The sequence below is a fragment of the Ursus arctos genome, unplaced genomic scaffold, assembly GCF_023065955.2.
Source record: "Ursus arctos isolate Adak ecotype North America unplaced genomic scaffold, UrsArc2.0 scaffold_2, whole genome shotgun sequence".
Taxonomy (NCBI): domain Eukaryota; kingdom Metazoa; phylum Chordata; class Mammalia; order Carnivora; family Ursidae; genus Ursus; species Ursus arctos.
Window position 1 is genome coordinate 33,535,441 of NW_026622874.1, and position 53,547 is coordinate 33,588,987.

Consider the following 53,547-nt stretch of genomic DNA (forward strand, 5'->3'; position numbering starts at 1 on the left):
TACTGTATGTCGTGTGGGTGTGGACAGAGAAGAACTCTCCCGCACAGTGAAGTAAATTGATCTGCAACTCTTTTGCTGAGCAGATATCCAAGCGAAAGCCTCAAGAAGTATCAGAGACATGTACAAGGATATTCACCACAGAGCTGTATGGGGTAAAGGGGAGTTGGAAGCAACCTAAGTGTTCACCACAAAGAAAATGACTAGGCAAATGTAGGAGATACATGTTAGGGAATATTAAGCAGCACTCAGGAAAAAGGAATGTGCTCCCACATCCCAAACCTGCATGCATAGTTAAGGACATCTATCTTGAATTAAAAGTGGGTTCCTGGAAGGTGGAGAATGGGAAATGGGGAATGGTAATCTAGAGAAAAGAAAAGACAGAGGGATGTTTGTAAAGACCACAGATAACAGGCTCTTATGAGCTAAGGAATATGTACCCGGTGTCCAGAAAGAGAGAAATAATTGCATGAACACTACTATGTAAACTCACTGGCCTTCACAGACATTGGGATATAATAAAATGAAAAAGAAACTTAACTCTCTTTAGGAAGTGGACTTGTGCAGGGCACTTACGTTGAAAGACATCGATATCCAAATGAAAATTAGGGCAAGAAAAAAAAAAAGAGAATTAGGACCAACTGATTTTTAATAGGTAGTTATTTCAGCTAGCCTGCCAAATCCAGAGAAGTACAAATCTAAGCTGAATGATATGAAGTATCCATAGTTCCATGGTCACTATGTGTATTAACAAGTTTTACCAAAGTTATATATTACAATAAACGATGATGTTTCAGTGGAGTTGATAAAGTAAGATTTTCTTTCTAGAGCTGTAGACAAAAGCAAACCTTTTCTCTATCTTCTTGGGGAAAGAGGTGTAGTATTATTTAAATGATTTTCTCTCTCTTACTCCAGTTTTTTAACCTTCAGAGATAGTTTATGTAACTCCAGGATCACCTTTGAGTGATGGGCACTTGAAATATATATATAAATATATATATATATATTTACAATGTCTGGTTATTTATATACTGGCTATTACTGGCTATATAGTATGTATAAATATAAATATAGCCCATATATATATGGCTAGTAATAGCCAGTATATAAATACATGCATATTTATATACTGTAAATAGCCATATGTATATATGGGTGTTTTTGTTTTTGTTTTGTCTTTCAGGACTATCCCGCCGACTTTAGAGACTTCTTGAACAAGAAAATCAAAAGGGTGATTTCTCAAAATTTCTCCATCTTTGTAAAAGGTTGTGCTTCTTTGGGAAGTCTTGTGGTAGGAGGAAGATTGGAAGATGAAGAATGACCACAGGACTGATTCATGGGCAGGACACTGCAGAAAAATACTTTGGATCCTAGTAAAATATTTCCCTAAGAGCTGAAGCCGTATCTGTTCTTAGGTAATAATCAGAATTAGCTCAAGCAGAGAGGGAATTTAAGCAGTGAGAGAATCCCCCAAAAACATCTGAACCAACAACTGGCCTGTCAGTTGACCAACCAGAAACAGAACAAGAGCACATCATATATTGGAGAAAATGTTAAGGGCCAGGATATGTGGTCAGGAGATGCTCCTGTTCACAGACCCAGGCTGACCTGTGATAAAATCCATGCAATCAACTTTGCTGCCACTACAGACTCACCATCATGCTTCCAGATGGAAAGAGCCAGTAGACATCTTATAAACTAACCCCAACAACCGAGATAGTCCTTTAGGACATATTAATACTATTCCTATTCTCGGAACCATCCTACTTTCCTGTAATTTACTTCAATGTGTCATATGACATAAAAGTCATTGAATGAATATAATTCACCCTCTCAGCCTCCAAGATTTGTTTTCTGAGCAAAAGACACTCTAGGAGCCAACCATCCTATAGCCAGGGTCACACTGGATGGTGACAGTTTCAGGGTAGATACGCTGATCCTTCTCCACAGACAGATTTCCCTTTGGTATTTCTGGTTTTAGGCACAAAGATCTAATCAAAGCACATTTTCTTACCATCTTGAGTATCTCAAAGAAAACACATTTTTAACCCTGATAATATCAGCCTAAAAGGGACAAGAACTATTGCTGGCTTCTACTTTTTTTTCTGCCCTACGGATCCACCACTACTTCCCCCAACAGCACTGCGTCTACCAACACCAGCACTGGCTAGTATTCACTGAGCACCACGTGCTTGGCACATTACACGCACAGAACACGCATTATTTCATGAAAGCCTTCAGCGACTCCATGAGGGACGCAAGGCACTAGGGTGATTCCCGTTGTAGAGACTAGGAAACGGAGGCCCAGGGAAGCTAAATGCCTTGTCACAAATCACACAGCAACTTTTAAGTGGCAGAGCCTGAGTGTGAACCCAGGGGTGTTAATTAATTCCAGATTCTGAGCTCTTAGGCACTATAGGACCGCTCTTCTTGCCTCAGTTTTCCCCTGGGTAAAATGAAAGCAATGACAGTGACTCAGCTTCCAGAACCATTGTGAGTAAAATGACCTACATAACCTGCTTAGGAACCTTTTACATATTCTGCCATAGCAGCTGCTTGAAAAGAGGAAGGTCAACCCCACAGGTCAATTCTCTCTTGAAAGGCTCTGGAGTGCATCAGAAGCCGAGGGTGCTATTCCTTAGATATCTAGAATTCAACAGCGATGGACCTCACTCAGGCTCAAGCCTGTGCCCAAAGAGGCAGCTCTGCCTCCGGCTGGGAGGACCGTTCATCTCAGATTCACTTCTGAACCACACTCTACAGCGGTCCTGCCTGCTCAGCACCATTCTGCTCCAGGAAGCAGGGGCGATCTTTTCATCGAGGTGCCAGAGATGACCACTGTGAAAATGTAGAGGATGTTTTAGCTGCTTGGACCAGAGCACACACACCCTCCCTTGCACCCCTACTCCATCGTGGTAGTGAGCGCTAGCAATCTACTCTTATTGTTACAGTGTCCTTGTTGAATTCTGGATGGTGCTGCAACCTCAGACGGTAAGAGAGAGAAAGAAGAGAGAGTTGTTCGTTTTATGGTTTTTGACTCATTAAAAAAAATAGCACACATGTAAGGGGATTTATTGGAAGACTTTATCCTTCCTAATCCATGTCATCGCCCATAGGACAACTTGGAATCATTCACAAAGTAGGGGGGCACGCCATATTACCACGTGGCTGTGAATTAAGTGGGTTTAATACGGATGGATGGGTATCTGGGGAAAGGGGATGGACTCCTCACCTTGTACAGAACAATTTTTTTCAATAAATTTAAGTCTTCAGCAAATTGTGTGCGTATGTACCATAGTGTGTACATTTTTAGCATTTAACAAGTATTAACTCATTTAGTCCCCCCAAGCAACCCCGTGAGGCAAGCATTATTATTATCCCCATTTAACAAATGGTACAACAGAAAGGTGGAGTAGGCAGGAGTCCATGCTGCTTTGCCCCGCGCTCTTGGCAAATACGCTGTCTTAGGTGAGAGGACAGCTACTGGGGACAGGGAAGAACCTTAAGATAATAAGGCTAAAGTCAGCTGCTGAGGAGTCCTTTTTTTTTTGAAACTGAAGTTACTCAAGAGACATCTGTGACAAGAAGACAGTGCTCTGTGAATACTTGCAAGGACTGCAAATCCAGAATCCCCAAGTACCTCCCTCCCTCCCCATCACCGCCAACAATACTCTCTGGTTATGAATCCTTTACAGAAAGGAATCTTGGGGGAAATCTTTTCTTAATTGCTTGAGTGGTGAAATAAGAATTAGTTCATATGAAAAGACATTGTATAAAATTTCATAAACCCTTGTTAGAGCATTTAATAGTATATTTTAGTGCAATGGTAAGTACAGATGATTTTAAAGAGAGAGGTTTTAGGGAAGATGTTGTATTGGGATTGAGAAAGGTTTCATAATTGTGTATTTTCTGTAAATAAAAGATTGAAACGATATAGCAATCCTGTGGTTTTTAGAAAAACTTTTTCCTGGTTTTGCTCGTTGAAAATGAGTGCTCAGCATTGTGCCCTCATGCTTTGGGTTCCTACATTCACATCTTTACTTATGCAATCCTTTCTCCCTACCATTTCCTTGATCCTTTTGCCCATTATCTAATTCAATTTCCACCTTCCTGTTCTTTTTGGTGTTCTTGGACCCAGTTTCAACATGTGCGTGAAACAGTGCGGGGTGGGGTGGGGGCTCATTCTCCATACCTCCAACAGGAAATCCTCCAGACACCAGCTGGCTGTCTTACCACAGAGAGCGTCAGATCCCACAAGTGAAGGGTTCAGTCCTACCAGACGGCATCTGCCCCCAACTTTATTTATAATAATATTATTTTATTAAATTATGCCCCCAACTTTAGACACCAGTCTCAAGCCCAGGTGGTTACCTGTACTTCTGACCGACTGGCTATAAATCAGGTTTCCACAGACCGCCTCCTCAGGTTAACTAATTTGCTAGAGAAGCTCACAGAACTCAGAGAAACAGTTTACTTACTACGTCACCAGTTTATTGTAAAAGGAAGTAAGTCAGGAACAGCCAGATGGGAAGAGATGCATGGGGCGAGGCATCTGGGAAGGGCGAGAAGCTTCCATGCTCTCTCCAGGCATGACACCCCTCACCGTCTCTACCAAACCCAGAAGCTTTCCGAACTCCGTCATGTTGGGTTTTTATGGCAGCTTCATTACTTAGGCACGACTGATTACTTCATTGGTCATTGGCGATTGATTCCATCTCTAGCCCCTCTCCCTTCCCTGGAGGCCAGGGGGATGGGACTGAAAGTTCCAACTCTCTAATCGCAAGATTGGTTCCCCTGGCAACTATCCTTAGGTACTTTACAAAGGTCGTTACATAACAAAAGACACTTTTGAAGTTCTCCTCACCTAGGAAAGCCCCAGGGTTTGCGGAGCTGTGAGCCAGGAACAGAGGTCCTCTGAATGACCGATTATATGTTTTTCTCGTAAATCACGGTATCACATCTGTGAACCCCCTTGACTGCCCTTGGCACACAACAATCTTCGGTTTCTCTGAACCACATCTCGCTTGTTAGTAAAAACAGGAGTATCTATCTATGTAGCAAGCACTGCATTAAGCACTTAGCTTGTAATATTCCCTTTAATCCTCAGAATAACCTTATTAAGTATTATTACCTTCCTCGCTTGTAGATGAAGAAACAGACTAACGGAATAAATAAGTTATAAATAAAAAGAGTAAGTAAATAAGTCACCCAAGGTCACTCAATGAATGGAGTACAATTCAGGTCTATTTGCCCCCATAATCTGTGCTCTTAATGAGGTTCTATTCTTTGTCCCACTGATTTGGCAGTTGTATTATGATGTGTGTGTGTGTGTATCCATGTCTATGGATAGATAGATAAATGGACAGATTTTTATTAAAACTTTTGCATTTTGAGAGCAAGGAGCACCTTTCGTACCTCTCCATGCCATAGGCACTTAGCATGTTGCTCTTAAAAGAGTAGTTCCCAAATGATAGTGTTACCTACACAGAAAGTCTAGAGCAGACCCTCCTACATTGTTGGTGGGAATGCAAGTTGGTACAGCCACTCTGGAAAACAGTGTGGTGGTCCCTTAAAAAGTTAAAAATTGAGCTACCCTATGACCCAGCCATTGCACTACTGGGTATTTACCCCAAAGATACAGATGTAGTGAAGAGAAGGGCCATATGCACCCCAATGTTCATAGCAGCATCGTCCACAATAGTCAAAGCATGGAAGGAACCGAGACGCCCTTCAACAGATGACTGGATTAAGAAGTTGTGGTCCAGGGGCGCCTGGGTGGCACAGCGGTTAAGCGTCTGCCTTCGGCTCAGGGCGTGATCCCAGCGTTACGGGATCGAGCCCCACGTCAGGCTCCTCCACTATGAGCCTGCTTCTTCCTCTCCCACTCCCCCTGCTTGTGTTCCCTCTCTCGCTGGCTGTCTCTATCTCTGTCGAATAAATAAATAAAATCTTTAAAAAAAAAAAAAAAAGAAGTTGTGGTCCATATATACAATGGAATATTACTCAGCTATCAGAAAGAACGAGTTCTCAACATTTGCTACAACACGGACGGCACTGGAGGAGATAATGCTAAGTGAAATAAGTCAAGCAGAGAAAGACAATTATCATATGATTTCTCTCATCTATGGAACATAAGAACTAGGATGATCGGTAGGGGAAGAAAGGGATAAAGAAAGGGGGGGTAATCAGAAGGGGGAATGAAGCATGAGAGACTATGGACTATGAGAAATAAACTGAGGGCCTCAGAGGGGAGGGGGGGAATGGGATAGACTGGTGATGGGTAGTAAGGAGGGCACATATTGCATGGTGCACTGGGTGTTATACGCAACTAATGAATCATCGAACTTTACATTGGAAACCAGGGATGTACTGTATGGTGACTAACATAATATAATAAAGAAACATTAAAAAAAAAAAAAGAAAGTCTAGAGCAGAAATCTGGCATTTTCTGAGCTTCATATAAAATAAATTTTTATTAACACAATGGCTGTAAGGTTGTTGCCCTAAACTTCAGGGAGAATATTAAGTCCCTTGGGATCCTGAGGCATAACACATGAATAGTTAAGTCAAAATACCAGGCAGAGTCTGACAAATGTCAAAAGAGAGCAGACAATAAGTAATATAGGAAGAAAGAAAGAATACCAAGAGTTAAATAGGTCGGGAAAATGCCTCCTGGCATCAGGAATTGGAATTAGATAGGTAGCTGCCTTGGTGGAAGGCATTTTATATTTGGGGAGAACTATCGTAGTGAGAGGGGGAAGGAATGAAATGCATGGAAACATTCAAGGTGACTTAGTAGATGAACTTGACTAGAGAATCACATGGGGCAGAAGTGAGATAAGTTGAGACCAGAGTCCAGCAGGTTTTGAACAACACACTGAGTTAAAGATGTAATTCCATAAACAATGGAGGAATTATTAAGGGAATGAAAAAGAAGGAATTTATTCAAAAATAATTGAATAACTCCTAAGACTTATTGACCAATGGTGTACGGCCTTCCTTCATTGACTTAGTCTACATGGAATAAGAACCAACGAACATGAAAGATTGATAGAATAAATACACCACACACACACACACACACACACACACACACACACCTGTGTGCAAAAAGAAGAAAGAGAATTTGACTATTTATTAAATCTGCTCAAAAACCACCAGATCCAATTTCCAGCCAAAAACATGAAGAGATCCATGATCCTACATTGACTCTCTTGCCTAACTTTCAGACTTCTCTTGATGATTTTCATCTTTTACTGTAAAAGAAATTTTCAAAAGAAAAATGTCTCCATAACCTTCTTTAAAAAAACTGCCCAACGTCACCAGGGTATTAAGGCATTTCAAAAAGTCTAAAGAAGGATAATTGCACTTTAATTTCTTTAGGCCCATAGAAATCAATCAGCACATCTCCCCTCGTATCAAAATCATGTTCTTTACTGTTATAAGAGCTGGTATGGGAATCTCTGAATAAATATTTTAAAACTCAAGTTAAAAATTAACTCACAAAACATCATATAAGAGAAAGGGAGGGATTTATAAGTTCAAAAGGACTAAAGAGACGCACGAAACAATTGCAATGTGCAGACACTATTTGGATTCTTCTCTGAACAAATAAACTGTTACAAAAACATCTGCGGGACAATCAGAAAAATTTGGACACTAGATATTTGATCTTATAGAATTTTTATTTAACTTTAGGTATGATAATGGTTTGTAGTTATGTTTTTAAAGATAGACTGCTTCTCTTTTAGAGATACCTATTGAAATATTTAGAACTGAAATACTATGTCTAAGATTTCCTTCTAACTAACTTAGAATGGGCAAAGTGGGTAGAGGTATGGATAAAACAAGATTGACTATGACTTTATATTTTTTAGGGGGGCAGAGGGAGATGGAGAGAGAGAGAATCCCAAGCTGGCTCCACACCCAGCAAGGAGCCCAAGGATGGGCTCTATCTCATGACCCTGAGATCATGACCTGAGCCGAAATCGAGTTGGTCACTCAACCAACTGAGCCACCCAGGCCCCCCGAGTTGACAATTTTTGAAGGCAGGTGATGAGTATATGGAGTTTTGTATATGTTTTAAGGGGGGGAAAAAGTAATCATTATCGCCTAATTTTAAAAAATCACCTTTAAAGCATAGATATTCATTTATATAAAACTTAATGAAATATTCTAGTCCCCATATTTCTCCATGGAGTCCTACAGGTACTAACCTTTTTAATGTTGATTTATTTACATTTCCTTTGTGGGAGGTATAACGTGTTTTATTAATGTTAATTCTTATTAACAATGAAATTGTATCTATGGTATAATACATTGTTTATTAATTTCCATTTTATTAATGGAAAGAATGAAATCCAAAATATTTTCAAAAGGTTTTAATAATTTTAGGCATAGGCAGGTACCATTACCAGAGAAAATAGTTTTTTGATATACATTCCTGGGGCTCTGCTCCTGTAAATGGATAAGAATAAATTGCAAGTAACTTCACCTTTGTAAATATAAATTCACAAATGCTTGAAGTTCCTTTATTTTTTAAATGAGTTTTTTATCCCAGATATTTTTGTTTCTAATTGCTTGTCATATTCTTACCATCTATAAAGCAAAAGTGAAATTGTAATTATCACTGATTATGAGAAAATTCACTGAAGTCTAAATTCATGAGTTATGTGCGTAAAAGTCCTGTGTAAACTATGAGATATTTTGTAAATGTGGTTTTATGTTTTGCAGTTTGGTAAGTAATTTTCATAAATTAATCCACATTGAAAGAGTTTCACACACTACAATCTGGTCATACTTTTAGAATTCCTAGTAAGGAATACATTTGCAAAGAATTGGTTTCAACTACTTTCTCTTCACTAATTGAACACTTCTCTTTGTTTGCCTTGGGCTCTAAGCTCCGTAACTGCCTTACTCACCAGGTATGCAGGCTGGGCATAGGAGCTCAGGCGGAACCCCAAGGTGGCACAGAGCTGGGGAGTGGCTCCTTGGGAGAGTCCTCGTGGTTCCTGTTGACCCTGCACCAGCAGAAACTCTCAGATTTCACCCGGAAATTTCTGGAAGAAAGAGAGTCAACTCTCAGCAACTCGTGCCAAACTGGAGTTGAGCTGTGCAAGGGTCAGCAAAACCCTAGGGAAAAGTCCAAGTCAAGACTGAGCTCTGAGTTAGGGAGAAGCTGAGCAGAAGAGGGTTCCAGGAAACAACAGAGTCAAAGGGCACTTGAAACCTCTCTTCTAGCGTCAGTGGTTGGATGCCAGGTGCAAGCAGATTTGTGCAACCCTGAGAGCATTTAGAAGTGTAACCCTAACCTTTTCTTTTTCATGGTAGGAGTGGGAAATTGCTATCGAGAAATGTGAATAACTGACTTCTGTGTAACAAACAAGGGACGGTCAAAGAGCACTTTGGTTCAGAGTGGGCAGCAAAACTTGAGTAGGATAAAGCTGACTGCTAAGTCCAGTAGAGTTTGAAAATGAGTGTGCCAGAAAGCTATACCTGAGAAGCATTACCTATTAGGAAAACCTGTGACTTCAGTGAGGAGTTTGGTCTGGCAACAGCAGAATGAAATTAAAAAACAGACAAAACAAAAAATGTCAGAGAAAGTTAAATCCCCTTCCTGAAGTTCTAAAGCCTAGTAGGGAGAGAGAAGTCAGAAAAGGCTCAGGAATACAGACTGGCCTGAAAAAAATTCCTCAGACAGTATTTGAGGGGGACGTTCCATTTTGTTATTTCTCAGTTACCTAAGGCACCTAATGAATCACACTTGGGTGCCTTTCTAGTCTGTTAGAGACAGGAACAGTGGTGCCTGAAGCAGCGAGAAAACAAGCCCCAGACATTGAAGGAGGGGAGTGGTGAACTATGAAGAGAGTAAAGCTCCATAAAACCTTAGGACGACTTGGAATGTGTTCAATCAGCCAATAGATACACCTGGTCCTGTGTTGTGTCTCGGGCTAAAGCAGCAAACGGCAAGTGTTTACGTGCACAGTTCTTATCTTTCATGGGAAGTTGTATTTGAAGATAGGCTGATTTTTATTCAAAGAAGACAATGAGTTTTGAGAAACGCCTGGAAACAATCTTCTTACCCAGGTCGGTGGCAGGCTACTATAGGGTTCAAAATCCAAAGGGCTTAGCTCCCGCTACGGATAAGCAGGTAAATTATGATGTAGTATTGATTACAGCACAATTAAATTTCAACCTTCCTGAGACAAAGAAAGGCAAATAAATTCACCATGAATTTGCTTTACTTTAGCAAAAGAATCCAAGACAATACGAAACAGTTAGAAAAAAAGCAAGCAATTAAAAATATTCACCAGAGGACTATTTTGAATTATTCCTTCTATTAAGCACCTACTATGTACTAAGCATTTTCCATAAATGCTTTCATTTAATCTTACAACAATCCTGTGAATTTTTTTTTCAGTAGGCTCCATGCCCAACGTGGAGCCCAATGCGGGGTTTGAGCCCACCCCTGAGAGCAAGACCTGAGCTGAGATTAGAAGTCAGATGCTTAACTGACTGAGCCACTCAGGCGCCCCAATCCTGTGATTTTTTTTTTTTAAAGATTTTATTTATTTATTTGACACAGAGAGAGAGAGAGATCAAGCAAGGGAAGTGGGAGAGGGAGAGGGAGAAGCAGACTCCCCGCTGAGCAGGGAGCTCAATGTGGGGCTCCATCCCAGGACCCTGGGATCATGACCTGAGCTGAAGGCAGACACTTAACTAACTGAGCCATCCAGGCGCCCCAGTCCTGTGATTTTTTAAATAATCTTCTCAAAAAAGTTTAAGTAACACTTGCAAAAAATTTACAAACAATAAGTGGTTGAGCCAGAATCTGAACTAGATCCATGCTTTCCACTATAACCTAGTACTTTTAAAATAATATGAATAATTGTCAAAAAAATAGATAACTATTTAGAGGCAAAGTAGAGACAAGGAACATAAGAAAATGCAGTTAAGATCCAGAACGCAGAACCACTATCTCCCTCCTCCAAACCACAAAAGGACTTAATCAAGAGCCAGTGTGTGAACGGACATTGACATTGATACAATCTACTGATCTAATTCAAAGTTTTATACTTGCGAGTGTATTCAGTTCTGTACCATTTTACCCCATGTGTAGGTTTTGTATCCACCACTACAGTCAAGATACAGAACAGTTCCATGACCACAAAGATCCCTCACGTTGCCTTTTTATAACCACGTCCACTTCCCTCCTGGCCATCTCCCCAGCCCAAACCCCAGGCAACCACTAATCTGGTTTCCTTTTCTAAAATTTTGTCATTTCAAAAGTGTATACAAATAGAAGGGTGCAGTATGTAATCTTTCGGGATCAGATTCTTTTCATTTAGCATAATTCCTTTGACATCCATTCAGGTTATTTTATGTGCCAATATTCCATTCCATCTTTGTCTCTTCTAAATATTAGTCTTTAGTCAGATAGATGGTTTGAGAATATTTTCTCCTAGACTATAGCTTGTCTTTTACCCCTTTCACATGGTATTTTGCAGATAAAAAGGTCTTCATTTTAATGAGGTCCAATTGATCAATTTTTCCGTTTGTGAATTGTGTCTTTGGTGTCAAGTCTAAAAACTCTTTGCTTAGCCATATATCCTAAGATTGTCTCCTATGTTTTTTTTCTAAAAGTGTTACAGTTTTGGGGTAGCTGGGTGGCTCAGTTGGTTAAGTGTCTGCCTTTGGCTCAGGTCATGATCTCCAGACCCTGGTATCAAGCCCTGGGATGGAACCCTGGGATTGAGCCCCTTGTTGGGCTCCCTGCTCAGCAGGGAGTCCGTTTCTCTCTCTCTCTCCCCCTTTGCCCCTCCCCACTGCTCATTCTCTCTCTCTCAAATAAATAAATAAATAAAATATTTTAAAAAGCAATAAAAAATATGTGTTATAGTTCTATAATTTACATTTAAGTCTTAGATTCCATAATGTTTCTCCTGTGCTTTATTCTAAACGTTTTTCTTTTTATTTTATGTTTTACATTTTAGTCCAAGGTTCATTTTGAATTAATTTTTATATGAGGTGTGAGGTTTAGACCAATGTTCACTTTTTGCTTCTAAATATCCAGTTTCTGTACCATTCTTTGTCCAAAAATTTACCTTTTCTCCATTGACTTGCTTTTACGTTTGTCAAAAATCAGTTGAACATTTTTGTGCATAGATTTGTTTTTCATTGTCTAGCATGGACTACTAATCTAATGAGTATTTATGGAGCCCCGACCCTGAGCCAAGAGTTCTAGGTGCTGAAGATACAACACTACCCGAAGCAGACAAACATTCCTGTACTCGTAGAGCGTACAGTCTAGTGGGAAAGATAAATCTAAACAAAAACATAAAGTAACGTGTAACATAAAGTCAGAAAAGAAATGCTATGAAAATAAAATAATGAAAGTGGTAGACAGTCCTGTGTGAGGTGGGGTGGGTGGCCTATATGAAATAATATGGTCAAAGAAGTCTTCTCTGAGTAATTGACACCTGAGCAAAGACTTAAATTAATATGGGAGCAAACCATGCAAGTATCTAGGGGAAATTTTTCCCTGAAGAGAAAACAACATGACCTGCAAGATTAAAAGGCTACTTATGTGTCAGAGTGTGGAGAATGGCGGTGTGAGTTTCTATGGTTTTATCCTCCCACAGATAACTATTACAAATTCTAGAAAAGATAGAAGGTGAGGGAAAAGCCTACCTGAAGGGACCGGATTGTGAACCAAAGCAAAGTGCCTTTCCCATTTGTCACGGCTGCTAACCCGAGAGAAGATCATATTTGGCATGGTGGGGGATGGCTCAAACATAATGGAAGACCTGCAGTCTTTCTGTCCTGAAGAAACAGAAACAGAGTTTGGGGCAACAACAGCCACCAGAAAATGAAGGGACACTTGGAAATTAGAGAGCCGGAGAGAAGGTGTGACCATACTGTGTAGAAACTCTGCCCAAAGCTCCACTGATTTCTGAATCACTCATTAGCAGGACAGACTGAAAACAGCCCGCCTGAGGAAAAAGAACAGAACTCAGATTTGAGCTGCTATTTGAAACAGAATGTTCAGTTTGGATCCAAATAAGTTAATTGTCTGCTTAAAAAAACAAACAAACAAACAAACCTGTTCCTTTTAGAGGGATATCATAGAATCCAATGTCCAGGGTGCAATCCGAAACTACTCAACGTATAAACAAACTACAAAACCCGAATCAAATAAACAAATAACCAATAAACCCACATTATAGAAAAATTCCTGTAGCCCTAACATAATTTTTTTTCCATTCTCTCAAAAACAGTTCAAAGGAAGAAGCAACTAAATCACATGGGTGGTGAGATGCAGAGGGCAAGATAAAGAGAAGAGGTCAAGTATCCTATGCCCTTTAGTCATGGAGAGAATGGTACTATTTAAGAGAGATGTAGTGACTTGGCTGCAGAGAATATCAGGACAGGCCCTAATGACCTCTTCCTTTGATTTCAAGATGACTCAGCAAGTAACCTTTGTTCCCATTCAGGAATGTAGCATGTTAGCCAAGGAGGCCATCTCCGTCTTTACACCTGCGCACACGTTGTATATTGATGAGACACACCTGGCCCAGAGGAGCAGACTCAGCATTTATCAAAAGCAGCCACAGTGGGGAGAACTGTTCAATGTTATAAGGCTATGCTCAGAAAGGAACATATGAATTTCCAGAAATTCTGATGCGACTCCTACTCAGATGAAATGATCTCAACAGTACATGTACGGTGATGATTTTGAAGTCTGGAAACTTGACCTCTGCCTCCCTTGGAAAATGTAACTCATCTCTCTGCCCTATGTCCTGACCTTGATGACTCCCTTCTGTATTTCTGTATCTTTTCTATAACCACATGCTTTGATTCTTCAAGCATTTGACGTTCTCAGCAGTCTGGGCTTCCTCTTTGCAGTTGTCAATACTGTAAATACTCTCACTGAGCAGATTAGTGGTGACCGTAGGGGTGATGCAGAGTCGCCACCTCTAGTAGGTCTAAATCTCTGTGAAGAAAAAGTTGGAACAACAAAGTGGTATAATATCGTGCACCCAGATTATTTTACCATCCATAGTTTGGGGTACCGAATGCCTTGAGATGTATAAAGGGAGGTAGAACTTACCAGTGGGGCATAAAAACTATACCCTTAGTTCCTAAGGATCTGGTTTAGTGGAATAACCTGAAGAACACTACCAACAAAATCTAACACTCTGGCTATCGTTTACCACGCTAGTGACAATCAATGAGCCAATAGGGGGAGCCAAACAGCACAGATGAAACTTCTGGATCCCGGGACTTCTTGTCCCACGAAATTGGTGGCATAGTAACCACAGGTATCAGGTGTAGCCGTAAAGTGGCAAAGAGTGGCAGTCAATAAAAACATTGAAAAAATGAACTCACTGTGAGCAAAATGACAATTTCTTCTGTATCGGAATTCATTATTAAGAATATTCTAAATAAATGGGAAAACCTACCATTTCCTCCCAGATGATTATGGTAGGGAAAATCCACTCTCTTTTCAATCTTTAATTTAATTTCTATTGAAATATATTTTCCATGCAAAAAAGTGCAATATCTTATAGAGCAAGTTGACTTTTTACACACTGAGTCACACCCATGTATCACTAACAGGGTGAAGAAACCAAACATTACCAGACTATGGACTCTGAGAAACAAACTGAGGGCTTCAGAGGGGAGGGGCGTGGAGGGATGGGATAGGCTGGTGATGGGTAGTAAGGAGGGCACGTATTGCATGGTGCACTGGGTGTTATACGCAACTAATGAATCATGGAACTTTACATCAGAAACCAGGGATGTACTGTATGGTGACTAACATAATATAATAAAAAAACATTTAAAAAAAATTACCAGAATCTTCATGGCCCTCCTCATGTCCCCTTCCTAAGAGGGATTTCTATTCTGATTTCAAACTCGATGGATTACTTTTGCCAGCTTTTGTACATTACATAGGTTAAATAAAGCAGTGTGTACTATTCTGTGTCTGGCATCTTTCAGTAAACATTTTATTTTTTGGAATTCATCCATATAACCGTTCATTCCATTGTTGTATATTTCATCATGGGTTGTATCACAATTAATTTATCCCCTCTACTGCACGTGAGCATTTTGGTGGTTTCTAGTTCGGAACTATTACAGATAGGGCTGCTACAAACATTCTAATACTTGTCTGTTGTTGAACAGGTGCACGCACATCTTAGGGGCAGTACCTGGGGGGGAATTGCTAGATCACAGAGTAGGCACATGTTCAGCATTAGTAAGTAAAAGGCAATTGGACAAATTTGCCAACAGTTTTTGCAGAGTTGGGGTTGCCATATGTTTCTGCTAACACTTGGTATTTTATCATCTTAGCAGTCCTTCTGATATATACTGAAATTGCTCTGTATTTTGGGGGGAAGGGTTGTTTTGCTTTATATAGTTGCTCTTTTATAGTTTCTCAGTTCATAAGCACTGTATCTATACTTGAAATTTCTTATGAAAAAGCCTGATCTCTGGTGTATTCGTGAGTAGGATATGTGTGTGTATTTGTTGATTGTGTTTCCTTGGCCAACTTTAATTCTTAGGGGAATCAACAGCCACTTAAAACATCCAACCAAATTTTTTTCTCCCAATTTTGCTCTCTAAGAAACAAAATTCAGCTGCAGCTTCTTTATTTCTGCAAAGTTACATTACATTTAAAGTTCATAGTCAAATAAGCAAATGCATTTGTAGAGAGTTAATTTGTTTTCCGGAATTTTTATGCCCTGTAGTACATTGAAATATTGTTCCTTTGCTGTCTGCACGCATATGTATGGGAAAATATTTCATCAGTTTATGATGTTTATACTTTCGTATTAAAGGACTTTTTGTTTTATTTTTAAAAATGTATTCAATTTGTTTAAAATTAAAAAAAAAACCAGTTTACCCATTTCTCTCACCCCCACACTTTACCTCTGTCTCCCATCAACCCGCTCTCTGGAGCTGTGAGCGTATACATATATTAGATTCCACATACAAGAGAGATCGTATGATATTTGTGTTTCTCTGTCTGACTTATTTCACTTGGCCTAATGGCCTCGAGGTCCAGCCATGTGGTAGTTCAACCATACACTGTTGTTTTAATTGTAATTGCCTGATAACTAATGAAATTGATCATCTTTCTATATGTCTGTAGGCCAGTAGAATATCCTTTGCTGTGGAGGCTCTTCAGGTCTTTTTTCCATTCTTTTAGTACTTTGAATATGTTTTTCTTATTAATTTGTAAGAATTCTTTATATATTTTGGAGATAAGTCCTTAGCTGGACATGGGTACAAGTACCACTTCCCAGCCTGTGGCTTGCCTTTTCACTTCCTTAATGGTGTCTGTAGTGCTAGGACGGCCATAGCAAACTATCGCAGATTGGGTGTCTTAAACAACAGAGTCTTATTTTCTCACAGTTCTGAAAGCTAGAAGCCTGAGATCAAAGTGTTAGCGGGTTTGGTTTCTGATGAGAGCTGGGGGGGAGAATTCTGTTCTAGAATATGGTCATCTCTCTGCATGCACGCATGTCTAAGCTCCGTGTGGGAGGGGTCCAAACTTCCTGTTCTAATATAGGACTAGGGCCCACCCTAAAGACCTCATTTTAACTTAAGCACATTTTAAAGACCTTAACTCTGTATACAGTTACAGACCTTAACTCTGTATACAGTTACATTTTAAAGACCTTAACTCTGTATACAGTTACATACAGAATACCTCTGGCTAGAACATACAAATTTGTGTTGGAGAGAGAGACAGGGAGGACAATTTAGCCCAATTCATTGGCCTTTTTTTTTTTTTTTTGAGTTATAATTAACATTTCACAAATTCACCATTTTCAAGTGTATAATTCATATGATAGTGCGACCATCACCACTATCCAATTCCAGAGCACTTTCATCACCCCAAAAAGAAACCCCAGACCCTTTAGGAGTTACTCTTCATTCTCTCCCCCCAGTCGCTGGCAACAGCTAATCTCCTTTCTGTTTCTATAGATTTGCCTATTTGGGACATTTCATCACTGTGTCTGGCTTCTTTGACTCAGCGTCACGTTTTCAAGGTTCATCTGTGTTGCAGCAGGTGTCAGTACTTCATTCCCTTTTGTGGCTGAATCATATTCCATTGCATGGACAGACCACATTTTGTTTATCCACTCATTGGGTGCGTTGTTTTCAGTTTTTGGTTATTATGAATAATACTGTTATGGGCGTTCATGTGTTTATGTTTGTATGAAGATAGGCTTTCAGTTCTCTTGGGTGTATAGCTAGAAGTGAACTGCTGGGTCATATAGGAGCTCTAATTTTTTGAGGAACTGACAAACTGTTTTCCTATCAGCTACAGTATTTTCCATTCTTCCCAACAATGTATGAATGTCAACCTAGAGGGTGGGAAGTGGGGTGTCATTGTGGTTTTGATTTGTGTTTCCCTGATGACTAATGGTGCTGAGTAGCTTTTCATGTGTTTATTGGCCATTTTTATGTCTTCTTTAGAGAACCTTAATGATGTCTTTAAATGAACAGAAATGCTTATTTTAATATTGGATAATTTATAACTTTTTTCATAATGCTTTTTATATTGCTGTATATAAGAAGTATTCCTACTTTAAGATCATGGACGTGTTCTTCTGCATGTTTCACAGGTTGGTCTATAATCCACTTTGGATTTCTTTTGGGTAGAGGTAAGGTAAGGACCAAGATACAATTTTTCCATATAGCTTTTCCAACTGACCTAGAAAATATGTATTGAAAAAATCATCCTTTCCCACCACACTGCAGGGTCAAATTTGTCACAATTTAATACTATATTAAATATTATATGTAGTTTATATTTGCCTTAATATATTTACTTCTCGATTTTTTTTATCCAACTGCATAATCAGCTTGATTCTATTTGTACTAACACCACACCGTCTTAATCTAGCTTTATCACCGGTCTTGAAGTCTACCAGTATGAGTCCTCCAGCTTTGTTTTGTTTCAAGATTATCTTGACTATTCTTGGCCCTTGTCATGGCTCTGGGCTTTCCTTTTAAGCCAGAAAGGAAACGGACCACTTGTTTTTGTTTTGTGGTACCGTAGAAGGAATTACATTCAGCAGAGAATTTTTAAAAACTGATTTTTTGTACTAAGTCTTAGTTCATGGAATTTCAGACATCCCTTTATGAAATGATTATTGAACACTTACTGTGAACAAAGCCCAAAATGAAATAGTAAGTGTACTATATGGCAGAGGTTAGTTCTGTCTTCAATGGGTAGTGGTCAAAGATATTCAGTAGAATCAAAGAGCTATAAATGTGCAATATAAAAATAATAGTATGTAGGTAGAAGCTGACAGCTGAAAGGGGCAGTGAAATTGCCTACAAACTTAGAAGCACTCGTTTCTGTATTTTACATGGTCCACATAAGTAGTAGAAACTCAAAGGTACCTGGGTGGCTCCATCAGTTAAGCATCTGACTTTGGCTCAGGTCATGATCCCAGGGCCCTGGGATTGAGCCCCACATCGGGCTCTCTACTCAGGGGTGCGTCTTCTTCTCCCTCTCCCTCTACCCCTCCCCTCTGCTCATGATCTCTCTCTCTCAAATAAATAAATAAAATCTTAAAAAAGAAAAAAGAAAAAAAGCAAAGCAAGAGAAAAGAATGAATTTGATAGATCAGTCCAGAGGGGATTACAGAAATCTCAGGAGACATTGAGCATCCCCAAAGAGAAGACATGTCCCATTTAAAAATAAAACAAACATACAAATAGTTGAACTTGCTGCCCACCTTGCTACAAAGAAGTTCACCATTAAAGAAGCCTTGTTCATTCATACAGAGACGTTAGTCAATATGTTACAACCCCATTCTTTCTTATGAATAGGAAGCAGAGAATATTAAAAAAAAAAAAAAACTATACTTAATATTTTCAGAGACCGAAAAAATTATATTGTATCCACGAGGAAAGAATAGGATACCACTTAAAAGGAACATGTAGAGACAGCTATTGGAAATTAAAATGAAATAAAGAGATTTTAAATGTCAATAAAGGTCTTAAAATACAGAGTCAAGAAAATCTCTCAGCAAGTAGAACACAAAGAAAAAGATATGGGAAGTAAGGTAGAAAAGGTTAAAACAATATTTTACTGAAGCAGATTCCAGGGGCAGGAGGTGGGAGGAGGGAAACAAGACAAGACAAAACCAGAAAATAAGGGAACGAATTTCTAAATTCTAAAGCACATGTGTTTCCTGATCAAAAATTCCCAGAAGGCGCCCATGTCAATGCATAAAAAGCACCCCACAGCAAAGCCACAGAGATAAAGAGAAGATACTAAAATCACGGAGGGGTGGGCAATCAGTAACACTGTATCAGGGATTGGAATATCATGGACTGTTGCACCAGAAGCTGAGTGACGGCAGAGAAGTGACTTCAAAATTCTGAAAGAACCCGCACTTCTATATACAAGTAATTTATCGATCAACTGTGAGGGTTAAAAAAAAAAAAAAAGGAAGAAGAAGAAGATATTTTAACGCATGTAAAGATGTTACTTCCTAGACATCTTTTCTTAAGCACTAAAAAAAAATGAGGAAATAAACCAAAATACATGAAGACGTGGAATCCAAGTAATGAAGATCACAGCAAAGGGAAGACCTAAGATTTAAAAGTAAACAATTCGGGGCGCCTGGGTAGCGCAGTTGTTAAGCATCTGCCTTCGGCTCAGGGCGTGATCCCAGCGTTCTGGGATCGAGCCCCACATGGGGCTCCTCCGCTGGGAGCCTGCTTCTTCCTCTCCCACTCCCCCTGCTTGTGTTCCTTCTCTCACTGGCTGTCTCTATCTCTGTCAAATAAATAAATAAAATCTTTAAAAAAAAAGTAAAAGTAAACAATTCATTTCAGAACCACTGACTGGAGGGCCCGGAGAGGAAATCTCCAGGAGGTGTGGCGTGGTGAGGGGTGGAACTGAAATTGTATCTGACACATCTCAGCGTATTCAGAAATATATTGCTGGACTATGAAAGGTCTATTGCAGCAAGAATCAGCAACAGAAGCAGAAAACTAAACCAAAAGCAAGATAAAATATTCAAGTCATAAAAATTAAAACATTTGCTTGTAAGGAAGGAGATTCATAAGTTATTACTTGGCTTACTGTGTGTTGGCAATGATTATGATTTGCTCAGTCATAATAAGGTAAACACTGACTATTAATTTAATCAAGGAGTAGGATACGACTAAACTGAGGAAAGATGGTACTGTAAAGGACCTAAACTCTATTCTTTCCAGATAGTAAGTTGATACATAATGTTGAAAAATAATAAATAAACATAAGGAGAATGAGAATGTCATTTGGAAATCTATAGATAAATATCCTAAGAGAGAGCTAAAGGAGTTGAAAGTGGTTATTTTGGGGGCATAAGACCAAGGGATGGATTGAGTGTGTCAAACTACTAGAGTTTTCGTTACAAGTCTTTTTGGATTATTTGACTTTTTAATTATTTGCTTGTATGACTTTAGTAAAATAGTAAATTACTAAAAATTAGAGTTGCATAAATAATAGAGATTTAAGTAAGTTATTTAAAGCCAAAGAGATAAGTCATCAATAAGAGAAAATAAAATTACATGAGACTGACCGATGGAGAGAGAGAGGAGGGCAAAAAGTCAGAGCTAGATTGATCATTTTGTAGCAGGAAATAAAAATATATTCTTTAGAGAGAAAATGTCGAATGATATACTGTGTGCTTCCTCTGCAGAATGACTAAGCTAATCAGTAGAAAAATGTAAAACAATAAGACTTAGGCAGAAGGAGAGAATTTCATTTTCATGTTTTATATATGCCTTTGTAAGGCTTGAATTCTTGATATATACATATATATCACTTCTATAATTATAATTATGTGTAATTAACTTGGAATTAACAAATACAAAAACTGTGGCATAATTCACATCAGTGTGAAAATGTCTCCACACTGCCCTCCACAGACTGCAGGAAAGGAAATATGGAAAGACCCATAATTCAGAGATTCTCCTGAATCTTCTCTATAGCTTGGTGTCCAGATCTGGAATGGATGGCGCTTGGTTTATTTGAGTACATTCATGAACTTTCGGATATAAAATTCCTGAGACTAGGGAAAGATGGTGACCCAAAATGCTTTCCCTAATAAAGTGAAGGGAAATGAGTTTCTGGGGCAGTGGGAGCAAGAATAGATGAAGTCTGACAAGGAGAGATTTGAGAAGGGAAAGTGGCAGACCAGAAAAGCCTAGAGACTGACAAGGTCATGCAGAGAAAGTCAGACAGAAGATATTCCTGGTGGCAGGGAAAGGCAGTGGTCTTTTAGGAGCACAGTTCTGGAACATTCACTGTGGAAGTCCTGTCTTGTGTAGCCAGCCATATTACCCCTCTGTTACCTCCAAAGCTTTAGTATAAGTCCCCTATGAAACTTTCTCATGTGATGGCTGTTTTAAGGAAATCAAAGAAAAGAGGACGCGTTTTCTAATACGGATATAGTAGAGAAGCAGAGGCCAGGGTAAATCAGCGTGAGTGGAAATGAGACTTCAGAGGAGGCAAAAGATTGGAAGAAGTGGTGACTGTCAGAAATATAAGTTTCCCAAGAATATGTCAGAGCTATAAGAGGGACACATGAGGGACAAGCACTGAGGAGCTCCACCCAGCCCCCTCAGTCCCCTCTACCATTTCTGTGTGCTCCTCTGCAAGCTTCTGTGGGTTCTGGTTTCTCATGGTCCTACCTTCCTCAGGCTGCTAGATAGTTTTACTCCCCAGAGAGAGCTAGACGCCCTAAGAGCTTGTGCACCCCTTGGGTGGCTCTTCACCAATGACTGACTGGTACCGCAGAATGAAAGCCCAGTTCCTTTACCCGGAATTGCGACAAAGTGTAAACAAATTCATAGTCCAGAGTTCCCTTTGGGTCAAGGCCAAGCCACTTTCTGTAGAACTTGGCCTGATCACCGTGCTAGGCTCCTTCCCTGTGCTGTCCTGCTCACCCTACTCCTTTTCTTCTTTCTCCTTAGAACAACACTTCCTTAATAAATTACTTGCTCACAAATCCTGTTCTCAGGGTCTGCTTCTGGAGATCTGGTCTAAGAGAGACACTAAAACCATTTTCATTGAAATATTAAGAAAAGAGTTGGAAGCCTTGGCCATACTCAAGGGTTTGGTGACACAAGATTAGGCTTTCAAAGACTTTCGAGGTGGCTAATATTGGGTGGAAGGGACGTCGAGCAAAACCAAATGTAAAGAAGTAAGAAGTTGTCCCAGAGAAATACTGGTGATCAAATAGAGAAAGAGACCGGAAGACTTGGAGGAAGATGTGCCGTCTGGCCCAGACAGTGAAGGATGGGTAAGAAGTGAAGATGTAGGGGCGCCTGGGTGGCACAGCGGTTAAGCGTCTGCCTTCGGCTCAGGGCGTGATCCCGGCGTTGTGGGATCGAGCCCCACATCAGGCTCCTCCGCTATGAGCCTGCTTCTTCCTCTCCCACTCCCCCCGCTTGTGTTGCCTCTCTCGCTGGCTGTCTCTATCTCTGTCGAATAAATAAAATCTTTAAAAAAACAAAAAAAAAGAAGTGAAGATGTAGGGTAAGGACACCTCAGATAAGGCACAAGTATACATTTGCAAGGACTACATACACCTTGTGATAGAGTAAAATAGAAAAGGAAGTTAATTAGAGACACATTAAGAAGTGATTGGTGCAGGGCCCTAATTTTTCATTATACAGGCAATGTAGTGAAAACAAAGACACTGGATTCTTGATGGGTCATTATTTATTTCTGTCATTCCACCATGTCCAGAACAGCAGAAGCACAAGCTGATCGAAGATACAAAGCAGCAGCCCCACATTATTGTTGGCCCTAAGGATATCAACAGATTCTCCTAACATGAGTATTTTTTTTCAGTAAACAGTATTTAAGGAATGATTAGTGGAGTTGCTAATGAGAGAAATGTACCTAATTCTCTATTTTTGCGGGGAGGAGGCAGGGGGCGCTGGTGGTGGATGTGCTGGTTTCGAAACAGCATTCCTCCTCAAGTCTGACTATTGACCAGGTGTCCAATCGCCAGAGACAGCCTATACACCTCCAGGGCCCTTTTCACGTCCTCTGGGTTGGGGAGACACTGTAAGAGTTTATTGCCAGCGAGCACTTGCTCACAGCCCATCTGGTATTCCTAAAAGACATAAAAGGATAGACTTAGAGACTTCTGTCCAACTGCGAAAGTATAGGATGTCTTCAGGATGCCTCAGTGATGACAGGAAAATTAGAGTATCAAGCCCATTCTCAGGACTGATGGAGGAAATCAAAAGATACTCTGTCTCAGGAGAGTACCCAGCACTACACCAGCACTCCTCCTAGGCAGTGAATAACTGTTGAAGCAGGGAAGGAAGAGGCTGCAGAAGACACCCAGGGGGCTTCTTCAGGGACAACTGAAGGAACAGTTCTGATGGTTATGCAAAATCATAGCGTGTATTGTAGAAAACACAGGGCTGGGGGCCAGGTTGCCTGGATCTATGGAACCCTCCTATCTAGGGGCTTGGTTCTTCTTGCTATAAAATGAGAGAATTAGAACTTGCTTGAACAAGTTCACCAGGTGCTTTGAGGCTGATTTCCAAAGTGATTTAAACAACTTGTGAGTCCTGATACAAGTCAGTTTTCATCAATGTTGGTTGACAGAGCTGTGACATGAGTTACAATTTTTAGAACATGATAGGACATCCTGAAATGTGTGCCACTTACCCACTTACACTTGGGCACCTCTGGGAACCAGATTCCGTTCTCTGAGCAGGTGATATTTTGAGAGCCAACCACACCATAGCCATCGTCACACTGGACAGTAACAGTTTCAGGCTCAACATACTGGTCCTCATTCACAGACAGACCTCCATTTTCAATCTCTGGTTTCAGACACAGAGCTGTAATAGAAACACCATTTTGACCATCCTGTGATTCTCAGAATAAAAATCTTACAGAAGTGAAGAATACTGAGGGGATGAAAAACACTGATAATAAATTATACCTGCATGCTGAGATTGTTCTCTACCTCCACTGATTATATGATTATAGCAATAAAATTAATATTAGTAATGTTATTTTACATACTATTGTCAACATAAAACAATTATTTTTCTGAAGATTTTATTTATTTATTCATTCATTTGTTTATTTATTTTAGAGAAAGAGAGAGAGAGCACACAAGCAGGGGAAAGAGAAGAGGGGGAGGGAGAGAGAACCTTAAGCAGACTCTGCCCTGATCATGGACTCTGAGGCAGGGCTTGATCTCATGACCCTGAGATCATGACTTGAGCTGAAACCAAGAGTTGGATGCTTAACCAACTGAGCCACCCAAGTGCTCCATAAAACACTGTAATTGTCTCCATTTGGCTAGACAGAAAAATTAGGTACAGATAGTTTATGTGACTTGTCTAAGGATGCATAGCTTTTAGGTGTCATGATTATGATATAAACCTAAGGATTGTGGTCCTAGAATCCGAGTTTTTAAAACTGCAATATCTCAAAACCTCACTTTTTTCATGATCCTAAGTATGTAATTTTTATTCACATACCCTTAACATCTTCCTGTGTTAAATGAAGACAATGGTGGGAAATTAGTCCCTTGAGTTGCTATTAGCAATGTGATTTTAAAATGGCACACCTAATCTTGGTGGTCAACCAGAAGTCTCTTATTAGGCCAACTTCATCATGAGAAGATGAACGCCATGCGTGAGGCCCTAATGGAGATATTAGACACCTCAAGGAGGTTTGGAATTTATCCATAAGAGTAGTCATTTAAAATGAAGCAGGTGCTTACTAAAATGTTGCTACATCCTCACTGATAGTCTCAAATTAAAAATTGCTATCTCTATATGCAGAAACAGACCATATATACACGGGCACTTGAATTATGCCAAAGGTAACAGTGGGAAATACAGCCCATTTATTAAGTGGTACACAAGTGATTATCCACTGGGGAAAACCAAATTTGACCCCCACTTTCTACCATAAACACATAGGAATTTCAAGTGGGTTGGTGATACCATTGTGGAAGGTAAAACAGTGAAGCTCTATAAGATAACATAGGAGAACATTTTTGTTGTATTTTGTTGTTGTATAGAATATTGCCTTGTGGTAGGCAAGTACCTCTTAAACAAGACACAAAAGTTTCCAATATCAAGGAAAATATTGATAATTTGAAATAAATTGGAATTTAGAACTTAAGTTTTTCAAAACCAGAACACTCATGCCCAACTGGTAGAAATATAAATTGTTATGACCACTTTTGAACAAATTTGGCCTCATCTACTAAAGAGGAATATGTGTACACTCTACAAAACAGCAATTCTACTCCTGAGCTTATTCCTAACAGAAATGTTGGCATATTAGTACCAAGAGACACGCACAAAAGTGTCCATAAGAGCATTATTCATGATAGCCTAAAATACGAAAAACTCAAACTTCTATAAAATACATAAAATGTAGTCTATTCATCCAGGGGAATATTATAAAGCAATGAAAATGAAGAAACTATCACTATGTGTAAGAACATAGATGATTTTCCAAACCTAATGAAGAAAGAATCCAGATACAGAAGAGTGCAAGCGTTATTTCCTTATACAAAGTCGAAAAGTTGAAAAAAACTAATCCATTGTGTTAGAAGGTGGAAGAGGAACAATAAAGTATCCCCCAAGCTGAAAAGACACTTTGAAACCAAAAAACAAAGCAGACCATACCAAACAGTTCACACAGAGTTTTATTCAGGGTAACTTACTGATGGAGATGCGGGGAAATCAAGCTGACAACGATCCAGGCCCTGTACAGCTATTCTCCAAAAAGTCTGGACTTCAGTCCACAGATTTTTTAGAGCCAGGGGACATTGTAGTGCAGGACATTACAGGGAGAGCGAACGCTTCACTTGCACCTGATTGACAGCTAACCTTTCATTAGATCTTGTGGCGCCATCTATAGGTCAGGAAGAGGAAGGACTATTTTATCTCTAAGATTCATGGGAGCCAAGGAGAGCCTCCGCCTACATGGGCCTCGGTGGGCATTTCTGAGTTATGTATGTTAATCTCCAATGCGCCTGGAACACATAACCCCAAGAGAGGTCGTCAAACGAACAGGAACAAGATGAACGGCCAAAGATGGAGTCAGTACTGTTAGCACTCCTACACATGGTGTTGGTAGAGTGACCTTCCTTGGGGAGGAGAGTGGGGAGTAACATGCGATGCTTCAAGGGTAGGTTCACGTTGTGATAGTTGTTGACTTTTACACTTAAGATGTGTACACTGTTCTGTAGTATGTCACATTTCAATTAAAACTTTTATTAAAACAGAGCAAAAAGTGGTCCTCCAGATTACCTCCGAAAACATACACGTTGGTAACAATGGTTACTTCCAAGACTGATAAACTGGGTGATGGTTCAGACTTTAAAAATATTGTACCATAGGCATGCATTAACTACACGAAACGAATAAATAAGTACAATAAAAAAAAAATGTTAAGTGTTTCCCCTGGCTGGAAAGAGACTCCAGGGTCAGAATATTGACAGAGGCTCTACTTTTTAAAACAGGGTCATCAGTGAGGTGGAAGTTACCTTTACATTTAGGGGCTGAAGACGACCAGTAGGAGTCCCTGCAGGTGATTTTAGGCTCTCCAACCAGAACATATCCTTCATCGCATTCATATTGCACCACAGTAGTATAGGAGAAAAATGAACTCACGTCTTCATAGGATCCATGGGCAATGCTTGGAAATATTTTGCAGTCTTGAATGGTAAAAGAGAAGGGTGGAAGACAATGAGCTAGAGTTTAATTTAATTAACTCTTCTTATTTTACAGAAGGAAGTCATTAAATTATACTGCAGAGGTATATTTCATTTCCTTGACGAAATCAATAGGAATGATTTACTGAGATCTTAGCTACTTGCTAGACACTGTGTTAATCATTTTATATATGTTAAACCAATTGACCCCCACACTAACTCTCCGAGTCAGTATGATCATCGTTCCCTTCTAGAGAAAAGGAAACTCAACTTTAGAGGGATCAGATATTCCACAGAAGGTCACAGCTAGTAAGTGCCAGCAACATGAATCAAACTTAGGAATTAAGCTCTGGTTTGTATCAAAGTCCCCTGGTACTTTCTGGAATACTGCTATTTCTGCTCTCTGTAGCGATCATTGGATGCTTACTTTATAAGGCATCAATGGATATTTAAGGGCCATAAAATGGAAGTTTTGCTTGAAGAACAATAACACAGTCAAGTAACATCCCATAATTGATGAAGTAGGTAGCTCAGAATCCATTAGAAAAGTCTTGACTCCATCACCCAAACCAAAGGCATTAAAAGATTAGGAATTTAATTTTTAAATTCAAATTAGTCCCAGGTGAGGCAAACATGTGGGGACATTTCTCCTTCACACTGACAGAGGGGCTCTAAGGAGCCCACTGAGAAAAGCTACTACGCCTCTTTTCAGTTTGGGGGGGGACAGTAGACACAGTGGCCTATTTTTGAGCTCCTGCCTGGGAAATCTAAAATGCAAAGGTGGGCTGTCTAGTGGCTCTGCTGGTGAGAGAGAAGGACAGATTTCTGCTGCTTTGAGACTGCCCCGTACTCCTGGGTACTCCTGGTGTTATTCGGAACAAAGGATGAGCGAGTACTTCCAGTGAATTGGAAATGGGCTGCATGAATAAGACAGGCCTGGTGGCATTGTCTTCAGGCCTGTGCAAAAAGACCTCCTGAGGTGGGAAGAAAGCCTCAGTAAAAGTAAATCTCCAGGAGTCACTAGGTCTTTAGGAGATAGAAAAGAGAATGTGATCAACCGGAATCAGAGATGGATCCCAGGATCAAGCAGACCAGGGAACTGCAGTTAGCAGATCCTCAGTAATGAGGAAGGACCTATCGAAAAACAGCAGCAACAACAACAAAGCACAGGAGACAAAGCAAGCTTGAAACACTCTTGATGCAAAGATTTGGCTCAGGTCAAGCCCTGTTTCCCTTACCTCTGCTCCTCCCAAAGCTTAGACACTGAGGGTTCCAGGAAGCATAAGAATAGTAATTCCAAAGTAAGTTCTGTTTCAGTAAGGAGGAAAAGGATTTCACCTGTGTGTGAGTCAACAGCTACCACAGAGCATTTCTTAAACTGCAGATTAAGCCCCTCCATAGAAGTATTTTAAAAAAGCTCTTAATTTTTATGACCAATCACACATATAGAGTTCTGTACAACACTTCTCAGGTAATATCAAGGAGGCATACTTGCAACATACTTAAAAAGATAAGATGTAGCCATGATGTAGGAAAGATGTTAGGGTTTAAGCCAATGGCCAAGAAAGAATTCTTGAGACATCTTTGTCTTTGGCAAAAAGGTGGTTTTATGAAAGCATGGGGACAGGATGCATGGGCAGAAAGAGCTGCACTGGGGTCACAAGCAGTGGCCCATTATATACTTTCAAGTTGCAGGGGCGGTGGTGGTTAGGGAGAGTGTAAGTCTCTAAGGAATTTGGAAACAAGATTTTCAGGACCTTGAGGGCGCTACCTATTGTTGGGAAAAGGTCATTTATTACTGTCTAATAAAACCTTAGCCATGAGACCCCACAGATGTATATTGGTGGGCCATATGCTTGGGGGAGGATTGCCAACACATATCTTGGGGGGTTTAGAGATAAAGGAAGTCTCCAAGAGAATTTTTATATGTTAAAGTAGGCTTACAGGATCATGGGGGTGGGCGAGGTCAGGCTAGGATTGCCTTTTGCCCTTAACAAAGTGTCAACATCAAGGCAGCTAATTCCCAGAGGAATGTCACTCTGCCTCTTTCAAGGACTTGTCAGTGGGCTGTAGGTAGTAAGGAAGAACTGCTTTCGTTTCCCACATCAGCCACACACATAGTTACACCACAACTCTATACCAGTCACTCTAGTGCCAGATTAGGACAGGAAATGAGTTCTATAGGAGAAGGTGTTGGCAGTATGGAGGGACGGCCTCCAGGAGAAAGCTGGAGATAGGTCTCGAAGGATGGGTAGAAGTTGAGTGGTTGGTAAGATAGGAGAGGCAGAGCAATACTGGGCAGTGAGCAAAGTCTGGCATCAGAAGCTTATTACTGTGAGGGAAAAGAGCTTCATGTCAGAGCTGACAGACGTTAAGTACCATTTCAGAGGGTTGGGGCCATGGGAAATGGGAAGAGATGCGGGAACAGAAGGAAAAGGGGGAAGGGAAATGGAACCATGAAGAAATAATTGAAAGGTGTGACAGATTTGATAAGGCCTTCCTCTGCCACCTCAGATGTATGGGAGGGGGACTCAGAGATGAAGCTGGAGAACTGAAAAATCCCCTGAGCATGAAGTCCTTTATCTTGTGCCAACCCTATAACTAAACTAACACTGCCTCTCAGTAATTTTCATGCATCTGATGTGAAAAATCCTCTTCCAGATATTGCCCCCTTAATTAACCCTTAATTTCCCCCAGACTACTCTTAGTGATGAAGAAAGCATGGCTTCCACATTTTTAAATCAACAGGCCAGCTCGCCTAGGAGCATTCAGCATTATTTTAGGGTCCAGGTTTTCCCTCTAAACTATCTCGAATCCTCAATTTTTATGCCATGATAGCTGTTTCAGAGGATATGTTTATAAATATTTTTCAGTATAAAAATTAATTCTCTCAGATGAAAAATAATGTCAACTAACAAAAGAGGAAAATATCACTTTGCTTAAGGGACATTTCCATTTAAATAACAGAACAACAAATTAATTTCCCCAGCATCAGGCCTTCAATCGATTCTGGTAAGTTCTCTCAACCACTTTTGTTTCTCATTCTGGCAAAAATTTCCCTACATTTCAATAACAATGTCTTAGATTTATAAAATGGCTTACAGTTCACAAAGTACGTTGTAATTTTACCTCAGAAAATTTACTCAGTATTTGATAACAGAATATGTATTTTAAAATTTTTATTTATCATTAGTTTTTAATCCCACTGTAGTTAACATACCCTGCAATATTAGTTTCAGGTGTACAACACAGTGATTCAGCACTTCCGTACAACAAACACCCAGTGCTCATCACAAGTCCACTCCTTAATCCCCATCCCCTATTTCACCATCCCCCTGCCCACCTACCCTCCTGTAACAACATATAGTGAAGAGTCTCTTTCTTGGTTTTCTCTTTTTTTTCTTTCTTTGTTTTGTTTCTTAAATTCCACATATGAGTGAAATCATATGGTGTTGTTCTTTCTCTGATTGACTTATTTCACTCAGCGTTATCCTCTCTAGCTCCATCTGACAACAGAAAATAGTTTTGCTTTTTTGGATGGAAATTATTTCTAATCAATCAGTAACTAAGACTGTGGATGGCATAATTAACCTATTTGGAAAGTAAATTTGTTTTAAGCATTTGGGAGCACTGAACTATAAGAGAATGATTTCAAAATTCAAGATGATTCTTTGCTAAAGCAGCCTCACAAGGAATTTTGCATATCAACACCTTTTTATTCTAGACATAACAATAGATTCTACCTGAATTAAAATAATTTCCTTTATATTTTAAAATTCTTCATTTTTATTAATACATAGGTCATTATACTCTCTCAAAAACGTGATGAATTACCACTATCTGACTACATTCCTTTAATTCTTAATTGGGGAATTAAGAATTGTCTTCCAGGGGCGCCTGGGTGGCTCAGTCGTTAAGCGTCTGCCTTCGGCTCAGGGTCTGATCCCAGCGTTCTGGGATCAAGCCCCGCATCGGGCTCCTCTGCTGGGAGCCTGCTTCTTCCTCTCCCACTCCCCCTGCTTGTGTTCCCTCTCTCGCTGGCTGTCTCTCTCTCTCTGTGTCAAATAAATAAAATCTTAAAAAAAAAAAAAAGAATTGTCCTCCATATCTTAGAGAAACTACCCTCCTTTCCCCATAAATGGTATACTCACCACACAAGGCAGAAGGGCACAGCAGGGTCAAGATCCCAAAGATGTACAGTGCTGGGAAAGTGCTCTGCAACTTGGGGGCCATGGCACAGAGTCTCAGGGGTGCCATGCTGGGGCTCAGTGTTCTCAGACACTTGAATCAATATGAAGAAAAGAATTCTCCGTAACAATTGAAATGGTGCCTAAGCCAACTTAAGAAGCCTTGGCAAAGTCTCAGCTGCGTGTCACTAAAGGGGAGGGACTGGGGGAGTGACCAGAAGACCAGGTGCTGAGCACAGCTCTGACAGAAGTCAGCTGATAAGGCTGCTTGGAGAGGAGTCTGGAGATTGTCGGGAGAGCCCTTTGGGATTCTGTGTGTAGTTACTGTAAACCTAAGACTCTCTTGCTGTTCAGAGGGGGCACATGATGAGTTCCTTTCTGAATATATCTGTGACTCCTCTCTGAGTAAACAAGAGCAAAAAGGCGCAAGGGACTGCAGCTCACGATACACAGCGTCTGTGGTGGGTTCTACGGGAATTACGAGTCATAGCATGAGAGAAAATAGAATGTCAGAGGTGGTGCCTGTTTGAGAAGTGGTTTCTGTGATGAGAAGTAGGTATAACTTGCCCATAGAAGAATGGATTTTTTTTTAATCTTGAAAATTAAATTTCTTTCTTGATAGCACATAGTCTAGGCAGAACAGAGTAGTATGAGTCTCTAAGTGTGAAAGTACTCAAGAATCTAGTCCATACAATTACAATTACAATACCTCAATGGGAACCTCTTTTCCCTAATTCCTGGGTTTTCTAACGTACATACAACATCAAATGATTCACTCTGTGAAACTAACTGTTCTAGTGTGGAAGTTATTCTAGTCTGTGTTTGCAACACAGAAAAAGCATGCGCTGCAAGTTAAATGTTTGAAGATGATTAATTAAGGAGAAAGGAAGATTTATTATGACTTTCAGAATATCTGAATGATACTGGATCCCAGAGAACCTAGTATTTTGCTTCTAAGCACTAAACACAACTCGATGTAAGGCACATTTGTAATTCTTCTAAGACTGTTAACCCCAGAACTAAGTTTCCCATAACCATCTGGGATTGCCTGGTTATTCATCCAGATCACTTCCTAAATTTAGTCTCCTTCAGTGGGACAGATGAAACTACCCACCTGGATTCTATATCTTGCCCACCAACTGTGACTATCTGTTTTGAGGAGACAAAGATGGTTGCCTAGACAAAAGAGCAAACTCTGGAAATTGTCCTAAAGTGATCTTCATTACTCAGCTGAACTGGAATGATTGCTACAATAATAGACAAAATGTTTATTTCTCAGAAATAAGAGTTACCAAATATAGCTGAACAAAATTCTTTGGAATATTACGGGAAGCACAATTAAATTTCAACTTCTTATAGAGAACAGAAAGCAAGTAAATCCACTAAATAGTTGCTTCCTTTAAAAAGAGGAACCACAATAAAGAGAAGTAATTTAAAGGATCAATCAACATGTTTTGTTAACCTGCCTTTTATCTTTAAGCACATAGTATACCAGAACTTTACATAAATTATTATAATGAGTCCTCAAAAAGTCTGATGACATGGCTCTTGCTTTCCTTGTTGAGGACACAGGTTCAGATAAATTAAGTAACCTGTCCCCTAAACTTCTCAGATAATTAGAGGCTAAGCCAAACATGAACCCAAGACTGATACTAAAATCCAAGCCTTTTCTTTAAGCCAAAATAATTTGTACTTTTTGGCCAAAAATGATTTCCTGTCAGGACACTGAATCAGCCATTTTGGAGTAAATCAACATCATTGGCTTTTACCCAATGGTACGCCTACCCTCCACATGCTGCTGGCACTGCAATTAATGGCTTAGACCCATGACCTCCAAAGCATGTACTGTGATGACAGGAGCCACCTCATTCCTGATATAGGAAGTTATACCCTGCTCCCCCAGGAGCAACCAATGCCTGACTGATCTTGGGATACAAAGCCCTGATTCCTTGTCTCAAGTCTGGACAACTCTGTGGTACAGTTGATGCCCTAGAGCCCACTGTGGATCAGATGAAGGCTGCACTTAACCTGAGAGTACATTTTTGCTCAGTTCCTTTCCCTCTTGTTGTTTCATTCTCTTATAGTTCCTTTTTCCCCCGAAAAGCACACCATCAAAAATTCATCTGCGTCTGAATCCCTTCTAGAGATATTGACTGAAGACAGTTTATACCACAAGTGGATCTAGGAAGTGAACTCTAAGAATGAGATTCTAGAACTGGATCACCCACCAGCCAACTGACAATCAAGACTCCATCCCTGGTAAGAGGTAAGGTATCGATAACCCTGGCTTACTGTACTGATGCAACTGTGAACATTTTCACCTGGTAAACTGTCATGCAGCATATGGAGAAAGATGCATTGGCTAATGAAATATCTCTAACATTTAAGAGGTGCAGTAGAAGTAAGTACTGCTGAGTACTGTTGATGCAAGCTCAGCAACCCCTTAGTTGAAAATTAAAGCTCAAGGCATTCAATCACAATTCAAATCCAAGTGTGAAATCCAGGAGCTCCTTCCTGCCCCCATCAGTATTTGAAGAAATTCTTATGTTATGTCAGCTAGCTTGGAGACTAATTATGCTAAGGACCAGGGTCAGGATATAATCATAAAACAATAATAAAATTTCAGTAAAAAAAAAAATTTAGCCTTGGCAAGTCTCTACTAAAAGTCAAGACACTAATGGAGGGAGTGGTGTCCTTGGACTTGGCATTAGGATATCCAGGTAAATGCACTACAGAACCTTGAACTCCAGATTTCCCTAAACCCAAAGAGCTTATAAAATTGGCCCAGTTTCCCTTGTTATAAGATAGTGCCCCTGCTGCTTCAAGACCATGCAGAGGAATCAAATACATCAGCGACTGTCCTCAAGATCTGCCCCATCTCCCCTCCAGGCATCAGACCAATAGCTGAAATCAAATCTCGGTATGAACTGACTAAGGACATGCTGATCCTGCTAAGAGAGGAGAGGAATCATATGCAGGATCTGTGAGACCTAGTTAGTATGTATTAGGAGTTGGGAGAGTATGCCTAGGAGGGGATCATAAAGCTGGACAAGGGAGAGTTTGTCAGGATGGGGACACTGTTCCATAACACCAGATAGCAATGCAAGTGTCCTGGGAGTCAACTCTTGTGTGCTTCTGGGATGCTTCTGGAAGTTTAGGAAAAATGATGGTCCAAAAAATGGTATAAAGATGCCAGAACTGCTAAGGCAGACTAAGTAGGAAATGATTAAAGACTCAGAGAAGTAGACATGTTAGAATGATCTATTTTAGGGGTGCTTGGGTGGCTCAGTTAGTTCAGTGTCTGATTTTGGGATCCTGGGATCCAGTCCTAAGTGAGGCTCCCTGTTCAGCGGGGAGTCTTCTTCTCCCTCTGCTCTTTCCCTTGCTTGTGCTCTCTCTCTCTCTCTCCCTAATAATAATAAAAAAGAATGACCTATTTATAAAACCAGAAGACCTACCAGCTACCCTGAGGATGTACCATTTACCAGGACAATAAGGAATGCCCAGTGACAGGGACCAATATTATAGAGAAACTCTATTCTGGCCAACTATCTGCAGGCTGCATTTTTGGTAGTAGATGCTATTATCAAATGTGGCTGCCTAATAACAGTGGGGACTATAGAATCCCAGGATAGCAGGGCTAAGTAACAGCACTTAATCTTCAGAAGCGGATTGGGTGAAAATACTGGAGGGCCAAGACTAGGTGATGCAAGAATGTGCCTAGGATGCAAAATCAAAGACGGCACTCATCCTCAGGGTTGTGCAAGTACTGACCCTGACCCTCAACATGAGCACCTTCTTAAGGCTGAGGCATGTAAGGCAGCAAGGTCGGGAGGCAGTCAGGGGAGAGAACATCCTGACCTGTAGGAATCTCCAAGTGGGTTAATAGAATATGGTGTTTCTTAGGGTAAGGGTTTGCCAACATAGGTATGGCATGATAAATAATCAAAAAATTTCAAGAATGAGTGAGCCAAAGACTGAGATAAGCTGCTCCGATAAAAGTCATGATCTTTTGCCTAATTATGTTTTTTTGACTTGATAATTTTCTCCCCCATCCTCAGACTTAAAGCAAGGACGGATCCCTATGAAGAAGGACTGTGTAACATCACAGCAAGTATATATAGTAGTATTTCTCCTATCCTTTCCCAAAGGAAACTTCAGTGATTTACTTTAGTAATTGTGCACTAGGATCTTTAGAGACTTGTTGAATCTGAGCTGTCTGTGATACCTGGAAGAAAAAGTATCACCATGACCCCAGTTAAAATAGCAGCTACAGGAGCCAGGCAATAAAAGGATCCCTAGTTTATGTTTACCTCACAATGATTCATTGGGCTTGTGGACCCACCTGGCAGTCATTTCTATGGCTCTCAAGTATACACAGTTTGTAGCAGTTTGTAGGACGCTCACATTAGTTCTCTGATCTCTGAAATGAGAGGTATCAAAGTAAGAAAACCCATGTAAAAAAAATCTACAACTGATATTTAATACTGAAACACTGAGTGATTTTCCCTTAAGATTAGGAATCAAAGCAGGGATATCTACTCTCATCATTCTATTGGAGGTCCTAGCTAGTGCAATAAGACAAGGAAAATAAATAAAAGGCACTCAGTTTGGAAAGGCAGAAACAAAATTGTGTTTATTTTCAGACATGATTGTTTATTTGGTAAATGCCAAAGACTGTATAGAAAACCTGCTAGTACTTATGAAAGAATTTCATAAGGTCACAACATACATGGTCAATATATAAAACTCAATTGTATTTCTATATACTAGCAAAGAAAAATTGGAAATCAAAATTTAAAAAGTATTGCCATCTCAAGGGCAATAAAAGCCATTTTCAAAAGATCACATACCATATGATTCCATTTTGTGAAACTTTGTTAAAGTGACAAAATGATAGAAATGGAGAAGAGATTAGTAGTTACCCATGGTGGGCATGGTGGTCCAGGGGAAGGGGGTGAATACAAATGCAGAGAGGTAGTTCAAGAGGGATCTTTGTGGTGATGGAATAATTCTGTAAATAGTGTAGAATTACACACATATCGAGCTTATGTCAATGTCCTGATATTATCAATATTATTCTAGTTCTGTAAGATATAACCATTGGGAGAAACTGAGTGAAGGGCACATAGGACCTCTCTGCACTGGCCTTGTGATCTTCTGTGAATCCATAATTATTTCGAAATAAAAATTTTTAAAAATGACACAAGCTCCATATGATCCATGGTAGCTGAAAATTCCAAAGCATTCATGAAAGAAAGCAGAGAAAGCCTAATCAAATGGAATAATAGATGTGTTCATGAATTGAATTGAAAGACTCAACATTATTAAGATATCTGTTCTCAAATTGATCTAGAGATTCAAAGCATTCCTAACCAAATGCCAGCAGATGTTTTGTAGAAATTGATGAGCTATTTCTAAAATGTACATGAATAAGCCAAGGCCCTAAAATAGCCAAAACACTTTTGCAGAAGAATAAAACTTAGAAGACTCATACTTCCTGATTTCAAGACTTGTTATAAAGCTACATGATCAACACATTGTGGTATCGGCATAGGAATGGACTTATGGATCAATGGAAAAATTAAAGTCCAGAAACACACTGACACATATATGGTTAATTTTAGACAGAGGTGCCAAGGTAATTAAGTGGGAAAAAAGATAGTTTTTCCAATGAATGTTTCTCAACAGAACAATTGGTCATCCATATGCAAGGGGAAAAAAAAGGAAAAGAAAAAGAAAGAAAAAAGAACTTTGACTCCTCTTACCCTTCACCATGTGCAAAAATTAACTCAAAATGGATCAGAGACATAAATGTAAAACTAGCCAATTTGGGAACTATTAGTTTAAAAGAGACAGTATTTATTTATTTCTCTATGTATTCCACAGTCTATTTTCATAACAGAAAAAAAAGTTTCTCCTGTAGAACTAATATTTTCTTTTACCAAATAATGTAAATACTTGATTCATTATATTTTCCATTTTAGTTTGACTAAAAGTAAACAATAAAGATTACTATATAAATTAAATTTTAGAAAATTGACTTCTATCTCTCATGCTTTTGATTTTTTCATTTGTATTTTAGCAAGTTTAAATTATGTGTATCTACTATAAGCTGATATATTCTAATTTTTTTGAAATTATTGTGTTTCTACTGGGTACTGAGCTAAACATAAAGAAAAAAACTACTTAAGAAAACTCTTTAGCAAGAAAATTTTTCAGTTATATAAATATGCATCATTTGTTAAGTATAAATATTCATAATGAATGATAACCTTATTTTTAAGCCAAAAAATATCGGCATCAGACAGTTGATGATCTGCTAAAATGATGGGAATACAGGATTAGGAGCTATTCACAGGACTATTTGTGAATCAGAAATTTTTGGAAAACAGTGTTCCTTTACTGACCATTTGCATCCCTCATTAGCAAACAGCAGCTTGAGGGGCGCCTGGGTGACTCAGTGGTTAACCCTCTGCCTTCGGCTCAGGGCGTGATCCCAGTGTCCTGGGATGAGTCCCGCATCAGGCTCCCTCCTCTGCTGGGAGCCTGCTTCTTCTTCTCCCACTCCTCCTGCTTGTGTTCCCTCTCTCACTGGCTGTCTCTCTCTCTGTCAAATAAATAAATAAAATCGTTAAAAAAGGAAGAAAAGAAGAAAGAAAGAAAGGAAGGAAGAAAGAAAGAAAGAAAGAAAGAAAGAAAGAAAGAAAGAAAGAAAGAAAGAAAGAAAGAAAGAAAGAAAGAAAGAAAACAGCAGCTTGGGACACCTGGGTGGCTCAGTCATTAAGCGTCTGACTATTGATTTCATCGGGTCTGATCTCAGTGGATCTCCATGTCCTGAGATCCAGCTGCAGGGTAAGCGCAGAGTCTGCTTGAGATTCTTTCTCCCTCTCAGTATGCCCCCACCCACCCACTCACACTCTGTCTCTTCTCTCTAAAATAAGTAAATAAATCTTAAAAATAAAAAAGAAAATGGCAGCTCAATCCATAATCTCCATTCATATATATTCTCCTTTTTTTTTCATGTATAAATTTTCATCTGAAATCTCTGATTTACCAAATTCCCTCTCCCCAAGATACTTTCTAGGGATGGGAGAAATCATTTCAATAAGGATAATAAAGGCTATCAGTGCTGACAGGGTGAAAGTAATGTTGCATTGGAAACATGCTGAGGGGTTTAGGGAGAAGCAGAGAGGCAGTAATCTCATTTTCCATGGCAGAAATTCAAGTTAATAAAGAAGCAGGCTGGAAACTGGAGAATCTTTTTGGAAGAAACTGAACAGCAATAGAGAAGACACCAATAAACACTGATATTTGGGCAATCCTCTGAATGTGGTAGGATATAAGCTAGGTTGCTAAAACAAGGCAGAAGTTTACATCTCTCTTACGCAACGATCCAGAAGCAGAGACATATTCACGTTGGTCAGCTGCTAAGCCCGATGAAGTCCTCTGGCGATAAGGTCCCTTCCCTGTTTGTCACTCTAACATCCCCTGGGGCATTGTCCTCCTCGGCATGGTGCAAGCCTGCTCGCCAGCACCCTGTCAGCATTTCCGAGTGAAAGAGGAAGTGGTAGGTAAGCAGGACGTGACTAGGAAGTTGAACCCATTAGGAGTTTGCTCCAAGGGACTGTGTGCCCTGCTGGTATTTATTTAAAGGGGTGAGGGTAGTTCTATTACTTCAAGGAAATAAATCCTGAAAATGCCGGGAAACAATTAGCAGCCTCTGCTATAGCTCCCAAAAATAAATAATGGCTTACTGATTAGTCTCCTCAAATACATGGAACTTAAATCAGCGCATGGGGGTCCTATCCTTAAGAATGAACATATAAGGGGCACCTGGGTGGCTCAGTTGCTTAAATGTCTGCCTTCAGCTCAGATCATGATCCCAGGGTCCTGGGATCCAGCCCTAAGTCGGGCTTCCTGCTCAGCAGAGGGCCTGCTTCTCCCTCTTCCTCTGCCTGCCACCCCCCCTGCTTGTGCTCCCTCTCTCTGTCAAATAAATAAATAAAATCTTTAAAAAATAATGAACATATAATCTAGAATCACCAATAGACGTTTGCAGAGACTAGAGCTTCCAAAGAAACTATTATTAATATTCTGTGATACATGTGAGTAGTCATTATACTCATAAACAGAACACTTTTTAAAAATGCTGTGAACATTCTCTAAAATTGATAAAACAATAAAATACAAAGGCAAGGAAATATTCCCAAAGAACATGGGGGAGGGGCAAAACAGAGATGATGGTACAGAAAACAGAAAGAAAATATAAGAAAGTTAAGGATTGACAGAGGTCCAACATGTGACCAGGATATCCATAAAGAAAAAGAAAAAATAGAGAACAGAAAATTACTAAAAAAACTATACCAAGAAAATTCCTCAGAAAAAAAGAATAAGTTTCCTTATGCAAGAAAAGAGAGAAAGAAAAAATATCCTGTAGTCTCTGTAATAAAAATGGTTTCTGACTTTTCAATTGCAATATTGGAAACTACTGTACAAAGAAGATACTCTTTAAAAGTTCTAAAAGAAAGTTATTTTTAACCCTGTTTTCTACACTCAATGAAATTATTAACCAACTATTCAAATAAAGACAGTTGCAAATATGCAGAAGCTCAAAGTTTTACTTTCTAGGTATCATTTCCTATGCAGCTCATCGCCAGGTTCTCCAGTAAACAGAGGAAATAAACCAAGAAAGTGGAGAACATGAATCCAAGAGGCAAAAGCAGAGCAGGAGGGCGAGTGCACAGATGTGAAACCACCCACTCATTCTGAAGTGTGTAGCAGACACTGTCAAGTTCCTGTTGATATTGCTCGGGCTCCACTGCTTTCGCACATTCTGGACAACTTTGAAACGTCAGTATCTGCTTTGTTTGCCCAGGGTTTTTCAAGAACTATGGAAGGTTATTCTGACAACATGACAAGAGGTCAAAAATAATTAACACTTCCCAGTAGGAGACTTTAATATCCTCAATATCCATAGAAGTTACTGTATCAATATCCCAGCTCCCTTACCCTTGAAGTAAGAAAACTCTCACGTATGTGTTTGACACCCCTTCATACTTTCCCCATGGGCTCAGTTCACCGACAGAGGCAGGTGGCTTGACAATGCACCTCTTAGTGAGGCAGAGGGCAAGTGCGTGGGGATTGGTAAAGGGCAGGACTCCCTTCAAATGGGGAGAAAGGATTTTGGGGTGTGTTGACATTTAATCTAAATACTGCAGACCTGAGGGATTTGCACATGTGGAAGTGTGCAGTGAGGCAACCCGGGGAAATGCTTTGCTGTGAGTGACGTCCATGTCCAAGGCCCTCAAAGTAAAGGAAATGAATTAACTTTAATGGGTGTGTTAAGGATCTCATGAAGGACAGAGTCCTAATGACCACAAAGACAAAATCGTTTTTGATACATACATTTTTACTTGAAAAAATGTGTGCTTTGGGTCCAGAAAAGGAAAACCATCAGCTACAAGACAATAAATCTACAGTCACAAAACCCTAATTGTGAACAAATTATCCTTTCTAGACATTTATTCCCATGAATGATGGTGTGAAGGGGACAGTAGAGTTGGTAAGCTGAAGTGATCTGTATTGTATTGAAGGCAGCACATGTTTCTCCCTCTTTGGGGGGAAATTATTGTGGTGACTCTGCAGTATATTTCTTCGCCTTTTCTATCTGTCGTTCCAGTAGTTCAATCTCCAAAGAATATTTATACAGCTCCAGGGCTGTTTTCACATCCGCTGGGTTGGGGAGACACTGCATAATCTTTCTGCCTTTGCCGACATATTCACAGCTTTCAGGGACCACCTGAAAGAGATGTAGATGCTGGGTGTGGTTGAGTGGCTTCTCTCCAAATCAAGAAAGAGCAGGGTTGAGGGAGGATCTCTTGACAATGACAGGATTTCAGGCTCAGAGCCAAGACCAAACATAGGACTGCTGGTGAGCAAGAAAACCAGAAAATACCTTGGGTCCCACCACAGTCCTTCCCAGAGAGATAAGGACCTGTTCTGAGACAGCTTCTTAGGGGGCCTCTGTGAGGACAGAGGCTGTTTCTGAGACCATCCAGAAACGGAACACAATGTATTATATAGTCTAGAAAAAGACCAGGTATCTGAGACCCTCTTCTCCCTAAACGGCATGTTTTTTTCTTGTTCTCCAGTGAGAAAGGAAAGCTTGTCCTACCTGGCCACAGTGCTTCAAGAAAGAAGAGAATCCCTTTGAAGGACTCCAAAATGACTCCTGACAAGTCAGATCTCACCACTGCAGGCTGGGACAGTGCTTGGGCTTGAGGCCCCATTTTTAGGGTGGCTAGCACAGGAGCTTATCTTGAATCGTGCCACTTACCCACTTGCACTTGGGCATCCCGGGGTACCAGGTTCTGTCCTCTAAGCAGGTGATACTTTGAGGACCATCCAATTCATAGCCAGAGTCACACTGGATGGTGACATTTGCAGCCTGAAGATATTGATCCTTATTCACAGACAGCTTTGCATGGGCTATTTCTGGTTTGGGACACAGAGCTACAATGGAAACACAGTTTTAAGCAATATGTAAATCTAAGGAAAAATACATGACAACAGGCTAGGATGATAAGAATTTACTATTATGGGTGCTACCAAGTGTTCTATCTTTTCTTTTGTGTTGGTAACAATAATATTTGTTAACATTTTGGTTGACCATTGACCACAGTTATAGCTCTGATTCAGGCTAAGCATTTTATGTGATTTGGCTCTGTGAGGTAAAGACTGTTATCACTCCCATTTTTCTAGTAGACAGTTGAGATACAGACAGGTTAAGAAACTTGTCCGAGGTCTTCATACTTCTGAAGAACATGATAGGATATAAAAAAGCCATGTGACCCCAGGTTCTCAGCTATTAAAGCAAGTATCCCTCATCTCTTGATCCCATCAAGACACTGGGAATGAAATGTTCCCTCCTACCAATTGGCTCCTGTGTATAATGGAGACCGTGGTGGCAAATAATCCCCAGACTTGCGGATGGTAAAATGCTATTAACCTGTTTGCCTATAAAAGTCAGACCTAAACTTGACTTGTGCTGTCCCCACACACAGCCTGCAGCATGGGTAGGTGGTGCCTTGTGCTAGGCTGTGAGGGAAGTATTTGCCACTTAGTGATGTTTGGAATTAGCCCATGAGCGCTCACATTCATGCTAGAGCAAGATTGCATGAAAATTTTGCTACAGGCCATAGATGAAATGGGCCACCTGCAGAATTTTTCTGGAACTATACAGGAAAGTGGGTATAGGGGCTGAATTTTATGACTGGGAGAAAGAGGAAGGGAGGTTGATGTTCATGTATTCCTTTTGTACTGTTTGCATCCTGAACAGAATCATGATTTCAAAGAAATCAAATTGAATCAAATGCTTCCGTGCTTTTGTGACAGTTCCAGCCACCCGGCTGCAAAGGGAGCTGGAGTTACCTTTACACTGAGGTGCTGCAGGGGTCCAGTGTGAGGAACTGCAAGAGAGTTTGGCCACTCCGACCAGAGTGTATCCTTCATCGCATTTATATATCACTTCATTTTGTATGAATACACGGAACCCTATGACTTCTTCATGACGTCCATGGGCAACCTCAGGAGGAAAATCGCAATCTTGATGGTGCGAGATAAAAGTGAGAGAGCATGAGCTTGTAGAATGTAAAAAACAACTCATCCCAGAATCCGTGTGTTTTGTAGGAGGCTCCATTCTGTCCTGTCATCTTCTCTGCCCATAGGATCCCTTAGCCAAACCCAAGACCTGGGCTGCCCTCCTGTAAGCCGCAGGCTGAGGAACCATCATGGCCCCATCATTAGACCACTTGGTGGTCATCTCTAATATCTTCCGAAGTATAATAGGAATGGATAAAATTAATACTTTGTTCAATCCCCAAGTTGACTTCTCGGCCTATGGGGTGAGACCTGTCACATTCAAGAAGTCAAGTAGAAGCCACGGATCCTGCCCATCCCCATCCCCTTGAAGAAAAGACAGCATTTTAAAAAATATATCATATACCAAGGTGGCAGGGGAAATGGGGAAATTGGTGCCACTCTTAAAGGACTAAACCTCCCTCCCCATTCTATTGTCATTTACACCCTCAGTTTGTCTACAAGAAAAGTTAGGATTATGGGTAATTCCAGTCGACTCTTGAAAACTCAGCAACATTTTTGTTGTCATTTCAGATGTGTTATCTTTGCTAGAATAGATGTTTGTATCTTTGGGTAAGTGGGGGCCACTGGTTTAACACATGTCTTCTTTTCATCCTTATCAGAAAAGAGGGTCAGAAACAGTTTGCATACACACAGAAGGATCAAATCACACATTTGTCGTTTTAGCCCTGGGGTATGATAACTCACTTGCCCCTGTCATAATAGAGTCTGATGATACTATGATTATGTGGATATCCACATTGACCCAGTATACTAATGGCATCATGCTAATTCTACTGAATGAGCAAGAAGAAACTAGCATGTTGAGACAATAGGGATAGATGATAGATAGATGATAGATAGATAGATAGATAGATAGATAGATAGATAGATAATCCATCTGGGTTTCTGGTGCAGACCTTCTATACCCTTGTAAATTCCTAAGTGCCTAGAACACTAAGAACATCTTTTGTTCTATTGAGGCAATATCAGTGGCTCCTGGATTAGAGCTGGCCACCAGAAAGACCAAGCCACGATGCACAGCTTAGAAGCTTAGAAATTTTCAGGCCTGCTCTCCTCTCCAAAGAGAGGAGACAAGTTGGAAACAGTGTTAATAACTGAGCATGCCTATAGTGAGCAAACCTTCATAAAATCTCAGGAGTATATTGTTCAGAGAGCTGCCAGGTGGACAAACACATCCATGTACTAGAGGGTGATGCACCCCAACTCCACAGGGACAGAGGCTCCTGTGCTTGGGACCCTCCCAGACTTCACCTTATGTATCTCTTCATTTGTGTCCCTCATCATATCCTTTAATAAACTGGTAATTATAAGTTAGTGTTCCCCTGAGTTCTGTGAGCCACTCTAGCAAATTAATGGAACTGGAGAAGGGGATCGTGGGAACCTCCAATCTGCAGCCAAGTGGAACAGACTTTGGTAGTAGCCCAGGGACCTACTACCCACAATTGGCATCTAATGTGGGAGGCAGTTTCAGGAGACTGAGCCTTTATCCTGTGGGATCTGCTACTCTCTGCGGTTAGATAGTGCTGGAATTGTGTTAAATTATAGGATTCCCAGCTGGTGTTGTGCAGAATTCTTTGTTGAAAAGAAAAAACAAAACAAAACAAAACAAAACTCAGACATTTGGTCACATGACTTGTTGTGAGTGTTCTGTGTGAGTCGTAAAAGAGACACACAAGAGAATCACAGGAAGTGAAGGGGAAGACTGGGTTTTTCCAACTTCCACGCTGATGCTCCAGATTATACAAGGTAAAGATTCAAGGGTTTGCCATATCAATATAATCTTTAGAGGTCCAGGGTTCAGGGCTTGTTAGGCGATCCCATCTAAACTAATGGGATATGCGCACCACACCACAAAAAAGGTTGCGTAACACCAAGTAGAACGTTTTAGACTCTAGAGGCAGTACATTCCATACTTGGGAAAACTATTCCAGTCCATATGCTAGATGACGTAACAGATAGTTGGGTTTAGTGGGGCCCATGTTGGGAAAAGGCTCAACAGCAAGTCCAGTTGCAGTGAAATTGTCCTGTGGCTTGAAACTTATGACCCAGCAAAACCTAGTTTATCGAAGGTGGCTATAGTCAGCATGCAAATATCAATGGGACTATCACAGGGTATACCCTTGAGATCCTGAAGCAAGGCCATGCACTGCTGCAGAGAATTATGTGCTGTTTGAGACATAACTCTTGACATGATTTTGGTCCTGATAGAAATTGTGCCTCATACTGGGTCATGAAGTGAGCATGTGCCAAAATCAGGATCTTGGTCAATCAGAACCAAGGTATAAGGCCAGGCAGGCAACAAACAATTCGTTATAAAATGGATGTTGTCATCTGGGATTGAGCATGAGCAGGACCAGACGGCACAAGCAGCCTGCACAAATAGGGAGCCTAGAACCTACTGGTGCCCATCCACTGCTGCACAAGTGCCTCTTTAGCTCATGCTTATGGCCATGTGGAGTATCCATTACAACCAACTGACAGGACAGAGGGACGCCAAGCCTCATTCACAGATGTGTATTTTGGGTATGTGTGTGTAAGCTAAAATGGATGGAAGCTTCATGACAACTTGATCAGGGAAAGAGAGTAGGAAGAAAAAATTAGGGGCTCTGCTCATTCACTTTGTTGGACAAAGAAATGAGCTAAGGATAGATTAAAGTAGCCTGGAAAGGCCCAGAATGAATGGGTTGTTTGTCAGCGCCCTTAAGGACAAAGATTGGAAGATGATTAGGCCCAAGGAGATCTGGGGTAGGTAGAAGCAGGTGACTGGACATACGGGAACGACAGGGAGTGCAAGGTTTTGAGTTTGCATGTTAACACCCACAGAGCATCCCCAGCAGAGTAGGCATTAAAACATCAAACAGGAAACAATGTGTCAGCCAGCTGAAGCCAGCCATCTTCCGTCATTGGCCTCACCAGTGCCGTCCCAAGAGGAAGAGGAGCAGAGTGGTGGTGTGGAGGAAGAACAAGCATGGGCACGACAACATGGACTCCCACTTACCAAGGCTGTCACTGGATCTCCAAACTGCCAGCCACAAGGCTAAGTCCCTAATATGACCCCAGCCCTTGAGATAACCACAAAGCCACTTGATAGCAAGTTGACCATATTGCATCCCTTCTGTCTGGAATGGACAAATATGTATTTTGACAGAAATACACAAGTACTCCACGTATGGGTTTGCCTTTCCTGCCTGTGGGACTTCGGTCAGCACTGTTATCTGAAGGTTATAGAGTGTTTCAATAATTGGCATAGAAGTACAGTATGTGCCACTAGAAAACCCGCTCACAGCAAAAGGGGTGTGCTACTGAGACCATGGCCATGGAATGTACTACTCCCATTAAAGACTTCATCACCCAGAACCCATAGACCTGTTTGGATATGGGAATGGCCTGATAAAGGCACAGTTGAAGTGCCAGTTGAGACGCAATATTGTACAGTGATGAGACTTCACAATATTACTTTACAGTATCTTCTGGAACCCAGCACTCTGAACTGCTTTAGGGCTCCTTTGGGCTCCTTCTTACACACAAGGCAAGAAGAAGCATCACTATCCGGCAGGGGTAATTGTTCTTGATATCAGTAGATGGGGCCATGGAAAAACAATGGGAGAGGTAGGATTGTGCTTAGCACTTAAGTGCTCTTGGTGAGGGAGAGGTAGGCATTTCCCACTGAGGGAGAGTCTGGAGGAGAACTTAGAGACAGCAGAAGGAAGGAAGGGAAGGAACCTTGAGGAAGAAAGGAAGCAAGTTTCAAAAGATGGGTTCAAACAGATTTGGGTGGGTCTTGAACTGCAGATTAAGGCATATGGACAGAAAGAAGAAAAGCCAAGACAATAAATACCAAGAAACAGAAGGCAATAATTGGAAGGTTCAGCTGATGTATTAGACGTGGCCTATTTTTACTGATTCAGAAAAGTAAAACAAAGCAGGAAGGTCAAGAGAATGGGAATAAACAATGAGGAGGGAAAAGAAAGTTGGAGTAGGGGGTGGGTAATGCTTTTTAACAAATTTATCCACTCCAAAAGTCATGCAGGGTATACAAATTCTTCCTGACTTGAAACCTTCCCTTAATAATCTCCAGCACCTTGATATGAAGAAACATCGAACAAACCGAGGGTTGCTGGAGGGGAGGTTTGTCGGGGGTCGGGTAATTGGGTGATGGGCTCTAAGGAGGGGCACTTGATATTATGAGCACTGGGTGTTATATGCAACTGATCAATCATGAAATTCTACCCCAGAACTAATAATACACAATATGTTAACTAACCTGAATATAAATTTAAAAAAAGAAAAGAAAAAAAATAACATAAAATTCCATAAGCTCTTACGCTCATCACATGTTGGTGTTTTGGGATACCAAGTGCCATCTTCGCGGCATCTAGCTTCAAACTGATATTTCTTATAACACATAAAATGAACCGTGTCTCTGTAGAAATAAGCACAGCTATTCACAGAGCTAGTGCTTTTTGAAATGATTTCGCCATTCTCCAGCTCTGGTATTGGGCAGCACAGCTCTAAAAAATAAAAAATGAGGCTAATGGTTAATAAAATCACTGCAATGAGCCTCCTATGGATACTAAACTCATTTCTGCTTTTCAAAGATTTCACCACTGAAGAGAGATTGGGGAAACAGAAAAGGGTACCTGAGACATTTTGGGTCTGCTCTCCCTCTCCCTGATTGCTAACGTACCCCAACCTAGTCATTTCCCTTCAACTAAAGAATTTCATTAGGAGCTTCCAAAATGAGACACTGGATGAAACCTGTATGAAAATGAATTTTCAGAAGTATTCCAAAGCAATGACAAAACGTCTGTCTCCTTATGGTTTCACTGGGGCTGGAATGAAATAATGATAATTTAGAATTGTATATTTTCTAGAAACAAAAGTTTAAAAACATTTGCTAACCATGTGTATCTAGGAGACCCTCTCCTGGCCTTTCCCATGGACCCTTTAACCTTAACTGCCATTACTTTTTTATATGAACCCTCTTGTATACACTAATTAATCCATCTAGGCAAATATGCCACTGCCATTCCCACATCTGTATCTGTGCTCATATCTTCTCTCCTTTCTCTTTTTTTAAAGATGTTATTTATTTATTTGACACAGAGAGAGAAACTACAAGCAGGGGGAGCAGCAGAGAGAGAGGGAGATGCAGGCTCCCCACTAAGCAGGGAGCCTGATGTGGGGCTTGATCCCAGGACCCTGGGAGGAACTGATCTGAAGGCAGATACTTAACTGAGTCACCCAGGCACCTCCATAGCCTCTCTCCTACCTAGAATACCACTCTTTTTCTCTATTCGCTGTTCAGTTCCATTTGCTTGCCAAGGCTTCTCCTACTGGCACAGCAAATAGTCATCATTTATACCTCTGAGCTCTTATAGCAGTTATCAGGAAGAGATTATATATCTAATCCAATTACTTACTGAGATTTTACTATAATCTAGACACTCTGTACACATTATCTGTGTACTATGCCAACACGTACACCACACTTTGAGTGTAGACAGAATATGCACTGTAGACACTGTGTACACATAATCTGGACATTTCATTTATTATCTCTTCCAATCATCACAACATCCCCAGGGGATACACACTATTATCTTTCCCATTTTTAAAAAAAATATTTTATTTATTTATTTGATAAGATTTTATTTATTTATTTATTTATTTATTTATTTATTTATTTGACAGAGAGAGACAGCCAGCGAGAGAGGGAACACAAGCAGGGGGACTAGGAGAGGAAGAAGCAGGCTCCTGGTGGAGGAGCCTGGTGTGGGGCTCGATCCCAGGACTCCAGGACCATGCCTGGAGCTGAAGGCAGACGCCTAACCACTGAGCCACCTAGGCACCCCTATCTTTCCCATTTTTTATAGCAGAAAACAGATCCTTGGAGAGGGTAAGTCTCTTGTTTCAGGTGAGGCAGTTACTTAGTGGTAAAGATAGAACTGAAATCTGGCTTGTTCAAAATCCATGTTCTGTATGGGTTCAGTCTATACTCTCTAGTAATTATTTAACAATTAATTGATACTATCCATATTCACATTTTTTCCCTTTTGAGAGCAAGGAACATGTCTCAATATCTCTCTGTCTTTCCTTTTGACCATGTAGGTCCAAGATAAATATTCCCTGTGTACAAGTCTAGGGTTCATAAAAGGAATTTTCTAAGCCTCAAATCATCAACAAATGCTTTTTTATGAATTAGCTCCACACATATTTATACGAATCGATCCCTGTAAGACTGTTCAGCAGACATCGAGGCACATTCTTGCAATACCGTAAGGAAAATAAGTCATAACCACATGCATAGCAAAAACACAACATCAGTCAGTTTATACTAATGTGTCAGTGACAAGAAATGCCAACAAGATAGGTCTAAAAAAGAAAAAAGAGAAAACCAAGAGAGAAAAAATAAGGTAACATTTTCTAGGGGAGACTGGAAGTATATCTTAAGGTTTGGATAAAAGTTACTTTGATGGATGAGATACAGGCAGGCGTTTTGTCTCAGAGTGATGATGTGAGCAAAGGTTTAGAGGCAGCAACGAGTTGTTACTGAAGGATGAACAAGAGGTAAAGTCAGGGACCCAATTGAGACAGATTGAGTATATCTTATCCTGAACATGGACCAGAAGTAAGGCGGGCTTTTGAAGGAATAGAAGAAAAGGGGATAAATACAGAACAACCTGAAGGAATTGTGACAAGTCTCTGTGACTTGTTGGACATAATCTACCTTCCCTGATTCATAAAGGAAGAGGAGGTAATGGGGCTCAGGGAAGACAATGAGAGTCCTGGGGTGTGGTTGAGCTCTGGAAGAATAACAGAGTTAGCCGTTTGATTCCCAATGGAGGAGAATCACCCAGGATATTTGATTTTTTTTTTTTTTTGGCCTAACTTTAAAAGTTTCCTTCAAATATCTATCATTATAATGTAGAAAACTTCCAGGTAAAACTTTTTAGTACCCCGCTTAGAAAAACAACTCTGGGGGGCTGGTTGGCTCAGTTGGTTAAGTGACTGTCTTCAGCTTGAGTTATGATCCTGGAGTCCCAGGATCGAGTCCCGCATTGGGCTCCCTGCTCAGAAGGGAGTCTGCTTCCCTCTCTGACCCTCCCCCTCTCCTGCTTTCTCTCTCTTTCGAATAAATAAATAAAATCTTTTTAAAAATACGAAAACAACTCTGAAATCACTCTGTGATATTAAGAACATTCATGAAGCCTGAGGAGCATGGGATCATTCTGGGAACCCAGAAATTAATCTTGATGAAGGATAACAAGATGGCACCTTGGACCTCCACATTCTCTTTGCTTGCTGTGTAACCCTTGTTTCATCGGAATTTGGGAAAATAGCCAACATCACATGAATAGGATACATAGTCTCCATTGAAAAAGACACAGCTCTTGGGGAAAAAAATCTCTTCTTCTCTGTTGGGTGATTTTGCCATTCTGTGCAAAATGCTCTATGCTAAATGCTCTGACAGATGGTTTAAGGGATAGATAGGCAAATATTTTTAAAAGAGTCTTAGAAATTCTTGCTTTTAAGGAAGAAATCACATCAACAGATGAATAAGAAATGTTTGTTGGCATATTTCCACTTATAAACAGAAAGAATTACTCATGTCTACATTTACAATCAGCACTAACTTAGTGGGGCCTGCAGGTCCTTGCAAATCCTTTCAGTGCTCATTGGTTAGGGACAATTATTCCCTGACATGCAATATAATACCTTAGATTTAATGTTTTCAGTTTATACAGTGTTTTGCAATCTTACTCTCATAAAGTCACTCATTATTTGTAATGATATAAAATTTTACTTTCCAGACGGCAAAAAATTTCTACTCAGTTATTAATGCCATAGAAAAATCATGAACCCTACGGAAGAATTAATTCTTTGAAACCCGAGGAGCAGCCATTTAAATATAATACATGAATTTAAAAACAAAAAAGATTTTTTGTGACTAGATCAGCTTCTCATGGATTTGTAATATTTTGCTTTCTGAGTCATTACAGCCCTATGGGGAGGACTAAAATGATTGAAATATATTTCTTTTTTTTTTTTTTTAAAGATTTTATTTATTTATTCGACAGAGATAGAGACAGCCAGCGAGAGAGGGAACACAAGCAGGGGGAGTGGGAGAGGAAGAAGCAGGCTCATAGTGGAAGAGCCTGATGTGGGGCTCGATCCCACAATGCCAGGATCACGCCCTGAGCTGAAGGCAGACGCTTAACCGCTGTGCCACCCAGGCGCCCCTGAAATATATTTCTTAATACATACCTCAATGTACTTCTTCAAAATTGTACTAAATTATTGCCATTTGGTTATATTTAAGTAATTCTTAACCCGGAATTCTTTTCCATACCATGATTTAAACTCTCCCCTCATCCCTGTCACCTCTGTACTCACCGCACAAAACAGATGGGCACTGCAGTAGAGACAGGACCCCAAGAAGGCGCAGAGTGGGGAAAACTCCCTGCAACTTGGGGGACATGGAGAAAAGTCTCAGAGATAGTGCACTGGGATTCAACGTCCTCAGATCCCTGAATCAGGCTGAAGTGAGGCTCTAAGTCAGTAGTAAATCGATGTCTTAAACAAGGAACTAAGCCATAGATTTGCGTCACAAAAGGGGAGGGGCAGAATTGCATAGACCAGGTACTGGACAGGATCACATGAGGCTCTCCAATAAAGCTCCAAGTCTTGGGAGTATGATACGAAGTTGACACGAAAGCTCTCTGGGATTCTGTATTTACAATTGTAACCCCGAGAATTTCTCACTGTTGTGGGGGGCACTTGTTAGCTTGTTGTCTACATACAGACACCATTTCTCTTTGAATACTTGAGAAAAACTAGGAAAATGTGTGGCAGTTTTTTCCAGAATCAGGGCACAATGCTGAGGTATGTTCTATGCCATCTTCCAGTGAAATCCTGTCTTCATTCATTAGTGTGAATTCCCAGTAGGAAGGCAGGAATAAGAAAGATGTGTAGTTAAATTTTCTTTCCAAACATGTTACAGCCTCACTAGAATAGAGAAAGCACGCAAGCCTATATTGTGAAAAGACAAAAAAGAAAAAAAAATAGTCCAAAGACTTGGACAATTATTTCCCCAATATTTAAGTTCCCTTGAATATCAGTGATGCCAAATCAACCAACTTTGAGATTATACCAGTTGGAGAGTAAAGGGAAATTTCCCAGAGTGGTGTGTACAGCACAGAGAAAGTGTGCATGGAAAATCAATTGGTAGAGGATCAAGCACCATAAATGGACAGGGGCTCATGGCAAATTCAAGAATTTCTCAATGGCACTGGACCAGAGTGAAGGACCTCCAGCCCAGCATTATATTTCTGACAAAAGCACTAAATTATAAATTGTAGAAGACATCTTTGTTAATTTCAAGTCTTCGTTTATTAATAACTATCTGGGTTAAACTGGTCCCTTAATAACTATCCAGTCTTCCACTCAGGTTATTTCTTTTAGTCTCTGCAAAGAGCGTGGAGAAAGTTACCAACCTGGACTTCATGCTTTCCCTCTTGGACCAGCCGTGGATATGTGTTGCTTGAAGATACATAGATATTCAACCATAGAGGATGGTGAGCACTGGAAAATGTCTGAAAATGACTCACACCATGCAGATGAACTGTAGTAACTGCAATACGAAGCATCAAACAGCCAAAGTGCTTAGCTCTCAAAAATAAAGAGGAACATTCCCCAGAAATAAGTGAGTGGATCCCTCTGTAATATTGATGACAACACAATTTAATTTCCTTCCTGGAGAGAAAGGAAAGTAAATAAATGCACCACATGGTTGCTTCCTTTTATCAAGTGGAACTACATAAAATCTGAGTATGTCAGATAAAGGAGGTAATTTAGATAGTTTAACAGAAGATTACTTTCTAAAAAAAGTGCTTCTGCTTATTAATTATGTTCCAAACTTTTACATAAATCATTGCATTGAATTTCTTTGAACAAAACTATAACATTGGTAATATAGCTACATTTTACAGATGAGGAAACTAACTGAGAAAGACTGAATATATCTCCCCAAACATTTCTCATCAGCAGCCATGTCAGATTCTGAGCCCAAATCTGCCTCAAATCTCAAGCTCTTTCTGTTAAGCCTTTTGGGAAATGTCATCAAAGATGAGACCACCAGTTGACCTGTGAGCTGGACCTGGGCACTCGAAGGCTCCTCACTCCTCCCTTGTCCTTGGAATGTGGGTTCCACTCTCTCTTTCTCACTCCCTCAGCCTGCTTCAAGGACATATCTTTGAGATAGTGATGTGGTGTTGAGAACACCTGCACGGTATATGTGACTGAGCCCAGCTTAGGCCTCTTTATAGATGTGTGGGTAGGTACAGGGATCCGTTTGTCTTGCTGCCCAAGACAAGCCTCACAGGTCAGTTTCCTTTGCTTATTACACCTGCCACCTACCAACCTGGAGTGGCCTGCCTCTTTCTTCCGTCTCTCCCTGCCCTCCAAGTGGAGGGCTTGGTTTCAAATTACAGCAGGGAAGCTCCCAGAAGTGTTGCAAACCAACAATGCCAAACTAATGTCCATTTAATGAGATGGGCCTACCAAGGTTTCTTATGCAGGATCCTGAACTCGTTATTTAGGAGAGTATGCCTAGGAACCTTCTGCTCCCACTGTGATCTTCCACAAAGATCCTAGACCAGCTCCTCTATCAAGAGACAAAATCCCTTTCTTCATCATGTTGTATAGATGTCAAACCTTCCCCAACTGACTGATAGATATAATGCATCCTCATAAAAATCAGTAGCATTTTATGAAAACCGATAAGCTGATTCTACAATTCATATGGAACGTAAAGGATCAAAAGTTGTAAAAGCAATCTCCAAGATGAAGGAGGAGATAGATGGAGGGGAGATAAGAGGAAAGGAACAAAACCGAAGAACCTACAAGGCCACATATCAAGACCTATTATAAATCTCCAGTAAATAAGACATCATGGCATT

The 53,547-nt window shown here is 40.3% G+C and overlaps 2 protein-coding genes across 2 annotated transcripts; both read right to left on the reverse strand.

Moving 5' to 3' along the window:
- Positions 1-22,729: 22,729 nt before the first annotated feature.
- LOC113242609 (apolipoprotein R-like) lies at positions 22,730-31,199 on the reverse strand. Its single transcript, XM_026480747.4, has 4 exons — positions 30,887-31,199; positions 26,568-26,738; positions 23,714-23,889; positions 22,730-23,147 (listed from the first exon to the last, which is right to left on the reverse strand). Exons 1-4 carry the CDS (start codon positions 30,990-30,992, stop codon positions 23,007-23,009), a joined length of 594 nt encoding a protein of 197 aa, XP_026336532.1. The 5' UTR covers positions 30,993-31,199; the 3' UTR covers positions 22,730-23,006.
- Positions 31,200-40,316: 9,117 nt separating this feature from the next.
- LOC113242608 (apolipoprotein R-like) lies at positions 40,317-51,148 on the reverse strand. Its single transcript, XM_026480745.4, has 5 exons — positions 50,984-51,148; positions 46,912-47,097; positions 42,356-42,529; positions 41,262-41,437; positions 40,317-40,724 (listed from the first exon to the last, which is right to left on the reverse strand). The coding sequence occupies exons 1-5, from the start codon at positions 51,066-51,068 to the stop codon at positions 40,551-40,553; spliced, it is 795 nt and encodes a 264-aa protein (XP_026336530.1). The 5' UTR covers positions 51,069-51,148; the 3' UTR covers positions 40,317-40,550.
- Positions 51,149-53,547: the final 2,399 nt, after the last annotated feature.

Excerpts from the sequence above, each read along its gene's own strand:
- LOC113242608 (XM_026480745.4), bottom strand. The coding sequence starts at position 51,068 with ATGTCCCCCAAGTTGCAGGGAGTTTTCCCCACTCTGCGCCTTCTTGGG. Across the intron at positions 47,098-50,983 it reads GTGCCCATCTGTTTTGTGCG|AGCTGTGCTGCCCAATACCA; the intron begins GTGAGTACAGAG and ends TTTATTTTTTAG. Across the intron at positions 42,530-46,911 it reads AACACCAACATGTGATGAGC|ATTGCGATTTTCCTCCTGAG; the intron begins GTAAGAGCTTAT and ends CGCACCATCAAG.
- LOC113242609 (XM_026480747.4), bottom strand. The coding sequence starts at position 30,992 with ATGGCACCCCTGAGACTCTGTGCCATGGCCCCCAAGTTGCAGAGCACT. Across the intron at positions 26,739-30,886 it reads GTGCCCTTCTGCCTTGTGTG|ACTGCAAAATATTTCCAAGC; the intron begins GTGAGTATACCA and ends TTACCATTCAAG. Across the intron at positions 23,890-26,567 it reads TTCAGCCCCTAAATGTAAAG|CTCTGTGTCTGAAACCAGAG; the intron begins GTAACTTCCACC and ends TTTCTATTACAG.